The sequence below is a fragment of the Ipomoea triloba genome, chromosome 13 (assembly GCF_003576645.1).
Source record: "Ipomoea triloba cultivar NCNSP0323 chromosome 13, ASM357664v1".
NCBI classification, from domain to species: domain Eukaryota; kingdom Viridiplantae; phylum Streptophyta; class Magnoliopsida; order Solanales; family Convolvulaceae; genus Ipomoea; species Ipomoea triloba.
Genome location: NC_044928.1, coordinates 23,529,872 through 23,587,371, shown reverse-complemented (window position 1 = coordinate 23,587,371; position 57,500 = coordinate 23,529,872). Strand labels below are relative to the sequence as shown.

The following is a 57,500-nucleotide window of genomic DNA, read 5'->3' as shown; positions in this document are numbered from 1 at the left end:
TTGGTTTCCATTTACTCTATACTTTCCCATTCATGGATCATATTGCACTCAATGGCAATATAAACCACATAAGAAATTTGGGGTAGAACATGTGATATATATATATATATATATATATATATATATATATATATCAAGTCTGCAAAACATTACTTTGGTCCCAAGTTGATTTAGTGACGACATAGGTAACTTGCACTGTATCTGTAGAATAGATGTCTAAAAAAATCAATACAGGCAATTGACATCTTAAATGATAAGCAAATCTCCACTGAAGATTCAGTGGATATTGTCTTCTAGATGAATGAACGCAAACTATAGACTGATGTTATAGAAACTATTGAGCTTTTGCTAGTAGCAATGGAAATAGTTGTGTTTGTTCATGACGAGCTTCTACTAACATCCAACATCAAGTAATATGGGTTAGATCAAATACTTTCCTCATAATCACCTACCAAACTAGTAAACGTGGCACACCTTGCTTGAAAGTATTTGAACACAATTTTAAACGGACTAATTTTTTTAAGGACCAACGGTTTTTACACTTTGAGGTCATACGCAAATTTCCATATAGGAAGAACTACCAATCCATTATGGAGTACACCAAAAACTGTAAATTAAGGAAAAGTAACCTTTCCATCTTCCTGACTGGGGATAAATCAATTTTGGAACCAAGAAGTTTTAAGAGCGCAGACAAGACAACCAAAATTGAATTTTAAAACATTAGTAAGCTTAAGTTTCTTGAAATCATTACCTGGGACCCGTGCTGATCACACACCACTAATCTGGGAACAGGAAACCGGTCATGAATGATGGATTGGGCATCATCATGTGGAGCTTGCAGTAATTGTGCAAATGCCTGGAAAGTAAAATAGAGTTTGACCAAATGAGCATTCTTTTTACTTATAGGCATATAAATATGCACTGGAAAACATTGATACATTTGTCACAAGTCTGCTCCCAAAATTAATAGCAAAAAATTGATAGTACCACCAGTGGTGGGGACAGGGAACCTTTTGGGCAATGGAGGAAATCCAGTCAGGCTTTATAGATTCCGAAGGAAATAAGATTAGAAGACACAAAAACAAGTATCTACCCCAAAGAAAAAGAAAAATAAGAGAGGGAGAGAGAGAGAGAGAGAGAGAGAGAGAGAGAGAGAGTATGAATGCAAACCTCATGTTCTGGCTGTTTTTGGTAGCCCATGTTTCTCCATTGAGCTATTGTCATTCCATGGAATATAACTACACTAAAATAAGAATCTAACAGGAGGATACGATCAGCGGCAATTGAGGCCACATCCAACAAAGCTGGTGAAGGTGGAGAATTGAATGAAAATGACGTTAGTGTTGGCTGAATCATGACAGCAGCATTGCTTATGTTCTCTCGATTCAGCAACATGCGGAAGTAAGCTGTCTCATCTGGACTATTATTGAAAACCTATGGGGCAAACATTTATGAGAAATAGGGCAATGTGTAAATATATATATATATATATTTATATATATAAAAGGTGAATCACAAAAATTCAACAGATGAGGAATAAGGAGATCTTGTTGAGTAACATTACTTGCAAAAATTGAGATCGCCGCAAATTAAACATGAACTGAGGGAACAATGAAAAAAATGGATTTAATGTGAATGAGGCAGGGTCATCCTTCCGATATTCACCAAATTTAGAACAAAGACGAATTAGATTCCGATCTAGCCACCTAGTGGCATCAAAACCTTCCTGGAAAAACAATCATTCCATCAGGTTTCCTTAAAGAATAAACTTGATAATCAAGAAAATAAAAAAATGTTAAAGATGTTTAAGCAGGGCATAATAAAATAGAAATAACTTGCAAGCTATAAGGAGGAAAAGAAGTCTAGTATAATAAATAGTTAACTACTTCGAGGATAATTTACAAATGCAGAAAGACAAGATACCTCCATCTCCATTTTGTATGAAGCCAATCTAGCCATTACTACAGCAGCAGTTTCTTGATCAAAACTTTGAATCAACTCCTGCAAAAATAAAAAATGCCACTACACCTCAGCATCAACCCATCCAAATGTGCTTTCCACAAAAATTCACAAAGTGCAAAAAGATCATGTGCATACAAAGGCATATGTTCATAAGAGTTTTAATTCTAGTTAGGTTATGGATACCAAAAAAATAAAAATAAATCCTTTCACAAAACCTTATTGAATTCTATTACTAAGAAATGCATATAAGGTGGAAACTGTTGCCACATATATCTAAAGCATTTATGAAAGGTGGTTGTGTGTCTATTCTTGATTAATCCAAAATGTATAGACAACAAAATGGTATTCCGTATAATGAACAAATCACATCAAGGAATTTGTCTCCACACCTCAGAGTTGACAGCAGTATCAACCCATCTTCTACTTATTGTTGTAACTCGCAATTTTGTTTGGCCATCAGAGCCCTGGTAACTGCATTCAAATTCATGACAACAAGAATTAGTCAATACAGTACCTATTCTTCAACCAAACCCTTTTCAAGAGGGAAATTAGGTAACTGCATTTAAATTCTTGACATTTTGTACCTTGTAAGGAACTGTATGTACAAATACGAATTTGCATTGCCTGAAGGGTCTGACTTTTCACTGGATGAAACATCAAAGAAAACAGTCATGCATGTAGTTTTGTCAATACTGCACATCTTCCAAGCTGTAGTATTCCCCTCTCCAATAACTGTGTTGGCAATAGCAGGTCCTTTCTGCCAGTAACTCAGTCATCAGCAACAACCTTCTAAATGATCATAAAACAAAAGTACTGTCTTCTAGGAGAGGTCTTATATCCAATTAACAAAAAACGAACAAACCTTCTCTAGAGATGTGCAAGGCCCTATGATTCCTTGAATCTTAATATCCTTTGAGCATTTGATCTCAAGTGTACCACTGGAAGAAATATATGAATTAGAACTTGCAATAATTTGTACCCAAAAGAAAAAAGAAAGAGCCACTGATACATGGATGCATAAATGGCATCACCACAAAAAGCAATAGCCAAGGTCATCATGTGCAAAGGATTCATTCATTCAGTGAAGTATGGGCAGATAAATTCGCTCACTTTCTACCAATATTTTATATGGGAAAAAAGCAGGCATTATATATTTCAAACTTTTAAAATTTTGGTAACACATTTTTACTGCTAATTTAACAAAACACTTTACTTTTTGAAAATAATAAAAAAAAATAATGTGGATACTGCTAAACACTACCACAACCAATTCCAATAACTGTTCATCAGAATCCAGTCAATGCTGGCAGGAATCCAGCAAACTTCCAACACATCAAACTACCTACTTTAATTATTAGTTGCCTATAAAGATTTGAAAGCCATAGGAGCAAACAAAACTACTTACTACATTATCCATAGATAAAAATACAGTGAACAATGGAGCTCCTTGAGATCTTGTCGGTGCAGTTGAACATCTCAGTGTAAAATAAAGTTAGTTTTACTCGGAGAAGGAAAATGCTTTTTGTTTTTGGCCATCTCTCCATGTTCCAATGCCTATGTATGTAGAGACTGCAGGAGAGATCTTAATTGTAGGTACGCTAATGTTTTGATCCCTAGATCAATATGCAGTAACTTTCTAGTTTAGTACTGAGAATTGGGAAATCTAATTAAGATAGCTGCTAGGGAAACTAGATTGAATTCAGACAAAAGTATTTCATTTCTTCACGAAAGTGGGAATTAATGGGTAGATTTAAATCCACATATATAAACCCATCAGCTACATAAGTATAATTTAGGCACCCAAATATTGTCCAATTATCTTTTACTTTTGACAAACTGTGAATATCTGAGTAGAAAGGTCAGCTGGTCAGGTATCTATAGTTTAATAGCCACTTGTCATCTTTAAACTTAAATCACACCTATCTTGACATTTTATGGGATACAGCAAGACCAGGGAAAAGAACATCTCATGGTTTTCATCTACTATTTGTTTTATACCTATACTATTATCTCATTTACCCTATCATAGATTTCTATGTTTAGCAAGCCCAAGGAAGTTAAAGTTCACTTTTGTGGTACCTCATTCAAGTCATCAGTCCTTTAAAAGTAGTGTTCATTGTAATATACCCCAGTAACTAATATGCCAAATGCTGCAAATCTAAGAATTGAAAACAAATTGTATAACCTAGTTTTTCAAACATCATTGATTATTAGAATTTGTCAATTGGTGGACGTATCCCATTTTTTATAAATTTTATTTTATAGCATCAATCAATCTTGCTCCATAAAGCCTAGCCTTTCTTTCATTAATTACAAGCCTTGCCTTCCATTTGTAATAAAGCCCAAACTCCCAAAGGATTGTTTATGCCCCTATAAATTACTCCTTTTTATCTTCAAGTAATCAAATTAGAGGACAAAACAAGACAAACTACTATGGGAGACAGAAAAGTGAAAATAAAATATATCATGACACTCACTTGAAGGAAAGCCCAAGAGACTGTTCACCATCATCAAAAACACGCTTGAAAGAATCCTTGAAAACAGAATGACCAAAGCTTTCTGCTAGAACTACCAGTCCTCCAGTTTTTTCAATTGCTACTTTCATCTCAGCAACACCAACCTGTATATTTAAACCACATTAGGCAAAAGAACAGGATTAAAATATAAAAGTACTTAACACAAGGAAAGAATAATTATTAAAATGCTTAGATATTCTAAAGGGGAGAATTTCTGAGGTGATGCCTAAGGTGAAAATTACATGATATTAGAAAACAGCAGAGCCTGGTAGACACTTCTTTGCCATGCCAGACCATTTAACACTAAGCATCCATTTAGATTATGGTCTAAAACAATATAATAGATTGAACATCTAATGTGCATATGCATGTGAATAGATATTTATGTGACTTTACAAATGCATATCTGTATCTATTTTCCCTTAAATATGGGGCAAGATATGTTTCAGGAGAAAATTATGGTCTACAATCATATAATAATAGATTATGCACATGCATATGAATAGACATGTGGGAGACTTTTCATATACATTTCTATATGTATATGAAAATAAACTTAGCACATCCCACTGTGGCTCTGTCCATACACTGGAGACCTCATTCACTTTGGAGTTTCAAATAAAAATAATAATAACAAAATAAATAAATAAAAAGGCAACTACTCTAGCAATTTCTAAATATACAAATTTATATTCATGACTAAATTAATCAAAGTTATAGTTCTTACTAAAAATTGATCAATTTGACTCTGAAAAAGTGAAATGGACTTATTGATAATTAGACAATTAGCATAGAATTATTTCCATTAGCAGATTGCAACAAAATAAAATTTTCAAAAGGATTTTCCATTTACAGAGCCAACTTCTGAATTCATCAATTGTCTAAGAGGTTTACAAAATATAAGTACAAAGCAAATGGTGAGGTTACAAAATGAACAAAACTGCATAACGGAAAGGCAGTGGCTTTGAGTAGTTTTAAACAAGACCTTAAGTAAACCAACCCATGAAATATTATATCAGATTCTTGTGTATAGCATTCTAAAAAGCTACTGAAGACTCAATGGGAAATAATAAATAACCAAAATCTTTAATTCAGATCAAGAGCTGGCCAAGACAAACCTGATCAAGTGCAGATGCAAAAACGTCCAACACGTGACCTTGACTGACTAGTTGCTTTGCAAGTTCCTCATAAAAGTGGACTGCCTTTTTGAAAAAGGGTGCTGCATCCTTATCCAGATCCTTATGGGACCGAACAGGATCTGATAAATCTTTTGAAACAATCTGAAGAAAAGTAAAAAGAAAAGTTAGTACCAGTCTCCATGGTGAGAAACTTGAATTTGCAGCCGAATGAATAAAATGCAAGAACATTCAGTAAAATGACTAAAATCCAATTGAATATGATGATTTTGATGCAGCAAACTAAGATAAGTACTAAATTAACCATTATTTAAACTATTGGGGAGAGAATTAAAGCTGAATATCACAAGTCAAAATAGCATCCACTGGTAATAACGAAGCCATGAAAATAATCATTGCAGATGAGGTAGAGATGTGAGCTGTAAACATAAAATTGAATAAAAAACAATGCAACCACTCCTACTTATATAAGCAATACAGTTTGGCTAAGTGATGCCCATTAACCCTTCTAAACCATTTCTAAGTTATTTCAAACTTTTTTTTGGATAAATAACAAGATGCCATACTGTTCAAATATTGAACAACCAATTCCAGTTCAATTTGGATCCAACCAGAAGTGTTTAAATTGGTTGCAGCTTCTTCAGATGTTAACAGAACTATTCATTTTCATGATCTGCTAGAGACAGGGAAGCATCAGGAAATAAATATGTACAAGCCTACAATACCCAAAAATACTAGACCTCAGATTAGCTAGAGATCAATTTCATCATTTCATGTATATCTCCTTGCACATCCAAGAAACTATGTGTGCATAATTTGATCCCTTCTTTCCCCGTTTCTCAAATATATGTTACTAGTATTAGCCCAAACCCACTATTTAAAGTTACAGGAAAAGGGTTATAAAATTCATCAGTTTGAAGTATTTTGATTTTCTTCCTATTCACCACAAAACAAGCATAATAAGAACAATAAACACTGTGTATGAAAGCTGCTTCAATGAAATGTATCTCTAGTGCAGCTCTGCTATTTCATGAAACCATCATGTTGAGAAAATTATCATTATTTTATTAATTTCATAAAAAACAAAAATAAAATCATGTTTTTCCTGTGAAATTTAGGATTGGGCATGTAAGCATCTAACCAAGCACATAAGGAACAAGTGCCAATGAGAATCAAATGTCAATGGGGGTATTATCTATTTGGAGGGGCCAAAAATTTTAACAGAAACTAAATAAGGAGCAAAAATATAGTAGATGAAAAGGCTTACAGCTCCAGGCCCTTCTGTGCATGGACCTCCCACCAAGGCTACAATTCGTGCACCAGCACCAGCCATACAAGCACTTAGCAAACCCGAGGCTACACTCAAAGCCGCCCCTGTGCAGCGTAATGCCCTGTTTCCTGGAGGCACTGGCCATTGATCCGTAACCAACTCATCTAATAACTGCATAGAATACCAACAAAGAATTAATAAAACTTGGTGTGAGCATAAGCACATTGGGGAAACACAGATTTTGAGCTGAAACTGACCGAATCCAGAGTGTATTCACATTCTGTAGCAGGCAACAAGAATCTGTTGATACCGAGATCAGGAAGCACCCCTGTGGGCCCACCACCAGCACCCTTCTGCATCCTTCCACCAACGCCACCAAGCCCCAATTGCTCCAAAACCTGATCTTTAGACAGCTCCTTTGATCCCCGGAACACATACACCTTCGACATATCCGAAAACCCAAGCTCGTGCACCTGCACCTGAGTTCCGAAGGAGATAAACCCAACCAAGGCATTCTCCGGGAGCATTCCGATAGCCCGTTTCAATGCGGATTTCGCGAAACCGAGCTCCTCCTCGAGCATGCACGTATCGAGGACGAACAAGTAAACCGGAGGCGGGCCGGCAGCGGAATTGGGGCTGATATTAGGGTTATGAGGCAAAGTGTATTGAATGGTGGTGAATTGGGGGTAAAGCTCAGCCGGGACGTTGGTCTCGGAGACGGCGGAGTACTGATGAGGGAAACTGTTGCGCTGGAAGCAAAAGGGGCAGATCCATATCAGCGCCTGGTAATCGACCCGCGCGAAGGGGTTGAGCACGGCGGCGCAGGTCTTACACCGCAGCGGCGCGTAGGGAACCGTGACGAGCTCCGGCTGGGGACGGATCAGGTGGATCGAGGCCGCGATTGGGATCACGCACTTGCTGGACTCGACCTTTGTACGCGGCCACGCGTTCCACGTCATGCGGACGCCGTCGATGCCCTCCGTATCCGTCTGAGAGATCTCGCTGGACGCCATTAACGATGATCTCGCTATAAATACAAACAAACACTATATAAACAAAATCTTTTTGGTTTTTAATTTAGGACAAAATACAAGAAAATTGGGCGACCCCAATGGTAATGGCGGGTGATTGGTAGAGGCCAAAGGGGTCACACGGCGGAAGAAGCGACGAAGAAAGAAGGGAAAACAGAGAGAGAGAAATTGGGAGGGAGATAGAGGTATGTGAGAGAAGGTTAGGCAGCAGAGCGGGGTAGATGAAGAAAAGAAGAGGTTGAAATTTTTTTTTTTACATGGACCAATGATGTTTCTCAATATTCAACTTATTTCCTTAATTACTTTCTAAACTACACTAACACCCCCACACTTTTTCTTTTTTGTTTTTTTTTATTCCAAACTATATATGAAAAATACATTGAAATAAATAAATAAATAAATGTACTCAAAAAAATAAATAAATAAATGTACCATACAAGAACAATGTCAAATTGTCAATGCAATAACAAATTTTGGCCAATGAATCAAAAATGTATTTACATATTAACTATTAAATTCAACATTAGAAGCATGTCTTTTATATTAAGTAGTGATCATTTTCTTATGTAGACTTTTTTTTTTTTTTTTTTTGGTGAAAACTAACAAAGCTAAGATTATATTAAGATAGTAAATGAATAAAAAACGGTGGTGAAACTACACTCCACGCCGATTGAGAAGTGCTAGCTCCGACAACCTTGGCTAATTCATGAGCGACATGATTTGCGTTTCTACTAATAAATTGTACTAAGTAACCTGGAATAGAGTTCTTACGTAGACTTTAAATTGAATAGTTTCACTTTGAATCCCATATTTTTTTTTTGAAAGGACTTCGACTCCCATATATGTGTACATATATACATACCAATGTCACTGTGTATGTATGCGTGCATGCATACATGTGTATATATATACACATGTATTATATATTTTTATATATTTATTTATTTTTATTAATTAATTATTTTAATTCCAGTTCTTATTTACTACGGAGTACTAAATAAAGTACGTGTCTCTTCCTATTCAAACTCATTAAGTCATTATCATGATTCTAATGTTTAAACCGAACAAATCATATTGTTTCTAGTTACGTGAATGCTTCACGCATTTCTACATCATTTGTGGATGAATTATGAATTTGATAAGTTGCAACACACACATATATAAACATTGATTTAGGTATCATCTGTGATCTTTCTCTGTCTTTGGTTAATTGGATGCCCTGGCCAATTCATCCAATATTCAATGAATCATCATTAATATATAATATTTGAAACTGTCTCGTTGATAATTTATACACTAGCAACCACCAAATAATAATAATAATAATAATAATAATAATAATAATATTATTATTATTTGCATAAAGAGATATTTGTAAAAGTCACTTTTTATATTATAAATTTTATTTTAATATATTTTATATTTTATAATGTACTCGAGACTTAAGAAAATTTTGTGTTTATTAATTAAAATGTATGAATGTACATTAGTACATCAAAATAAAATTTGAACTTTAGTATATATCATTTTTTTTTTACATATTGGTATCTTAGAAAAAAAATTAAAATTAAAAAATAGGTTTTCTGATATAGATGATAGATACATCAAAATATAAAAAATTTCCATCCAAATCACTATTGAATTACAATATTCATTCAAATCTAAGCTGACTATCACTTTAAGTTGCTAGATTTCAAATTGTCATTGAACCCTCCCGTGGGCAACCACAATTGGAGGAATAATTTTATTGACATATATTTAGTCTAATAAGAAAAATAATAATAAAATTATAAGGAGAAAAAAAAAAGGGTAATATAAATAATCAATACATCAAACAAAGAAGAATTGTTTTCAAAAAAAAAAAAACAAAACAAAACAAAACAAAGAAGAATTGTAAAATAAAAAAAATAAAAAATAAAAAAAAAAGATTGCACTTTTCGTCTCTAAGTTATAGGGTAATTGTAGAATTCGTCCCTAAATTCTTGTCATACTCACTTTTCGTCCCTAAGTTATTTTTGGCGTTGCACTTTTCGTCCCTTAGTTATACTAATTGAAAATTCCGTCCCTAAGTTATCGTTACATTGCACTTTTTGTCCCTAACTTAAGTGTGCAAACTTCGGTAAATTTTTTATTAAAAAATAGTTAACCGAAAAACTTCAGTAGGGGATCTTACATGATTTTTGCATGTGGAAATGCATAGGTGGAGGAGAGAGATGGAAGAGAGAGATGAAGTGGGGGTGCTGTAGGAGGGGTTGGGTTTTTGAAAAACTCAAGAAGTGGACAAAAATATGACATTTGAAAAATATGTACAAAAATGAAAAAACTAAGTTTGGAACACATGCATTTGAGGTCGAAAATGCATGTCTCACTTGCGTTTGACTTTTTTTTTTTCAAAATATCGATCTCAAACGCAAGGCAGACTTGCGTATGATCTAAAAAAAAATGGTCGTCGCGGGCGACCATGGTTACCTTCTCCTTCGCAAAAGAAGGAAACCAAAATGGTCGCCAGTTGGTTGCCTTCTCCGGAGAAGGAGATGGTTGGTTGCCTTCTCCTTCGCTGGAAGGCGACCCAGTTGGGTTGTCATTTCCTGCGTAGGAGAAGGCGACAAACTTTAGTTGCCGAAGAAGAAAGCGACTAATTGTTTTTTTTAAGACCAGACGTAAGTTTTTAGATCAGACACAAGTCTGAATTGCGTTTTATACATCAGATGCAAGTCCAACTTGCGTTTGAGATTTGTATTTAAAAAAAAAAAAAAAAGGGGGTCAAATGCAAGTGAGACATGTTTTTCTAACCTCAAACGCATGTTTCAAACTCAGTTTTTTCATTTTTGTACACGTTTTTCAAACGTCCTATTTTTGTCCACTCTTTTAGTTTTTTGTCATATTAAGGTCTTTGACCCTTCCAATACACCCTAAGGCCATCCCCAATAAGGGAATCTTACATGGTTTTTGCAAGTGTGAGTGCATAGGTGGAGGAAAAAGATGGAAGAGAGAGAAGAAGTAGGGGTGCTGTAGGAGGGGTTGGGGTTTTTTTTTTTTTTCCATAATTTGTGGGTCCCACTAAAATAAAAAGAAACTACTATAGCGTGCGTAAGCTTCACTTTGCGCGCCCAGTCAGATGCGTGTACTACACAGCTTGCTGGTCGTGCCTTTTTACAATTTTTTTAAATTTTACTTTTCAAATATAGTTAACAGGATAATTGGGCATGCAACACCCGACCCGAACCACAAGAAGACAGACATGCTCAGGAGGTTAAACAGTCATCCGTTACACAAGAAGGACATATTGAATGGAAGTTACTCCAACGGCTCCTTGGAGTCATTACCTGCACTTAGTGTAGATATTAATCAGCCATTACAAGCAGAGAACACTCGTTGTACCACAAGTATAAAGAGCATCATGTTGTATGAGGAAAAGGGGCTCTATTTTTGACACACACACACACACATTCTCGTACTAGAACATTGTACTTCACTTATATGAATATACCCCGGTAACATATTTACCGTAAATAGTTTTTTTTTTCTTTCTTTCTTTTTTTCCTTCCCCTCTCATCTTCTCTTTCTTAATCATACTTGCAAAAACTTCTCAAAAATCTTACACTATTGAAGCCCTTCCCATTAGTTATATTTGGCACAAGATTTTAGAAGAAAAAATTAACCCATGTATTTTTATACAAATGGGGGTGTTGCATTTTTTGAGAATTTTTTCTCCTGCAACACCCCCAACTTTGTCAGTTTTTTTTAAATAAATAAATAAAAGAAAGTGAGACGCGTTTGCGTCTCACAGCTAACCAGCGTACGGGCCCGTTGGGCAACTGGCGGTCACTCTCAATTAATAGCCTGTTTGTTTTTTTTATTATTTAATTTAAGAGCAAATATCGATTTTGGTCCCAACAGTATTAGCAAAATGACAATTTTAGTCTATATGTTTAATTTCTACCAATTTTGGTCCCACGACTATTGTTTTAGTATCAATTTTCACCCACGACTATTGTTTTAGTGCCAAAATTCATTGCACCGGTCACCCATCCGTTTAAAACGTGCAAAAATCTAAAATTGATAAGAGTATTTTCATCATTTTCAACTTAATATCCCAATTTGAGCATGAATAAATGAATTTAAGTCCTAAGATTGATCAAAAATCTCAGTTTTCCTCATCATTTTACCTTAATTTGAGGAGAAAACTGTGAATTGTGATCGATCTTAGGGCTCAAATCTCTTTATTAATGCTCAAATTGGAATATTGAGTTGAAAATGACAAAAATACCTTTAAAAATTTTAGATTTCGGCACGTTTTAAACAGATGGGTGACTGGTGAATTTTGGCATTAAAACAGTAATCGTGGGACCAAAATTTGTACTAAAACAATAGTTGTGAGACCAAAATTGGTAGAAATTAAACATGTGAACCAAAATTGTCATTTTGCTAATAATCGTGGGACTAAAATTGGTATTTGCCCATTAATTTAATCCTGGGCAGCTTCTTGTTTTTGTTTTTATCTAATTTAGTTTTATTAACTAAATTTATTAATTAAATTAATATTAACTTATTAATGTTATTATAAAATTTATTAATTAAATTAATATTGTTAAATTTATTATAATATAGTACCGGGTAAGAGTCTAGTTTGCTTTATTCACATGAGTGAAAATTGAACCCCCAACCTCGTGCTTAAGAGACAAAGTATTGAACTGCTACACTAACTATGTTGGTTAATAGGATGAAATGATGATTCTACAGAAAATTGAGAAAAAACTTAAAACTAATATGAGCAAAGATTTATATGATTGAGTGAAATAGTGGACTATGATGTGAAAGTTGGGGTCCACAAAAAAACTAGGGAAAAAACTCTCAATTATTGTGTAAGGCCATCCCCATTAGGGAAAAAACTCCCAATTATTGTGTATGTCCGTCAAAATGAACTCGGATGGAGCGAAGAAAGCTAGTTCGGGGTTGGCGAGCGCAGGCGGACTTATTCGGGATCATACGGGGAATTGGATCGTTGGCTTTTCTACTAACATCGGCCACACGAACAGCTTCCTAGCAGAACTATGGGGCTTCCGTGAAGGCCTGGTAATCGCCAAAAACCGGGGGTTCAACCATGTCATTGCCGAGACTGACTCCGAAGCATTGGTGCATGTTCTCGTCAAAGACTCGGCCATTGGCCCTTACGATCTCACGCTTCTTGCTGACTACAAGTCTTTGATTCATCAGTTTCAAGAGTGTAAGATCATGCATACCTTCCGTGAAGGTAATCAGTGCGCCGACCATCTCGCTAATATGGGCCAGAGCATTGGCAGCAGAACTACATTGTGGGATCACCCCCTGCAGAGCTGTCTGATCTTCTTAACCGCAATGCGCGGGGTGTCGCCTACGGCAGGTGGCACTAACTTTCGGGACCGAGCAGGTCCTTTCCTTCACCAAAAAAATTTTGTTAGTTTTTCAGTCTTAAAAGCTAGAGCTTGAAATTTTAACAAATGACAAATGGTTGTTTTATGGTGTTTTTTCTCCTGCTAAATTGAGGTTTTGTTTTGTTTTTTTACTTTTATTTTTTTCCTTTACCTTATTTTTTCATTTATTGTTTTTTTTTTGAAAAAGAATGGAATAGTATTAATCAAAGAAATAAACTCACAAGACAGAGAAGAGGAGAATAGCAAGAACGCTACCACCCAAAGCCAGACTGAGAGCCCGTAACATATGATACAACATAGTTACCAGGTTCGCTGACAAAACAAACAATAAAAGTAAACTAAGGCAATATAACAGATTAGCAAAGATGAAAACAATGCCTAATAAATAATACGCTACACACCAGCTTGATCAGTGCTCCTTTGACGAGAAGCTCCCATTTGTTTCCATGTAGCAAATTGACACATAGCAGCAGTCCTCACCTCACCCGGATCCCAAACAGTATTACTCCAAATTAACTCATTTCTACGTTTCCAAATATTCCAAGCCAAAAAGAAAGCTTGCACCTTAGCATTATCATCCAAGTCACGTAGAAAACTCTCAAAAATCATATTAATGGAGGCACCATGATTAATACAATTTTGCATGGCCTGCGAATTCCAAACGGGTGCTACCTTTGGGCAAAAGAATAAGATATGGCTTATGGACTCATGATTAACCGAACACAACGGACACACATCCACCACATCAACTCCTCTATATTTTAACTGCGTTCGGACAGGAATGATGCCATGAACACAACGCCATATAAAATTTTTCACTTTTGGTGGCGCTGCTAAACCCCAAAGCTTATTCCAATCCGCAAAATTATCCATCGGCGGATGTTGACTCTCTTCCATCAACTTCTCATAACCACCTTTCACCGTATATAAACCGTTTACAGCACCCTTCCAAACCCAAGTATCCACATATCCCGGACAAATATTAGTGTTCTTGATCAACTCAACATCCCTGGGATTGAAAATATCATAAAGCAGGTCATCATCCCATGTTGGCTCATCAACATTAAACAGCTGGTCAACTGTAGCACCCTCAAGTTGTGGTATAGGATCAGTGGAGATGTAAGGATTGGACTCAGATGGCAACCATGGCACTCCCCAAATTCTCGTATTCCTCCCGTCACCTAACCTCCACACCGCACCGGACTTAACCAGATTCTGGGCAGCATGGATACTACGCCAGACATAGCTTGGATTGCTCCCCAAATTAGCATCCAGAAAAGAGCTACTCGGAAAGTATCGTGCTTTGTAAACCCGGGCAGCTAAAGAATTTGGTTCAGATAGGAACCTCCATCCCTGTTTAGCTAGCAATGCCAAATTGAACTCATGTAATCTTCGAAAACCAAGTCCCCCTTTACATTTAGGGACACACATACGAGACCATGCCATCCAACGAATGCCTCCGCTATTCCTTCCTCGCCCACACCACCAAAATATGTTCATCTCACGCTCTAAATGCTCACACATAGTCTTAGGGATTAGGAACACGCTCATCGTGAAAGTTAGAAGTGCTTGTGCTATGCTTTTGAGGAGTACCTCCTTTCCTGCACGGGAAAGAAGTTTTTTCTGCCACCCATTAACCCGTTGACGAATACGCTGACACAAGTAGTCGAACNTAACCGCAATGCGCGGGGTGTCGCCTACGGCAGGTGGCACTAACTTTCGGGACCGAGCAGGTCCTTTCCTTCACCAAAAAAATTTTGTTAGTTTTTCAGTCTTAAAAGCTAGAGCTTGAAATTTTAACAAATGACAAATGGTTGTTTTATGGTGTTTTTTCTCCTGCTAAATTGAGGTTTTGTTTTGTTTTTTTACTTTTATTTTTTTCCTTTACCTTATTTTTTCATTTATTGTTTTTTTTTTGAAAAAGAATGGAATAGTATTAATCAAAGAAATAAACTCACAAGACAGAGAAGAGGAGAATAGCAAGAACGCTACCACCCAAAGCCAGACTGAGAGCCCGTAACATATGATACAACATAGTTACCAGGTTCGCTGACAAAACAAACAATAAAAGTAAACTAAGGCAATATAACAGATTAGCAAAGATGAAAACAATGCCTAATAAATAATACGCTACACACCAGCTTGATCAGTGCTCCTTTGACGAGAAGCTCCCATTTGTTTCCATGTAGCAAATTGACACATAGCAGCAGTCCTCACCTCACCCGGATCCCAAACAGTATTACTCCAAATTAACTCATTTCTACGTTTCCAAATATTCCAAGCCAAAAAGAAAGCTTGCACCTTAGCATTATCATCCAAGTCACGTAGAAAACTCTCAAAAATCATATTAATGGAGGCACCATGATTAATACAATTTTGCATGGCCTGCGAATTCCAAACGGGTGCTACCTTTGGGCAAAAGAATAAGATATGGCTTATGGACTCATGATTAACCGAACACAACGGACACACATCCACCACATCAACTCCTCTATATTTTAACTGCGTTCGGACAGGAATGATGCCATGAACACAACGCCATATAAAATTTTTCACTTTTGGTGGCGCTGCTAAACCCCAAAGCTTATTCCAATCCGCAAAATTATCCATCGGCGGATGTTGACTCTCTTCCATCAACTTCTCATAACCACCTTTCACCGTATATAAACCGTTTACAGCACCCTTCCAAACCCAAGTATCCACATATCCCGGACAAATATTAGTGTTCTTGATCAACTCAACATCCCTGGGATTGAAAATATCATAAAGCAGGTCATCATCCCATGTTGGCTCATCAACATTAAACAGCTGGTCAACTGTAGCACCCTCAAGTTGTGGTATAGGATCAGTGGAGATGTAAGGATTGGACTCAGATGGCAACCATGGCACTCCCCAAATTCTCGTATTCCTCCCGTCACCTAACCTCCACACCGCACCGGACTTAACCAGATTCTGGGCAGCATGGATACTACGCCAGACATAGCTTGGATTGCTCCCCAAATTAGCATCCAGAAAAGAGCTACTCGGAAAGTATCGTGCTTTGTAAACCCGGGCAGCTAAAGAATTTGGTTCAGATAGGAACCTCCATCCCTGTTTAGCTAGCAATGCCAAATTGAACTCATGTAATCTTCGAAAACCAAGTCCCCCTTTACATTTAGGGACACACATACGAGACCATGCCATCCAACGAATGCCTCCGCTATTCCTTCCTCGCCCACACCACCAAAATATGTTCATCTCACGCTCTAAATGCTCACACATAGTCTTAGGGATTAGGAACACGCTCATCGTGAAAGTTAGAAGTGCTTGTGCTATGCTTTTGAGGAGTACCTCCTTTCCTGCACGGGAAAGAAGTTTTTTCTGCCACCCATTAACCCGTTGACGAATACGCTGACATTTTTTCTGCCACCCATTAACCCGTTGACGAATACGCTGACACAAGTAGTCGAACCCATTAACCCGTTGACGAATACGCTGACACAAGTAGTCGAACACAGCTTTCTTATTTCTTCCAACCCATGCTGGCAAACCCAAGTACTTACCCAGATCATCTCTTCTCTGGACAGCAAAAATAGAGCATATATTGTCAGCATCCAATTGAGTGACAGCAAAAATAGAGCATATATTGTCAGCATCCAATTGAGTTGTATTAGAACTGAAGGTGGCACATGACTTCGTGTAATTAATTATTTGGCCTGAAGCCTGGGCACATGACTTCGTGTAATTAATTATTTGGCCTGAAGCCTGTTCATATGACTTCGTGTAATTAATTATTTGGCCTGAAGCCTGTTCATTTATTGTTATACTTACAAAAACTCATAAAAAATTACACCTAAATTTAAGTATTGAGGAAGGGCTAAAAGTGTAAGAGACTCACCCTAGGCCTATTTGTCCGTAGGACAGTACCAATTACTAACCCACAAAATGAACGCATTTCTCATTTCTCATCATCAGAACTTTCTAGGCCATTTTCCACTCAGTTTCTGTCACTCTATGCTCATGGAACACTCTAGACAGTTGACCCATTGACACACTTCTCTTCCTCTCCTCTCTCTCCGGTATATGAATTCTCATCTCCATCTCCTCTCGTGATTCTACTGCGTTCAGAGATCGGTCATGGATGACGATTTCGACTTCCCGATGCCCACCGACGACGTTGCCGATGACATGGTCGCCGATGATGTTCCGGACGAGAACCCAATTCTCAAGGTTGGGGAGGAGAAGCCGCTTGGGAAGACTGGGATCAAGAAGAAGCTTCTCAGGGAAGGTGAAGGTTGGGAGAATCCTAACATTGGAGACGAAGTAGAAGGTATTACCTTCCTACCTGCCTAAGTACCTTCGAAATTTCACGCTCTTATGAATTCTCGTGCGTCTTGTGTTGCCTTTTGGTTCGAATTTGTAGCTGGTATAAGAAATTACGTAGTGCATTGTTCGTTGGATCATTAAGAGTTCGGTGGTTAGTCATTTATCAAGTTTTGCCATGTTGATTCTGTAGATTGCCGGTTTTTATCCTCGTTCTGTCTCTGTCAGTTTGAGGCTAGATTACGGGTGATGATTATTTGATTTATTCACAGAATAGTTGTATTGTTAACAATTCGATAGAAAAAGATACAATGTACAATCATCTGGTTTGCTGTATTTTAGTGTTGGCATTCGTACCAAGTTTAACTGCTTCAATAGTTGCATCTATTTTGCTGTTTCTACACTTGATGTTACAATGGAAATTGTGTGTAATTGTTGATGAATTATTGCTTGTGTTGCAGTTCATTATGTGGGAAGGCTGCTTGATGGAACACAGTTCGATTCGAGCCTTGACAGGGGCACCCCATTCAAGTTTAAACTTGGTGAAGGTAGTATTTCATTACAATCAGGTTGCTTGTTTAATAGTGATTTTTCTCTTCTTGAAAATGAATAAATCTATTTGTTAGGTGTTGTTGCTTTTGGGTCTTCTGGAGATTATGGTTGAAGTAGTGTTAATGTTATTAGATTCTTTTCTATTGACTTTAGATGTTTCCTTTTTCTGAAAATTCTGTTTTTAAAAATGGATTATTCTAAATGCTTGTCTATGGTGATTTGGTGTTTTTTCTTATGGCTTTTCAAACTTCTAGTTGAATAGTTGCTAGCAACAATTTCTCTCCTCCTTTGACATATGATTACAACATTTAGATTATTTTAAGCTGGAACTAAAACAAATCGTCCAGATGGGAAGTAATAATTGTATAGGATTGAGATCCTTCTCATCAAATCTCTACCTGATATTTTTGGTTCACAATTTGATAATTATGTTGTGCCACTGTTGATAATTTATTCCATTTTGGTTGAATGGGGTGTGGTTTCTGAACTTCAGTTTTAACAATCCTCTAATTATGACCTAAGAAGCTATATTCAGCTTTAGTTTTTCAACCTAATTGGTCATGCAATTTGGTTATGGAAAATCCCCTCATTGGGTATTTTCTAAGTAACATTAGTTTGAATAATAGATTCCTTATGTACTAACGTACTGTCATAATTATGACCTAAGAAGCCATATTCAGCTTTAGTTTTTCAACCTAATTGGTAATGCAATTTGGTTGTGGAAAATCCCCTCATTGGGTATTTTCTAAGGGTGCGTTTGGTTCGCACATGGGAATCGGAATCGGAATGGGTATCAAATACTTGGTAATGGTAATGGGTTTTGGTGAAAGTATTTAACATGTTTGGTAATTGGGTGGAATGGGAATGATTATTAATAGTTGAGGAAGAAAGGGGGAAGGGAGATGAAACCCTTATTTAATAAGGGTATGGGTTTTGTCATTAATGGGGTATTCCAAACCCATAGTAGCATTTAAAAAACCTATCAACCAAACACAAACAATCACTTTCATACCCATTCCTTATGCCTAAACCCACCAACCAAACACACCCTAAGTGACATTAGTTTTAATAATAGATTCCTTATGTACTAACATAATATCATAATTCTCATGTGAGAAACATGAAATAGAGTCCTCTACTGTAACGCTGTCCAGAACATTTATACACCAAGTGGCTTTATTAGCTGTAGAAGAAGGAATATGATACTTTAAAGCAGTTACATCGCAAATGCTTAATAGTGGTGACTGTAATGTTAGTTTTGGCTCCTATTCACTAAACATCTAGTGCATTTGGGGCTAATTCATTTTGCTTGTGACTTGATACACTGGTGGTAGGAATTCTGTTGGTAGGTTCTTTAACCATCACGATTAATGCAATGCATTTGTGTCTTTTGTTCCAGTTGGTGTCAGTGATGTAAAATAAAACTTGGGCCCGTAATAACTTACACAAAACTCATTTTGTTTTGCCCTTTCTCATTTCTTTCTGTTTCGTATTTTTCTTTCTTTTCCAAAGGGAGAGAGGTGGTTAATGGTACTGGAGATCTTGCTATGATGATACACTATAGAATTATCAAAAAATATAAATGGTTTGGTTCTGATAAATCAAGAATTTTTAGAAAGCTAGTCTTATCATGGTACTTTGGATTCCGGGATTCACTGAACACGGGGTTACATGTGAAAGCAGTTTTGCACTTTTGGTTAAGGATGAATGAGTCCCTTCCACTCAACCACACCCTCCAGGTTTAAAAAAAAAAAAGTGATTCTGGTAAAGTGAAAATGTCTAGAAATCTAGATGTTTGTTCATCAAAATATCAAATGCTGCAGTTCTACACTAGAGTTAGCCGTTAGGTTTTTATAGGTGCTACTATCTTTAACTTAGATATTTGTTGAAAGAGTAAAGACTTTTGGTTTAGTAATATCAATATTGATTTACCTGTTACAGGCCATGTAATTAAAGGATGGGATGAAGGCATCAAGACAATGAAGAAAGTAGAGAAAGCTCTCTTCACCATACCCCCAGAGCTTGCCTATGGTGAGTCTGGGTCGCCTCCAGCAATACCTCCCAATGCCACTCTGCAGTTTGAAGTGGAGTTGCTCTCTTGGATTAGTGTTAAGGACATATGCAAGGATGGTGGGATATTTAAAAAGATCCTTACTAAAGGAGAGGGGTGGCAAAATCCCAAAGATATTGATGAAGTGTTTGGTGTGTATATCATCTATTGTCTAACTTCTGTTACGCTTGATTAATTTTGGGAGCTAAATCTATTAATCTTCTATCATATGCATTTATTTATTTGTAGTCAAATATGAGGCACTGCTTGAAGATGGGGCATTTGTCTCAAAATCTGATGGAGTGGAATTCACTGTTAAAGATGGTATGCACATCTTTCCTCTTTTGAATTATGATCATTAACATTTTGTAAAGTTCTGCATAACATGCAAACTATTGTGCAGGCTATTTTTGCCCTGCTTTGGCAAAAGCTGTTAAAACAATGAAGAAGGGAGAAAAAGTCTTGTTGACTGTAAAACCTCAATGTAACTCAGTTTCTCATCACTCTACATATTTATAATTGCTTCCACTTTGTTGCTCACCATTTTATTTTGGTAGATGCATTTGGAGAAATGGGCAGGCCAGCCACTGCTGAGGAGAGTGGTGTGCCACCAAATGCTTCCCTTAAAATAAATCTAGAATTGATCTCTTGGAAAATTGTTTCTGAAGTGACAAAAGACAAGAAAGTAATAAAAAAAATTCTGAAGGAAGGAGAACTGTATGAACATCCTAATGATTGTGCAGTCGTAAAAGGTAAACTGTTCATGGTAAACAACAGATATGGCAAGCAAGCTAATTGGTCAGCTATTTAAATGAACTTGTCTTAAAATTGTGCTAGTGAAACTGACGGGGAAGTTGCAAGATGGAACTATTTTTGTTAAAAAGGGGAGCGATGAGGAACCATTTGAATTCAAAGTTGATGAAGGTAATGATTGACATATCACTGAAGAGTGCAACATAGTGAGAAGCCATTTCTATTCTTTTGTTTGTTTGTTTGGAGAAAGTTGTGACTTGGTTTCATATTTGTCTAGACCAAGTTATTGATGGACTTGACAAAGCTGTAAAAACAATGAAGAATGGAGAAATTGCACTTATAACCATTCAACCAGAATATGCATTTGGTCAGTCTGATTCTCCACAAGAGTTGGCCACAGTTCCTGGTAATTCAACAGTGTACTATGAGATTGAGATGGTGTCATTTGTAAAGGTTAGTGAAAATAATTTCCTTCTATTTAGGTCATTTAAAGATAAATTTCAGTATGTCACTGGACCTATACTTGCATTAAGATTTGTCTTCTTTTATTTATTTATTTTTTCTTGCTGCAGGATAAGGATTCTTGGGACATGAACAATACTGAGGAGAAAATTGAAGCTGCTAGAATGAAAAAGGAACAAGGAAATTCATGGTTTAAGGTTGGAAAATATGAGAGAGCATCCAAAAGATATGAGAAGGTATGATTAAGATTGGAAGCATCTTTAAACTCTAGTTCTTAAGGTTACTTTTAGCATGGTTGCCATGTTATTTATCATCATAATGACATCATCATCTAATGCCATTGCTCATATTTTCTGCTCAGGCTGCAAGTTTCATTGAATATGATTCTTCATTCAATGATGAAGAGAAACAACAAACTAAGGTGCTGAAAGTCGCTTGTAAACTGAACAATGCCGCATGTAAGCTAAAGCTAAAAGACTATGAAAATGCTGTGACACTTTGTACTGACGTCTTAGAGATCGACCCTAGAAATGTGAAAGCCCTGTACAGAAGGGCCCAAGCATACATGCACCTTGTTGAATTGGATTTGGCAGAACTTGATATTAAGAAGGCACTAGAAATTGATCCAGATAACAGGTATGTAACTCTTATCATATTCTTGCTACTCTTATCAGGAGAAATGTTTTTCCTCAGACTTGTGTGCTATGGATCACCTTAACACGGATTTAAATAAGTAGCCTGAAATGGAATATGTGATTTTTGGTCTGGGTGCATATCTGTTTTTCTTCTTCAAACCATGCATATTTCTTGATCTATGAATATGAAGTATAGACCATAGGTGCAAATTTCTGGGTTGTCAGTATTGCAATGCATACACTGACTTTCATACTGGCAATATATGGATGATACCAGGGATGTCAAATTAGAGTATAAAGTCTTGAAAGATAAAATTAAGGAGTACGACAAGAAGGATGCACAGTTCTATGGCAACATTATTGCAAAGATGAGCAAATTGGAGGAAGCAGAAGTAAGTTGACCAAGTCATGAGTTTTCAGTTGTGTTCTAGTTAGACAATGCTCTCGAATGAGATTCTGATTAGTTTGTGTTGAATTACAGAGTGCAACTGCAAATACAGATGGATCTCCAAAAGGTAAGGCCTAATCAAACACTTCACTCCTTAATTTTCCTGCCTCTACATCTTTTGTGTCCATAAATTTTTCAATCTGTTCCTCTTCTTTAGTCTTTATGAGTGTGCCATTACTGGTAATATTTGTAAATAAGAAAAGCATTTGTAGCGAGTGCAAAGTGTTTTGTTCTCCAAAATTTGCATTTTGTACGACAACATGATTGTACATAGTTTTTTGGAAAGAAAAAGAATACAGATAGGGAGAAATAGACAAGTCGAACTGATTATATAGCAACATCATTGTGTTATTCTCCATGTCATTAGCTAATTTGAAATGTTTCTATCTTTAAGGGACCTTCAAAACTAGAGCATTATCCAGTGTTCAGGGGAAGGCAAGGTCTTGCTGGGATGGCTTAGTATCGGCAATTAGGGCGGGCCTCAGGCGCTTTTCTACCCAAGCAGCTGCAACTGGGGTATCTGAATCTCGCAAGAACAAATAGAATTGCGTGCAGAACTGACTAGAAGTGTAAGTTCCATGGATTTTTAAGATCAACCCTTACTGAGTTTGGTGTAAAGATTGCCAGACTTTGATAATAAAAATTCCTTGTTTTTGGTGTAAAGATAAATAGAGCAGTGAATACGAAACAGTACAATGTTAATTGTCCAAAATTTGCAACTGAGTTCAAGATTAACAAACGAGTGCTGATAAATGAAAACAGTTATTTCATACCAAATCGGGGAGTTTACTCAAATCTTTTGGAAAACTAAAAACAAGGTAAGGTGAGAGTATGAATAAGAGTCTCCCTGGGCATAACAAAACTCTCAAACCACTTTACTAGCCTCTTCAAGATCAGAGCTTATTTTAGACTAGGAAAATGAACCTTTCATATTTCTATTCTTAAAATTTTTGGAAAAGCTTAAAAACTCATTTTTTTTATGAACTGTAAATTTATTTTTAGACTTCAAACTTCAATGATCTTACAATAAAGAGAGGACATCCTTTTATATGATAAAGGATAATTCTCGAAAAGCTACCGGTATTACGACGTATAATAATTAATACATGTGGTTGACAAGATAATGTGGCTTGTTTGACTATTGATTGACTACTTTAAATAAAAAAAAACTTTTCAAAGCTACTTTTAAATAAAGTTGACTCTGATGGGAAATCACGTCAAAATTTACAGGACATCTCATGTCAAGACAGAATCGCTTTGATTCATGAATCTTTTTTCTTTTCAGTGCTTTCGGTTCAAACCTGGTTGCTTTTCTTTCATGCTTATCCACTCTCTAGAGAATTGGATGTCCATGATTGAGTTTTCATTTGATGTCGTGTCACTTTCTGTTGAGTAGTCTGAATAGCTTGGATATCCCATGTGATTAATCTATTCTGATTTATTCATTCCGAGTATTTTTATTTTTGCTCTCCAGACTTCTTTGTTTCATTGACTCTTTTGCTCCAATCTTCTTTGAACATGAGCCTTTTCTATGTTTTCGATTTTTTCAAGAACAGACTCCATGTTATCAAAGCTCCAAGGATTCTGAGGCCAAATATCTTCACCTGCTTGAGCTTGTCTCAACTCATAATAATACTGATTTCTTGCAGATTTAATTTTTTCATAGTAACTCTCATTGTCTTTTCTGACATCTGGTTATATCCCTTCCTTAGGCCAAATTTCTTTTGGAATGATCTTATATTGGGCAAAAATATATCATTGCATTTTAGGATAATCTTCTTCTCGCACAAGAATGGTTTCTGCATGCTGATTGTAGATCTTCATGAATGGTCTTGCATACCCTTATAAAAATCTGGATACCATGCTATGACTTCTCTATGTAATTGGACTGTAAAGAACTCTGGACCTTCTTGGCATACTTTCCTCCCGTATTTTAATGGATAAAACCATTTTAAGAATTTAAATAAATCTTTCTCAATGGAAATATCTAATTAGAGTTAATATCCAATAATATATACTTATATAGTCCTTGACTAAAGTGATTTTACTCAATTTAGTCATCGACTTTGATAGTTTTACACAATTTAGTCATTTGTTAAAAATTTAGTTAGTGGATAGTTAGAAATAAGGTTCTAATGGTAATTTATCATCCTTCATCCCATTTGGGATGATTCCTTCTTCTTCCCTTATTAAGATCCACGCAGAAATGTAAATCCTTGCATTCTACATAATTTAAGTAGGCATAACATAACAACCGGTGAAGTCTACTAATGGGCCTTCTTGGCGAGACCCCTTGTCCCAATAGTTACTATGGACCCAGGTCCACTTTGCAAGGTGAACTCGTCACAATTTACATACTGAATGCTTACAATTGTGAACATTCACTATGTAAATTGTAAACATTTAGTATATAAATTGTGAACATTCAATATATAAATTGTGTATTTTAGATCCGGATTTAGTTTACCCTCTTGCCCCGTGGCAAACTCAAGTATCCATACCCGCTTGGAATATGTTTTTTTTTTTTTTTTTGGGTATGTTTTGTTTGCTTGTACCTTTACACTTCGATGGTTTGTACTTTATTAGCTATATTTCTATAAAATAAATATCCAACTCTTAAACATTGTAAGAGACATAATATTTTGAGATCAAAATTTCCCTCAAATAAATTAGCAATCAAGGCAAGTCCCCATTGAAAAGATGGATACCTTTGTTTGATTTTCTTGTGTATGGCTTCATTATCCTAACTATTAAGCATGTCAATCACATATTTACGAGTATCTTGTCCAATTTGCCTGGAATGAAGCAAGTTATTGTGTGAATCATGTTCTACATAGCTATGTGGACCATGAATATAAAGTACATTTTTAATATATTAAATGTACATTTTTTTTTTACTAAATGTACATCATTTGATAATATATATAAAATAATGTACTTTCAGTGCTTAAATAATGTACTTTCAAATAATATACTTTACATACACAAATAATGTACTTTTAGTATATTAAAAATATACTATTTATTTATGATCCACACAACTGTGCATACCATGTTCTATGTAATAATAATTGGTGGAAAGACTGGTCAGAGGACCAAATTGAAACTAAAAGTAATAATTAACAACTATTAAACTTGGTATTGAGAAAACTTGGTAAACTCATCAGCAGAGACCATGATTGTCTTGGAAGACGCCTTAGGTGTAGATGCAACATTGACAAAAGAATTTCTTCGATCCCTTAATAACCTCCTACAGTCCTTCCTTATATGCCTAGACTTTTGACAATAGTGACACACAATGGTGGAAGTACGCCCCTGGGAATATTCATTGTTCCCACTGTGCAGATGACCGGAAGTGTGCCCTTGAGAATTTCCACCATTCCCATTGTGAGGATTACGACTAACAAAAGCACTACTAGGTGGGATGGGAACTTCGGGTATATTGGATTGCTCGGATCGAAGCAAGCGTGGGAAGACATCAGCTAGGGTAGGGATTCCAGAGTTACCAAGAATTGTGGACCTAGCTGTGTCAAACTCAGAAGGAAGACCTGCCAAAAAACTCATAACAGCCAATTGTTCTCGTTGCTTTTGTTGCTCTTTAATGTCAGCAGTGAATGGCATGAGCTTATTAAGTACCTCATATGTTCTCTTAAATTCTATAAAGTAAGCAGTGAGAGACAAATTGTGCTTCTCGGCACGGTAAAAAGACTTGCAAACATCATACATACGAGTGCTATTCCCATTCCCAAAGTACAAGTATTCCAAATAATCCATCAATTCTTTAACAGAAGAACAATGACTAATGAACCCAAGAATACTCTCATCTATAGAATTACGGATTTGTAAGAACAAACGTGCATCATCGCGCACCCAATTAGCATCTTGTTTTGTCTGAGTGAGGTGGTCTTTTCTATCCAAACTAGTGAGATAAAGCTTAATGACCTAAGACCACTCTAAATAATTAGAATCATTAAGCTTACAGTCTGTGATTTTAGAATTCACAGGAACAATATCAGTTACAACAATCGACTTATTCTCAGCCATACCCACCAATAACTGAGTCCAAACAGATCAGAAAACAGACAAAAAAGAAAACCTGAAGGCGTACGAGACAACCTGATTGAAGAACCACAATAACCGAAGTAACACTGGTCCAAACCAAGACCAGATCCGAACTTTGCAGAATCGTCGGCGTTCGGCAATCCTCCTAGGTGGGTGGTGACAACAACGGAGCGAAAAAAAATTATCGTAAAGGCTCTTATACCATGTTCAAAGGTTTTAAGGAGAATACCTTGACTGGTAGCTCTATGTCTCACACACTTTTGAAGAGAGTACATCATCCTATATATATGAATTAGAGGACATATGGTATGGAAACAAATTTCCATATACCACTACCTCAAAACCCTAGCTTCCAAGTTTCCTAATATGCAAGATACCATATTTGATAAATATACCTTATAACATATGTCAAAAATAATACAATACGGAGTAACTTTTAGTACCGCAACAGAAGCTGAAACACTGTAAATGTGCACTTCTAACATTTTAGTAGGTTGTGAAGTTAACATTCATCAAAGACTTTAGTTGTAAACTGTGTACTAAATGTGAGTTAGTAAACCAAAAATTGATTGGTATCTATATAGTATGCCAGACTGATTGATTGCATTATGTACACCACTAGCATTAAAAAAATAAATAAAAATTGATAAATGCACATGTTCCCTGGCAGCTATAATGGACACATCACTTGTTCATTTCCAATGCCCTGAAACACATTTTCTACAATGGCATTAAGTTCATGGCAAAGCCTCCCTCATAATTGAACGATGGCTAAGCTGTTGCTCATAAAGTTGCCGGAAGATGCGATATTTGGCGTCATGGTATTTCTTCACTTTGGGGTCTTTTGATGGATAAAAAACCTGCTACCACAAAAATAGAAAACCATCCAAGAAAATGAAGCAGACAAGAAAGGGATAGAGAAAGCACACAAGGGCAGCATAAGCAGATCCTAACTAGGAATGGGCCAGCAGATTTCAGAAACAAAAAGGGCATGTAATTTGAAATCATTTACTACTATTAGATTAGATGATGATGATGATGATAAAAATAATAACTATAATTATTATTTCATAAAATACTTAAATAGCAGCGATCATATCTTGTTTATCCTTAAATTTAAAATCTTCATCCACTCTTCAGAAATGCGCCATAATAAAAGTGGTAGTAGTAAACAAAAATCATTCCAGTTCATAGCTTGCTTTACCAATCATATCAAAAGCCAAAATCATACCAACTTTTTTTAACCCACAAAAAACAATCACCACAGTGGAATAAGGACACCTTACTGAATTTTATTATTCAAAAAATAAGACTACAATGTTAGAGATTATCTTAAGGGAAAAAAAATTATCCAAGTTTTGAGGCAACTTTATTGCAATTTTTTGGGTTGCCTTGCAGACAGAAAAAAATATAAATGAAAGCTGGCAAAATTAAATGAAAAATAAATCAGAAGAGCAGGTGTGGAAGATTTTATAGCCATAGCTAGCTGAACAACAAGTTACTCTATGGCAGTACATACCTGACCAGCTGCATTCAAAGCCTTCATGGCCTCTCGAACAGTAGCATATTTCTTTGATGCAACAGCACCAAGAATAGCAGCTCCCAACAGCACCGACTCATTCTCACGTGGAAGGATTATAGGGTAACCTATTCAAATCAGCAAGTGGAAGTTGTTCAACCAAAATCTGACAATTTTTTAATTGGAATTTTATGCCACCCCCTTACATGGTTCAACTTAAATGAAAATTATATGCAAGTGACAACCATATCCAAAATCATTTAAAACTCACTACAATCTAGACCACTTCCATAGTTCCATGCATGGCCAATAAGAAAAATGCTGGAAGTGCATAGCATACTAAGTCAAGAATTAAATGCAGGTAGGAACTAGGACATAATGTTTCAGTTCTATATATGGAATATCAATGTACTGAATAACTGAAATGATGAACCATCTAAAGATATACCCAAGCATTTAAATGTCAAGCATAACTTTCAATACAGCATGCAGTAGAATAACCGCCCTTCAAAATTCATAGTTTCTATACCACTTAATTCATTTGGCTTACAAAGTAACAAAAAAGAGAGACGAAGACAGAGTAAGAGAAAGAGACCAATGATATCTGAATGCTCTTGAATGAACAAGGGATTCTTAGTAAGACCACCACAAGCAAGTAGCGTGCCGATCTGGGAATAGAAGTGGAAAAAGATCAATGACTAACTAGTTAAAAATTTAATTGAAGTGTTAGTTGGGTAAAGAATCATAATCCATAAATATGCAAACAATTGAAGTGAAAGTGGGCCTTAACACCAAGCAATGTTATAATTCATACACGCCTACACGGCCTATTGCAAAACTCCCCACAGCCACCCAGAAAAATCCTCTTAAACCAAAACAAGATCAGAGGTCTTTCATGTGGCAAACTAATGATTTAATAGAGACACCTTCTCCAACATATTGATGCACTACTAGCCATAGAAAATACTTCCTATCAAGAATAATGAGATCATGACTCACGAGGAACGGAGGAAGAAGAGGAAATAGAAGATGTGTGGTTAGGCTTCACTTATAAGGTGAAGGTCACTACTATTTGTGCAACTCTTTACCAAATTTGATTTGTTTCTTTCATGTTTTTTTTTTTATTTGGGTACAACTGAAGTGGACTATTTTTTTTAATGCTTTTCTCAACAAAAAGGTGAGGAAGAAGAAGAGAGCACTTCAAAGCACCAAACCCCTACTTCCAATTGCTTTGCAGTATTGATCTGATGTACTCAACCTCCAAAAAGCAAAATTCTGACCATCTCAAAGTTCTCTCAACACAATTGATCATTACATGGATGTGAACCATGTTGCCAGCACTGTAAGGCTGGTTAATGTCACCCACATATACGTACTAAAGTTTCAATTCCATTTTCCAATAGCTTCCAAGTTAAGATATTACTTCTATCTATCTCATTTTATGTCTTGTTCAGTTAACAAAACTTAACTCAAAACCATTTATAATTTTATTTTCTCTAATATTTGATTCATATATTTAAAACTACATTAAGGGTGTGTTTTGTTCGCACATGGGAATTGGAATCGGAATGGGAATCAAATACTTGGTAATGATAATGGGTTTTGGTGAAAGTATTTTGCATGTTTGGTAGTAGGGTGGAATTGGAATGATTACCAATATTGATGTTTGGTTGTGTATGACCCTATAATGGAAATAAAAGTTTTAAAAATACAAAAACAAATAATCAAGGCAATTGATCTTAATATAATGACATCCAAAGCATCAATATAAACAAAAACAACAAAAAAATCAAAACAAAAATCTATAAGTACTAATCCAAACTTAAAAATTAGATTACCAATAAGATGGAATGATACCCCTTTTTAATTAGGGAATGAGATTTTTAATTGAAGGGGTAATCAAATCCCATAGTTGTGTTTTAAAAAGTTGTCAACCAAACACTAACTATGATTTTGATTCCATTCCTAGTGTGTAAACCCATGAACCAAACACACCCTAAAAGTTTTATAAAACACAAAAGGACAAATTTGAAAATTAAAAAAAAAATTGTTAAAGAAAACAAATGAAGAAAAAAGAGTTGTTTTAACAAATGAATAATAAATATGATAGATAAAATGAGATAAAGGAAGTATGCTCTACATACAAAAAACACTAAAATAGGTCCAAGTTAGAATGCATTATTCCCAACTATCTCATATTATAAATTCAATAAGAAAAACAAGATAATAATTTGAAAAACAATAATTGGTGTACCCAAAGTGATAATTGCATCATATTTTACATCAAATTTGCAGTTTTGCACCTATAAAAAAATATAATAATAATTTAAACAGTGATTCTACCGAATCTACCAACTAAAAGATAGATATAAAGTATCCTTACTTTATGGCCATTGGCATTGCAGTGCTCTACAATATGACGGGTACCATATGCAATACCCTGTACTGTGGCAAGGTAGAGAAGAGCCAGCTGCTTTTCACTAGTGTCGAGAGTCAGCCCAGAAACTATGCCTTTTGACTTAGGGTCTGCAATGGGAGACCTGAACTATGAAGTTAGCACAGATTTCAGATACATGATAAAGGCATTTTTTGAGATCATTAAAGCTTTTGTATTACCTGTTGCCATGGAAATCTGGGAGAACATGTATATCATCAGTCAATGCAGCAATAAATGGGGATCTCAGATCATTTTTCATAGATTCTAGCATGTTATTCATCAATTCAAACACTGAAATTCCTGTGAATGGATCAATAAATGACACAAGGCAAGCATATCAAACATTATGTAGAACATGGTTGTCCAAAAGGAAGTATAATTTAAAGAAAATGACATTGAAGGAATAGATGTTGATCATGAAAGTTAAAAATACTTTGAAATATTTACTTTGAGATGCAGCAAGGTTAGCAAGATGCGGAGATGCCAAATGATTTTCAATCACATGATCCAGTAATGAGCCAGTGGCACTCTGACCACCCTCTGTGAGCCAGTACTCAGGGACCATAGCTAAAAAATCAGGAAGAGGTTAAAAGTGGAACTTAGCAGAGAACAGGCAAATGGCATAAAATCTCAAAGATATAAAAGGCCTATTTTCTATTTTAAACGCATTAACTTATAAAGGATTGTCACAACTGAAATTGTAATGCTTACAAGTAGCATGTATTCTAACTGGACTGCTATTTCAATACTAAGAAAAAAGGTATCAAAAGAAAAGGAGGTTAGCAGTAAACTTTGTTACAAATTAGAAATTACGTAAAAGCTATAACCAAATCCAATTATCCTAGGCAAGTTAAAAGGTAGGAAAAAAGTTGATATACATCATTTACAAGGTATTTTTTTATTTAGAAGCCTTCCAAGGCTACAGTTCCAAAATAGAGATGAGAGGGTGAAGATCAATGTGGACTAAGTTGTTAAGTTGTTAGTGAATATTACCATTAATTGTCAAGAATTAGAAAGCCATGATTAAAAGATATATGAGAAAAAGAATGTGGAAAAATCACCTTTAATAACAACAGCAACAACAATAATAACAATAAATCTACTTTATTTAATAATCCCTCTTAATTATTCTCAAAAAAATAATCCCTCTTAATGATAGAAGGTAAGCATCAAACTCCAGAAAATCCAACCTATACAAAGAGCTCTTTTTAGCCCCTGCATCTAATAATAACAATAATAAATAAATGAAGTAGCACTAACTTTCCTTCCAAGATGGAATCATACCTGACCAGTAAGGACCCCATACCCCAGGTATGAACAACTTTGTTTGAGACACAGCCATGTGGCAAGTGGAAGTGCCACATACAAGAACCATACGATGGCATATAGCTTCAGCATCAACTTCTAAACAAACATTAAACTCCTCTAGTAATTAAATTTAATTAATATGAGGCTATAAGCTTCAAAATTAACTTAGCTGACAAAACAACCTTTAGGTTCAATAACAGATCTAGGCAAACTTTCCATTACCCCCACGCCACCTGCATGAGCATCTATTAGTGAAGTACCTACCGGTATCCCAGCCACCAAACCCAATTCCTGAAACAATTGCAGCTTCTAGTAAAACCAGTGAAAGCATGATTTGTAAACTGTCAAAACACAGAAATTTATCTTGCATTACAGAGTAAAATCAAAGCCTGATCATCAGTAAAAAAGTCTTGCCTTGGCAGCAACGGGGGTTAGACCAGAGCCCAAAGCATGGCCAGGGAAAGCGACACTTCGTCCTGCACATGAATTTTATTGCAAGGGAAAATATTAACCAACATAGAAATTTCCAAGTAGTACAATTTTAATTGGGGACTTTATATTAACAACTTTTACAAGACTTCTCAAACATGCCCAAGATGCTAATCATCTTGACTGAAGCAACTGATTATATAAGACCTTGTACACTTGAGAAGATTCGAGAAAGGTAGTTTTAAAAATCCACGTACATGTAACTAAACAATTAGTTTATTGTGTCATTTATGAATGTTTTTCAACAGGAGCATGAGGCTAAGGTTCTGAAATTACCGGATTATCCCAAGGGTTAACGTAATTAAGATGGAGATTGTAATAGAGGACTAAATGTGAAATGTAACAATGAGAATAAAATTGTAGGAATAAATGTGGTCAAATTAAAAGTTGGGGACTAAATGTGGTAAATAAAAATAGTTTTGAGACTAAAAAAGTAGAATTCTCTTCTAAGACCATCTTCAACCCAAAACACCAAATTTTGCACCAAAGAGAATATTCTCAGTATATTCTTAAACCAAAAATTTTCATCTCCAATCCATTTACACCAAATCTTATTTACATAATAATATAGTTTGCATTCTCATAATTTAAAACTTCTTTTATCTTTAATTATTTTAATATAAAATATAGTTTTGATGTAAATAATAATATTTTAGAAGGGAAGTTATTTTTTATGTATTTTAATTTTTAATTAATCTATGTTCAATATTGATCTCGTTTGAAATGTCTCAATGAGTACTTGGTGATGTTGAAAAGTGCATGTTCACACGTTCTCACATGGGCGCAAGTTTTATGTGATTTGTTTCCTATATGTATATACTATAGATGTATGTATACATACACACACAAGTTAAATGAAGCACATAGCACAATTAAATAAATGTCTAATGATAAACAAAAAAAATTGTAAAATACAATCAATAGATATAAGATTCTAAACAAATTAACATGATTACTTCAATCATATTCAACATTCAACAATTTACACTATCAAATACGGAGTATATAAGTATATGTAGTTCAAGAAAAAATTACTTCATTTTGTTAAAACTCAAAGAAATAAAAGAGAACATTAAATTTATTTTTAACCATCACAAGATTTGAGATAAAAGTTTTATATACACCAACGCTAAAAAATTAAGCAATTAAAAAATACCAATTAGAAACAAATTACAGCACAACCCATAGAAAGGAACACAAAAACTTTAAACAAATTCTTAGAATTGGTTGCTTTCTTCTTACTTCTTAGTACAAAAAAGAAAGCACAATATATAAGTTATTAATGCAACCAATTACATTAACACAACTTTAATTCTAATTATGACATAACCATTAAATTTAACGATGTTTGAGAAAAAAACTAAAAAGATGAGGGGTAAATTTGAAAATTATTTGTATAAGTATAAGAAAGAAAGCATAAGGTATAAGTCATTGATACAATCTATTACATCAACACAATTTTTATTCCAGTCATAATCCTAACATTTTGGATTTTATTATTAGTCTGCGCGTATGTATCTGAAACTATATGCCAAGGTAATGGCAAAGAATAGTTGCAAGTAGTATCATTGGATAAATTGAATATTCACTAAAGTACCTATCTTAGCATGGTGCCCATCAACAAGATCACCTAAGCCAATCTCCTCCCAAAATTCATCATCCCATCCACAAGCTTCCATATTGCGAGAATCTTTCTCATTGATCTGCTGCATATGAGCATGACCAAGATATGTCCATTTGCATACAGTAGTGCACAGGCTCCTAGTATCATCTCCTGTTGCTCTATGAAATTGATGAATGGTAACATTTTCACCATTAGTGACCACTATAATATTCAAAAGATCTGCATCAGAAATTTAATTTCACACCTGTATGATAGCCAATCACTCAAATCCATCCACCGAAATGCCATAGACCAAGATTCTTGCAAGTTTTCCTTAACCCACAAAAGCTGAAATACACAAAAAGGAAGGCAGCTACATGTTATTCAACAAACATATTTTGTTCAAGCAAGTGAAAGTAATTTCACTCAGTTATCTAGCAATAGAAAACAAAGTGTATAGATGGCAAGGAGAAGGAATCTTATCCATAATTAAGGTACACTGATCAATTTCTCATATTCATCTAAACTAGAGAAGAAAAAGGAAAATGAGCCCACAACATCTAGTTCCCACTAGATAACCTTTTAGCGATGCATCAGCATTTCAAGTGGAGGACAACTAAGAATCATAAAGAAGGTATATCTTGGGGAACCAAACTTATATCCACCTCCATCTCTGCATTTTCTGTTTCTCTGAATCCAATAGGATCTGCAATAGGTGAATCATTAATCTTCTTTTTCTTTCCTTGCTTCCTTGTTCTTTCTTTTTGGGAGATCAAGTAACATTTTATGCCTAACAGAATCACCTATGAACTGCCATCTGAATGTGCACCACTATTATAGCCAATATTCCAGGTGAGGTAGGTGTAAACTGAATCCAAATTCTCTAATACTCAAGCTGTCTTTTGCATTCCTATTCAAGTGAAAAGATTTTGGCATCATTCTTGAATATTCTTTAAGAACTTTGATGTGGGGAAACGGAATACAGAACAAGCATTACTGTTTACAGAAATAGAAGATGCAACCAAAAGGAAATGGTAAACAGAAAAGAAATAGCCACAGATAAGTATTAACAGAGAAAATTGGGAGCAATTGGAAATGGCATTGGCACTTTTAAGATAGATATGCTATGAGTTCTTTAAACCCTAAAAATTGAATAGATAGGGATCTTTTATTGCAAGGGTATAAAAATTGTCAGGGGCAGTTCCTAAACTTAAGGTCTCTACAACTAAATAGACAGGGATAGCTCTGATACCTAAGACATGTGCTTCAAGCAGATACATGGATGTAAAAGCAGATAGAAACAAAACTGTAAATACACATGTAGAATAAAACCTTTTACTTTTTATTTATAGAAAAGTTATAATTAAAAATTTGAAAGAAAACAGACTAGATTATCTTACTACCTAATGTACCTTTGGTGGCTGCATCTCAGGGGAAACAGCACCACCACAATATTGTAATACTGGTGAGTTAGAGGAGTTGATCCTTTCAGCTTGTTTTACTGCTCTGTGGTCCATCCACACTATGATATTTCTTCTAGCATCACCACTCCAAGAAACCGTGACAGGTTCGCCATCAGAATCAACAGCAACTGTATAGAGAAACCAAAGGTGTCCAACTTAAGGATTCAATGAGCAGAACTCAAGGTTGGTTCAATAAGGTCATGTATATGAGATAATGTGATTAGTAATCACAGACCAAGAGAACAAGTAGCTGCAAAACCCAGACCCTTTACATCATTCCCAGTAACATTCGCAAGAGAGCATGCTGCTTTTACTGCAGTGCAGACTGCGAGCCAAATATCAGTTGAAGATTGCTGCATTCAGGGAATCATATAAACAAAATGAAAATATTCTCCTCACTTGCCAAAATGTATACCATAGTATTTGTTACCTATATGCTATTTAGAGTTTTAGACATTATTATTATATCTAAAGCAACCTAATCCAAATATTAACTGCAAGAAGTTATTTACTCTGCGAAATCAAAGTTCATAATAAGCATCTAGATTGGAACTTTATTCTCTGAAGAAAAATGTATACTGGTTTATAACCTCAACAAAGTCACCACTTTTCCAAATCTGTATCGGGCTGCTAGCAGAACCTAGAAGTTTCCCATCCTCATTAAAGAGACCTGTGAAAGGGAAGGGAAAAAGCAATATGACCAATTTACAACATATTTCAAGATAATGAGTAGAAAATACAAACTTCATTGCACACTAGTAATAAAAGAAAACTGCTAAACTTATACTCCGTATTTGTTTGTGTGTAAACACACACACATATCAAAACATCTAACAGTTTAAATCGAGGGACTTAATATCTGGATTAATTTCTTATAATCTTCATAAGACCAATCTATATTTCTCTAGGACCTTGACTTGCTATTTCCTGTAGTTGCGAGTTTTGAGGACAGCACTCTGAATCTCTGATAATGTGTCAGAAACTATTCACAGTTTATTTTAACATGGAAAAGATTTTAGAAAAGAAAAAATTCTCTTAAACCTACACATTTTTGAGTGACATAGAACTTCAGTAAGAGATATTCAATAATCATGAGTGAATACCCACAAGAACACTTCAACCATCTTCTGAACTATCCAACTTAAAGAGCTTTAGAAAACTCATCTTCCTCAATGAATTTGTCTGCATTCATACACATCAAATTAACTTCTCCAATTCAAAGTATGCAGAGATGCAGACAGAGGCAAATACTAATATACTATGGGATGACAATGCCATTTTGTGTATGGAACACTCACAGGACTCAGACAATCAATTTGGCAAAGTTTCTAAGGCAACACAGTTGACATTCCACCACACACCAATTTTAGCTTCCATCCATACCAGTCCTCTCAGATAATTTATCTTTCAAGAACACTTGACATATTGAAAACATTTCATCCTTTACTATGAATTACAGCACTCATTGCCGTATTTTGCTACCTATGTACACAGATAATGCACTACAAATAGTCCTTATTACCCCAAAACCACAGCGTCTAAACGAAAATCATTACAGGATTACCGTGACTGAGACCTAAATTTAACGTACACACAAGTTAAATGTAAGCTAAATTTAAGCTCAACACAGAATTACAGCACTACGCATACATTAAACGAATTACGGAATTTCTTATCGTCGTTACTAGTGCACCTCTAATTTACAGTTTATACGTACACAGCACAAGAAAATGCACACGTATCAGAAGCGAGACGAAAGAGCGTACCTGCGCGGGCGCTGCCTGAGCCGACGTCAACGCCGAGGAAGACGGAGCGAGGCAGCGAAGTAGCGGTGGCCATTTCTGCGGCGGAAGAGGAAACTTTAAGGGATAAAGACGATCGTAGACGGCGGTAGCGGTGCTGGTCGTGGAGCAGTGGGGTAGTATCGCTAACGCTTCGTCTTTCGGACGAAATCCTTCGGATAGCAGACATTTCCTTTTATATTTTCGTTTTTTGTTTTTAATCTACAGTAACTGTAATTTTTTTTTTCTCAACTGTAATTACTGGTAGATGAGTATTGAAGGAAGTGGATCTAATCTTTTCTCTGCTCTGTTTCTAAAAAGGGTGCTTTTGTTATTCTTGTTTTGATTTGATCTTGAATTTCAGCAGTAAAAAAAATGATTTTTGAATTAAATAAAACAATAATAAAGGGCAAAAATTAAGTATAATATCCATAATGGTAGAGAAATATTATCAAATGTAAATGTTGATTGTATATTTAAAATAAAAATAATATATTTATTTAAAGTTAGTAATCAATCCAATCTAGTCATGTGGTATATAACGAGTTTATCTCTTGGTCCTTAGAGCATCTACATCGTAGATATTGCAAGGTTATTGGAATAGTACTTGATGAGGTGGAAGGGAGAGAAATGGAGAGGAAAGGAATCGGCCTGCAAGGAGCTGAATTTTGAAACAGTAACCGCAACTTCTGACCAAAGTAGCCTCACGCATGCGTGCGTTAGGCGCAACTAATGCGCCCAGCGGGCACGTGCACTACACGCAGGCTCATCTTACGCTTGCTGACACCTCTTTTTTTTTTTTTTTAGAATATGATTTGTTTGGTTTTTTTTCTCCTCTCATTTTCTCTTTCCCAATCACAGTTACAAAAATTCCTAAAAAATCGCGAAAAAAATTTCATTGATAAGGATGCTCTTACAAAGAGAAGATAGAGTTCTTGGCCCTCTTTGTATTTTTTTTTTCTTGGCCTCTCTAAGTGCATCTTTTGTCTATCGATAAGACCTATAATCTTCTCTTATTTATCTTTGTAGTTCTCTTTCTCCTAGTGTAGAGGAAATTTTTTTACTCTTGTGGCTTGGAAGAGCTTTTATGATAATTGGTATTGGTAATAGCATCAATATATGTTGTGGGTTTTACACAATATTTTATGTGACACTAGAAGGGAGAGTAATGAGAACAAAAAAGGAAGCAAATAAAAGAAAAAACGAAGAAAAAGAAAAACAATCTGACACGGAATCAGAAAAAGCAAAAAAGAAAGAAAAAAAGAGAGAGTAAAAGTTCACGCGCCAGCTAGGCGCATGCTGTAAGCCACACGCGGCTTTCTCAACTGTTTTTGTTTTCCTTTCTCAATTTGTAGACCCCACAAAAATTTCACACTCTTGCAGGAAGATGAAATGAGATAAAACCATCCTCCACTTCTATTGAAAAACGAAACACTAGTTTTTAATTTACCTACGAAAAAACCAACAAAAATCCACAGTTGTGGATGTTCTAAGAAGTGCCGATGAGATTTGAAAAATTGGTAAAAGTAGGTGTTGGACAATATGTATAGAAAGTATGTAATGGTTGTAATTAATAAATTATGTGTCTTTAATTTATTTACAGACAAATAATTTATTAACTCCAAATACATACATAATTTGTTAATGATGCATAATTTGTTTACCGTGGTCTACAACGCAAGTTAGACTATGGTCCATAATATAACAATTGGCATTTGTTTAAGTGGAGAAATGTAGGGTGGAATAAACCTAAGGCCTTTTGGGTTAAACTCAATATTGATTACTGGTATAAAAGAAGTATGAATAAAGTGAGAATAAATGATATGTTGTGAGATGAAGTAGGTGATTGGTTGAAGGGTTTCATTTTTAAGTGATTATTACTACTAATTTATATAACATCTATATATACTCTTCGTGCCAGGGCTGGTTTTTTGATTTGCGGGTCCTGTGCTAATAACTAAGTGATGCCTTATCAAAGTATAAATAAACTGCGAATTGAAGAAAAAAAATGCAAAAAACTTAATTTTGGGCCAATATAATCACAAATACATATACTAAACTATTAGGCCAGGACTGGACTGGGGCCCCAAAATTTTGGAGCCCTGTGCGGTAGCACATCTTGCACGCCCTAAAATCCGGCCCTGCTTCGAGCATTAATATTTGAAATTAAAAATAATAAGCAAAGTATGGACAATTCAATATGAAAGCATATTCATTCATTATTAAACTACAAACCACAGAATATATTGCTGATCTATCTTGCAATACAAACTAATGAGCAATTAGTTAATGGTTAGTTGGATGAGAATGAAAGAAATTGATGGGCTATAAAATTGGGAGAATACCCACCCTATATACACAAAGAGAGAACAAAAGCTAATGCAAAAAATAAGATAAAAACTTCAACAAGATATATGATTGAATATTTTTTAGTTTTGAAATTAAAACACAGATAATGGAACAATATTGCAATGGCTTATCCACCAAGGCACTCTTCATCTTCTCATTCCCGGTCTTCCGGTTCTAATATTGCATGCTTGTCTTTCCTCTTCCTTACAGCATTTTTTGTCTTTAAGGTTCATACCCAAATCCCGCTTTTTATTGTCATTGTTAATGTTTTCTTCCCTTCTCCCATCATGTCTACGATCTTCACGGGTTGTTTATTAAGAAATACATATTATTAACATTCACGAGGTGAATGGTAGAATAATCCCATTAAATTTTGTGAAATTAGGTTTATGTATTCTTTCCTGAAACAAGAAATATAATCCTATCAAACACAAAAATACTATAGATGTTGGAAAGACATTATTAATGTTGGGTTATGATATTTGAATTTTGTGTAGATCGATATTGTGATTGTTCAGAAACTATCAAGAGCTTGGCACGGCACAGAGCACATAGCGATAAGCCAGATAGAAGTTCATGAACCCAAATCACCTGAATCGCCATTCAAGTAAATTATGCTTAATTTAATTAATTTTGATCGAAATTGAATTGAATTGATTGTGTTGGAGTGTGGGTGCAGATTAGGGAATGGAAGTTTCCACAGGGAGTTTCTGCTGTCATGGGGAGATCATCATTGCAAGATATTAGAAGATGGGGAGCTACTTACCCTGGAGCTTGATAGAAGTTCTGGAGCTGGGTTTGAGTCCAAGAAGGAATTTATCTTCTGCAAGATTGACATGAGAATCAAGCTCGTCCCTGGAGATTCCGCCGGCACTGTCACCACCTATTATGTATGCAATTAACTTATATGTCTGTCCCATCTTAATTTCATACCTAAACTTACTAATTAATTAGATTGTCCCATGTTAATTTGATATATACCTAAACTTACTATAAGTTTATGATCAGTATTTGAAATTTTGAATGCAGTTGTCATCAGATGGCGATCACCATGATGAGATCGATTTTGAATTCTTGGGGAACTCGAGTGGAAATCCCTACACTCTTCACACTAATGTATTTAGTCAAGGAAGAGGCGACAGAGAGGTGCAGTTCTTCTTGTGGTTTGACCCTACCGCAGATTTTCACACCTATACTATCCTCTGGAATCCCAAATCCATCATGTAAGTACGCCAAACATTCACTTCAATTCAAACTCACATTTTGCCAAGCAACATGTAATGATTCTTTTATATAAGAGGTCATGATCGAGCCTGAAGGAGTATAGATAATCAGATACTACAATATAATAGCAGTAGTTATACCGTGAACCATGATCCGCAATGCATTGTGGACCATGGGTCATTGTTGATACTGCAGTTGTGTTGAACAAATAGCGCAATTGTGTTGAACTGATAGTGCAGTTGTGTTGAAAGGAAACTGCAGTTGCGCGGAAAGAGACTGTTTCATCCGTCTGGAACTACAATTGTGTTGAACGGATGAACGACCTCTGTTCCGCACAATTGCAGTTTCCTTTCAACACAACTGCAGTAGCAGCTCAGCACAACTGTAGTATCCGTACAATTCAACTGCCCATGACCATGGTCCACAATATAATTTGCTATATAATAGAGTGAGTTGTATTTGATTTTAACATAAATCAATTCTGACAGCTTCTATGTTGATGGAACACCAATAAGAGAGTTCAGAAACGCAGAGAAAATTGGGGTGCCGTTCCCCAAGGACCAACCGATGAGGCTATACTCCAGCATATGGAACGCCGACAGCTGGGCCACGCAGGGCGGGCGAGTGAAGACCAATTGGACTCTCGCTCCCTTCGTAGCCGCATACAGGAATTTCAGCGCCGAAGGCTGCGTTTGGTCCCGCCCAGGTAGATCCTCGTCCTGCAATTTCGACGACGACGCCGCGCTAACCGCCGAGAATTCGTGGTTCAACACCGAGCTCAACCGCTGGACCCGGGCCAGGATGAGGACTATCCAGAGAAGGCATATGGTTTATAATTACTGCACCGATAAATGGAGGTTTCGCCGCCGCGGCCCTGGCCGAGAATGTAGGTATCGCTAGCCTAGGAACAATGAACAAATACTCATTAATGGATCTGGCTTCGATTCAGCTCACATTTCAAGTTTAACTCATTTAGGCAAATCTAATTCCAATTTTTTTTTTTTTTTTTACATTTATAAAAGTTTTAATTTTTTTTCTTTTCACATTAATATTTTAGTAATTCATTTATTCACTACCTAAGCTAGCTACTGGGTTAAAAGCATTTTAAGTCTCTTTATTTTTCTTTCTTCTTTTAGTGGTATTTCTTAGAAAATTAAATAAGTTTTCTGTAAATGTGGATATTGTATATTGGTTTTGTTCAATATTTTCATTATTTTTGTAAAAGAGTTAATACCAGTTGAGATTACTCGACTATTGCGATTTACTTTAAAAAGTTTATCTGTTTAATTTTTTGTTTGATTTAGTCCCTTAACTGTTAAAACGTTACAAAACAGTGATTTTCACTTTATTATATTAATTGTGACAAAATTATAATAGCCATATAAATAAAAATTGACTCCTAAAACATACATGTCTAACACATAGAAAGACATAATTTTGAAGTGAAAACTTAGAAAATTAAGTATTATCTCGAATTGTACATGAGTTTTTCACAAGAGGAATTTTATAGTAGTTAACCTACCTTGAAAGATGTCTTAGAGATATTTCATACAGAAATGTGTCATTTACTTAGAGCATCCTCAATTGGTTGTTTTTTTTTTTGAAAATCAATAATCAAATATATTAAATCAATAGACCCTCAATTGGTTGTTAGTGCCCTTTACATACTTCAAAATCCTTTTTATACCATGTAAATGTGATTTCCGATACGGGATTGATATCTTGCACACATTTCTAAACTATACATAACGTGAAGTTTACTTGCTATTCAATATAGTAAACTACCGATCATGCTCCAGTGTAGAATGGGCTCCTCCACTATTATACCGGTCTCATCCTTTGATAATTTTGTTGAAGTTGATATTGGTGTTACTGTAATCTTGCAAGGATTCTAGATCAAACTTCTTCATGAGATTTCTTGCATATTTTTCTTGTGAAATAAAAATACCTTCATTGCATTGTTTGATTGTAGTCCCAAAAAGCATGTCATTTCTCGTACCATGCTCATTTCAAACTCTCTTTTCATAACATTTGTCAATTTTTTGTATACCTTTTATTTGTAAATCCAAACACAATGTTATCAATATAGATTTGTGCAACTGGTCTTTTCATAAACAATGTTTTATCCTTGTTTCCATGATGATAAACCTACTCAATTGTTCATACAAAGCATGAGAAGCTTGTTTCAGTCCATACAGTGCTTTCCTTAGTTTGTACATACGCGTAATTAGGGTGTATGTTCTGGATCTTCAAAACTTCTGGATTGAACAACATAGATGTCTTCATGAGGGTAACCATTTAAAAATGATTTTTGACATCCATTTGAAATAATAGCTTAAAGTTTAAATGCATTACACAACTAAATATATATATTCTAATATAAACACTAGTGCAAATGTTTCATCATAATCAATGACCTCGACTTGTGTGTATCCATGTGCAACTATGCGAGCTTTTTTCCTTGCTATAATCCCAAACTCATTAGTCTTATTATTAATTAAAAATCCACTTTGTTCCATTATATTTACATTCTCAGGTATTGTTACCATAAATCTCATGCATAAATGATTTCTTTCAAATTGTTTCAGATTATGATAAAGTATACTCTCTCACAATATATGATTTTGGTAATGAGATGGGCATGGTGTGCAAGAGGTACCCTTTAAACTTGCCTACTAGGCTTGTGGGTAAGAAGTGTGGCATGCAAAGTTTGAATTGAAGTTTCTATTCTAGACATAGCGACCATAGTTACCACCCCACCCGTGTTGGGGGCCAGTATATGCAGGACACAGCTCCACTCTGACCTACTTCTCCTCTTCACTCTTCATTTCGTTTGAACTTCCGTATGTCTCTTGTGTTACTAACTGACTTTCTCTCCATCACTTAGGCATCATCCTACTCATCTCACTTGTTCATGTGCCAAAGTATGTAGCTCCAATACATAACCAAATAGGTTCAAATTCATGCAATTTTCATCAATATCATCTCCCCATCACCTAAATGACACAAGAAGAACCAAATCAGCACACATGCGCTTGACTTCAAATAACACAAAAGTCAAAAACCATGAGAATTAAATTTGATGCTAAATATGGGCATCGAAATAGTAAAAATTGACACTTATTAATTATATAATATTTGGAACAAATTATTTAGACCAAATCTTAATCAAATATTTTATTTAATAATATGATATCCGATCAATGTTACAATTGATTAATATTTATTATTAACATGTGAATTGAGTGATTTCACCATGATTATATTTATGTAAATTAAAGTCAGCATAAAAAAGTACAAATTTTAATAAAAGATTTTGATCAATATAACATTTGTTTCTAAATTTTGATACAAATACATTTATTGACTAGTATCCTTTACAGAATTCTTGTTTTAAATATTTAAGGTATGTTAGCATGTGTTCTCTTATTTACTTATTTATTTTTATATGACCAAAACTATTACGGAGTATTTTTTATACAAAAAACATTTTCTAATATGTACATTATTTAAGATAATTAGTGAATTGATTTATCTTACTATATGTTAATACAAAAATGAACACAATAACCAAATTAAATAATTAAAAATTCAATAAAATAATTAGACATTCATATAACAAATATTGTGGATAATGTTAGCATTGATTGTAACTTGTCTTTTAATTGATGACCATCCACCATTGAACAAAAATTAATGGAAAAAATTTATGCACTAATAAAAATCAGGTTCATTCTAAATTGCATAAGTGAACTGTACTATACTTAATTAAATAATTCTAAGCAATTTGAGGGACATTTAAGTAATTTTAAAGAATTGAAATGTAAAAGTTGATCTGTTGTCAAAAAGCGCCTTTTGTGTCAAGCAACTTTTTGATGCATCAAATGAGAAATTTCAGTCTTAGCTAGATAGATAGTAGATAATTTCACCGAAAAAAAGTAGATATTAAATAATGCTCCACACATTGAATGTTGATGTAACTTTTTGATGCATCAGATGAGAAATTTCTGACTTAGCTAAATAGATAGTACATAATCTCACCAAAAAACAGAAGATAGATATTAGATAATACTTCACACATTGAACGTTGATGCAATAACTTTTTGGTGCATTGGATGAGAAATTTCTGGCTTAGCTAAATAGATAATAGATAATCTCACAAAAAAAAAGAAAAGAAGATAGATATTAGATAATGCTTCACACATTGAACATGATGTAACTTTTTGGTGCATCGGATGATAAATTTTTGGCTTAGCTAGATAGATAGTACATAATCTCACCCAAAAAAAGAAGATAGATTTAGATAATGCTACACACATTGAACGTTGATGTAACTTTTTGACGCATCGAATGAGAAATTTCTGGCTTAGCGAGATAAATAGTACAAAAAAAAAAGAAGAGAGATAGATATTAGATAATGCTCCACACTTTGAATGTAATTTTTTTTAGAGTTAATACCACAAATGGTCCTCTGACTATTGGGCTGGTACTCCTTTTAGTCCCCGACTTTCAATTCGACCACAAATGATCCTCTGACTTTTATTTTTGACCATAAATAGTCCTTTGTTAAAATTTCTGTTAAATATGTGTTAAATCTAGGGGTAATATCGTCAAATTGATTAATATTATTATGATTACTTCTTTTTGATAATTATATGACAACATAATTAATTTGAAACATTAATAAACATTAAGTTAATAAATATAAAAACAAAATGGACGTGACAAATTACATAAATGAACAAATTAAATAAAAATTCATGATTACTGTTCGCAATTTGTAATTGATTAATTATATGAATTCAACGTTGACAGCTTTCAGTTATGTCCCAAACAAAATGTTTGATCGATTAATGAAGAGTGAAAACTATTAATCGGTCATGTATAAACAACCATGAAAATGATGGAAGCAAGGTTTTTGAAAAAAAAAACTTCCATTTTAATCTGTTGGTTAAATTAAAACATATAGCTCTAATATTAAATCTTCATTTTGTACGCATAATTACGAGATATAAGGTGTATTATTTTTTATTTATGAGTATTTATATTTGTTACTTGTTTCAATTATGCTTGTTGGTGAAAAATTCTAAACATTTTTATTTTATGACCATTATATATCAATTTGACGATAATACCCCTAAATTTAAAACCTACTTAACAGAAATTTTAATGGAGGACTATTTGTGCTCAAAAATGAGGTGTATTATTTTTTATTTATGAGTATTTATATTTGTTACTTGTTTCAATTATGCTTGTTGGTGAAAAATTCTAAACATTTTTATTTTATGACCATTATATATCAATTTGACGATAATACCCCTGGATTTAACACCTACTTAACAGAAATTTTAATGGAGGACTATTTGTGCTCAAAAATGAAAGTCAGAGGACCATTTGTGGTCAAATTGAAAGTCAAGGACTAAAAGGAGTACTACCCCAATAGTCAGAGGAACATTTGTGATATTAACTCTTTTTTTTAGTATTATCGACTCTATCATAAGGTAGTATATCTTTTACATTTTCTCTAATTATTGCAATTCAAAAGAGTTAATACCCCACTACCAAGATTCGATCCCGTAATCTTCCATCAAGGAGAGTCATAAATGTGTTATTTGAGCAGTGTCAGACAACGTTGGTGTAATTTTTCAATCTCATACTAAAAAATTTTAAATGCATTTCATCTTCTACTTTGCTTGGTCATCAACCTTATCTTAAATTATTTTTTCAATTTTGGAAACTACAAGAAAATAGGAAATTAAATTCTTACCATTTACATACTCACTAATTTAAATGATTTAGTGACGAAAATTCTTTGATAAATACCTACAGATTTTGTTAATTTCCTTGTGTATTTTTTTCATATGTAAATTTAGTTTTTTCTTGGAGTGGGAGGACGTACAAATGTTTTCTAAAGTATTAAAACAATTCAAATAAGTGTGTTTTCAAAAAAAAAAAAAAATTCAAATAAGTGTTAGACGAATAATTATATAATAGGTAAGAAATTAAATCATTTTAGTGTAAAATTAAAATAATTAGGAAAAGTAAAGATTTAAAAAACATGTGTTTTATGTGTTATCAATTATGAATGATTTGCTAAAGATCTTGTGGTCTATTGGCACCGGTTACACTACTATGGCTGTGTTTGGCAGAGCTTATTTAGAAGCTTATAGCTTATTTTAAGCTACTAATAAGCTATAAGCTTTGTTTGGTAATGCTCTCAAAATAAGCTAGTAGCTTAAAATAAGAGCTTATTTTGAAACGCTACTTCAGGTAGCTTTTCAAAAATAAGCTAGTAGTTTTTTAACTTTTTTTCCATCTTTATCCTTATTATTTTAAATAAATGACATCATTTATCCCTCCTAATTAAAATTCTTTAGGCATTTTTTCTTCAATATGTTTCGTTGTAATTTTAATTTGATATTTGTGTTTGAACAATAATTTTTGTATGAACTAATTTTATGAATTATAAATATTTTTTTTTACTTCATATATTTTTAAATATATGTTCTTACTTTATATTTTATATTAAATTATATTGATTTCATTATTTTATATTTTAATATGTAAACAAACATATTTAAATTTAAAATTATTTAACTTTTATGTAGATGTCCTTTTTAGTCTTTTTACATTTATCAACTTATCAAAAAGCTAATTTTACCAAACACTTTTAAGCATAACAGCTAGCTTAAAAGTTTTTCAGATTTCAGCTTCGAGCTTATAGCTTTTCAACTTTCAGCTACCATTTCAGCTAGGTTTGCCAAACATAGCCTATATGGAGGGATGGGTTCGAAAAAATTATGAATGATTTTATTGTGTAAACATTTTAAAAGGTTTTTATTAATGTGAAATATTCTACGCCATTATTAGTACTTTTAAAATATTTTACAAATTAAAGTCAAATATCTTATATTATTTCAAGTTGATAGGGAAAATCCTTCACTTGCAATATAAGCATTTAACGCTCCTTGAGGAAGCTAAGGGACTTTTGAATAAAAACTCAGAACTAGATCAGAGAAGAAATAATCTTAATTAGTTTATCTTTCTGAGGTTCAGTCACTTATTTTTGCAATATCACAAATAAATCTTGTCAGTTCAAGAATGAGTAAAAAGGTATATATAAACGTTAAATATGTGTATTTTATAGGAATGTGCAAGTGAGTAAAGATAAAAGCTTTTTTTATAACACGTTGATTCATGGAGGAATAGTTCTATGTATAATACTCCATACAATACAAATCATGATCCATTTGCCAACAATGAGTTGTGTTAGTTATGGTGTAATTATGGAATTAAGAGTACAATCTTCTTCGAAAAGGTTGAAACCCCAACACCAAGGGCTCCTCATACTCCGATGTAAACTCACTAAGCACAAAAGGTTGAATCCCCAACATCAAGGGCTCCTCACACCCCGATGTAAACTCACTGCGCACAAGAAGTCCCCTCACTTTGGTTTCTTCTCCCAAACTTCACCTCGTGACCAGTTGAACTGTCTATACGGGCATCTAATCTTAATAGGGAGATTAGCCGCCTATCCTTAGGCTTGGGTCACAGTGACAACCACGAATGGAAAGCTTCATGGAGCTCTTGACCCCACATGGGCGAAGTAATGGCTAGCAAAGAGGCCCTTTCATGGCTAAAAAATCACGGTATTACTACGGTAAAATTAGACTCTAATTGTGCCAGCACAATTGCAGCCTTGACCTACAAATGTAAAGATCTATTCTATACAGGATATGTACGTAGCTAGTGAATATCTTAGTATTATGACAAACTTTGATCGTTTAGTCTTTCGTTTGATTAAGAGATTAGTAAATCTGTTGGTTTATGCTCGAGCCGACGTTGTAGGCTCTCAGTGTGGTTCTCGTTGTTGGGACTCATTTCCTTCTGATTGTATTCCTTCCCTACTTCAATTTCTCCTTCCAGTTAATAATATATAGCTTCTCTTTTGATTTTCAAAAAAAAAAAAAGGTCAATACTTATTACTTAATTTGAGTACCACATTGCAAAATAATAAGTCAATACTTAATTATGTTTAACAATCGCAAAATAAACTTATTAATGGCATAATCTGCGATATCCTTTCCTTCCACATTTATTATGGAGCTTAACTACACAGTCAAAGTCAAAGTCAAAGGAAATAAAAAGGGTAAAGAAACAAATGAGCTTAATCAAAGCACTAAAATAATGCCCTTTCCTTTACATATCATATTGGATAGCCATAAATAAGCAATAATCACTTTCTTGAAAACCCCAACCTTTGGCAAGATTTCCATACCGCTCCAAAAAAAAAAAAAAAATGTACGGCGAAAAGATCTTCATAAAGAAGAAGGAGACGCGAGGGCGGCAAAAGATCGCCATCAAGATGATCGACAACCACGCGAGCCGGCAAGTCACGTTCTCCAAACGCCGGTCCGGAATCTTCAAGAAGGCCGGCGAGCTCTCCGTCCTGTGCGGCGCTCAAGTGGCGGTCGTCGTTTTTTCCCCCAAGGGAAAAGTCTTCACGTTCGGCCACCCCAGCTTCGACGCCGTGGTGCGGCGCTTCCAAACCGCCGCCGACGCGCTGCGCGTGACGCAGACGCCGCCGTCGCATCCGGCGGTGCAGGAGATTAACGCGCTGGAGGAGGAGCGGAAGAGGCTCCTGGAGAATAAAGATGGGAGTAGGGGCAATAATGGCGCGGCGGCGCAAGATAGCGTGAATTTGTTTTGGTGGAATGGGGATATTGAGGAAATGGGGAGAGAAGAGCTGGGGGCTTTCATGGCGGCTTTGGAAGCTTTGAAGGCCAATGTTATACTGAAGGCTAGGGATAGGGTTATTGCGGAAAGATTGGAGAATATTGAGGAAGGCAATAAGATTGGGTATTCTGATTTGTTGCTTCCTCGCAGTTCTGATTTTTCTTTGGCAAATTTCTAGTCTAGTGCATGTTTCATTTTCACTATTATTATTGGACAAAATTGTTTATCCATTTTAGTTTTAATTTATATTGAATGTTCATCACATATTTGAACTATATCTATTGGATTGGCTAATTAAGCTAGGTGTTATATTTTCAATTTTAATTTGCTAGTGATGAAGTTTAAATTCCGTGCCCCGAAAGAGGTGGTTGGGCGGATGGAGCAAGATTCTTATACGGAAGGTTTTGAGTTTGATTCTTGTTAACACTCTTGGTCCAGCCCGTCGTCTCACAAAGTCTGTTCCTAGTGTTCTTAGTGTGGTTTCCAGTTTACATGTTCTATGTGGGTGATTTGCATGCTATTACACAATATACATTAACATGATTTATACTGTGCACACTTTTGAGTTTCCATAGTAACCAAAGAAACGAAGTTATAAATGTTGATTTTTTCAATGTAATAATTCTTAAAAGCATGGTGTAATTGAATGGTGATACAACATTCTATTCATTGATTTCGTAGGGTAAATATTAGGAGTAAATTGAAGATATATAGGTGAATGGCATATTTCTATTAGAATTACGTACATATTCATTAAAACCACCCATTAAGATAAACTTTTAGGGTTAAATTGGTACATAATAAACTTGGGGAGTTAGGATTAAGAAAATCACAATCTCTTATTATAATAAAGAGAGGGAATTTGGCTAATGAAAATGCTCCATTCTCCCGCCCAAGAACTTTGTTTTTTTTTTTTTCCTTTTTTTTTTTAAAAATGGATTGCTTAATAATCTGATTGGAATATTTAATGTATTCCATTTTCCAATGCTATTAATTGCTCTTTATAAGAAGTAATTGATTAATATCATTACCAATGTATTTTTTACTTTTACAAGTTACAATAAAAGGAAGCATGCTAAAAAATAATAATTACATCTTTTTTGAATCTAAATTTTGGTGAGAAGTAGCCTATAAATACTAATGTCTTAGAAGTGAAATCCCAACATTCACATTGAAGCCCCATTCACATTGTTCACATTGAAGCACAACTGCACATAGAGAGAAAGATCAGGAAACAAGAGGTGATAACTCATTCTTACATTTTTTATGTTTATGAAGTGATATATAGATAATTTTTTATTTGTTTTTCTCATTTATTTTGTATACATCAGGAAAGCATGATAGACACTAAATGATTGAATCAAATAGTAATCCTCATTGTGAAAAGTATTTTCCCTTAGCAATACTAAATCAGAACAGAAAAGAAGAGTTAGAATGTCCTTTTTTTATGGGAGCTAATGTCCTTTCGAATACATTCATATATTAGAAATGCAGGAGTGCATCTGCAAGCTGTTGTCAAATTAGTCCAAGGACAGACTAAGCAAAATGATATTTAATGGCTCATTTTATACCTATAGGATCATATTCTGAGGAATCTGAGCAAAGCACCCGAGAGGTCAATTGTTAAGTCCAAGCTCTTGTGGAAACTCCCATCAAAATCACAATAGAACTCAATCTGTACAACAATAAGATAAATCATTAGACCTGATTACTACACAACATGAATAAAGATCTTCATTATTATCACTTGTGGGCAGGGTCAAGTGAATTAGTTTACTTCAGGTTCTTCAATCATTCATATATATTCCAACTCAATCTAGATTAGATAAATAGATTCACATTACATAAATCCTTATTTTGATGGAAAATAAATTAATGCAATGAGACGTATTTCTGCGCACAGATCATTCAAATATAAAATATTGCATTTGAAACACTAGCATTTACCCATTAATTTTTGACATTTATTTTAAGGAGAGGAGGCCAGATATGCTAATGGCGGAGAGCCGGAGACGCGGTGAAGAATCGGAGAAGCGAGGCCGGAGAGCATTTGAACGCCCAAAGGATGTGGCATATACTTGAGAGTGGTACCTGTTTCCGAAGAGCACATGAACCCTGATGAAATAACTCATGAACATATTTTTTGTAATTGATACCAAACTGTTGAAAAAGCAGTTCACTTTTCTCCTGCTTTTGAGTTTCCTGCCAAAATAAAATAACATAAAATAAACTGAAAAGAAAATAGTAATAATTGAATATTGCATTTGAATTAATATTAACTTTCTCTACAACTATATACCCCATGTTGTAACTTTATCAGTAAGCTGTAAGTGACTATGGACCCATGTAAAGCAAACAAATTGAAAATTGCCTTTGAACGACAATCAAGTAACTCAAAATAAAACAGCAGAAACATTAACTCTAAGTTGAAACTTGAAAGAAACGATTACAGATAAATACATGAGGAAAAATTTATATAAAAAATCCAAACTAACTACATTCAAGTAATATGAATTATAACTGCTTTGAATTATGTGAGTCATTAATGCTGAAAATCATTTAAAAACTTATTTTAAGAGGAACTGGTTCTTCAAGATATCCCATCTCAGTACTGCTCCAAATTCACTTACAAATTTCATATAAAACATCTGGGTAGCAAGAAACAGTTTAAAGAAGAATGGGGAAGTTAGAAAATTCAACTATCATAGGTTAGAAAATTCTAAGGATTATTTTAAATCTTTATTAATACAGATTTACATATTTCATAGTGAAAGGAACTGCAATCCCAGTTTTTATACTTTTAGAATATAAAAATATAGGGTTCTCTTCACTCCTCTAAAGTACACAGAACAAATAAAATAAATTTCTGTAAATGAATGTCTAACTATTTAGAAAATAGGAATTAGAGTTATACTTGGAGTAAAATACATCTTAGTTAAAATTCTACTTATCTTAGGCAGATCCATCTCTTCTCTCTTTTTTGATTATCATTTAGATACTCCATATCTAATTGCATGTTATAGGTTGGGTCTCTATGGCCATAGAAGACGAGGGTTGTTGCCGGGAACTAGCGAAGGAGGATGGGGGTTCTGAAGCTGGTCTTGATTGAGGGTTTTGCGAGGCTAGGATTACGGAGGGAGTGAAGAAGAAGACCGATGAAGTAAGAGGTGGTGCTGAGGAGGTAGAGACGGCAGAAGGTGAAGGAGTAAGTGTTAGTGACGGAGGTGGCGGCTGTTATTGTTGCGACGGTGACAACCGTTTGCTTGGCGGCGGCGGCGGTTTTGCTCCATTGAAGTAAATAGGATGCAAATCAGCAATATGTTTGGGGGTCTAACCGCAGCGACGCCATGCTTCTGTAGAATATAGAGTATTGATTGGATTTCTAAAATGGTAAAGGGAGGAGAGTCAGTTTTAGACAGAGCAGCGATGAAGACGGAGATGGCAAATGACAATAGATTTGGGGTCAAACGTGTTGGGGTTAGTATTTGTACATGGGCTTTAGAAATTTTTGGGCTATATATTGTTATGGGCCCTCGGTCCATCAAGAAGATTTTTCTTTTATCAGGGTCCATCAAGATGATGGTGATTATTATTATTATTATTATTATTATTATTGTTGTTGTTGTTGTTGTTGTTATCATAATCATTACTATATATTATCTGTTTGATTTCTTTTTAGGAAATTTTTTATATTATTTAAAAGAATTATATTTTTTTATTAGGGGTATTTATTGTGTACTGTCCCTATTATTTGAGTTTTTATGAATAGAATATTTTTCCTCATGATGATCATAATAATTAGTGAAGTATTACATTTTGGTTAGTTTTATTACATAAAATTTAATTATTTTAATATCAAAGTCTAATTATAGTTTAGAAGTTAATATAATTTTAAATTAAATGAAATATTTATTAATAGGGTCAAGATCACGTTGTTGTTTATAAAATATTTTATATTCACTTTAATAATTAGGTTAGGTGTTCTTTGAGTAGCAACATATATTTAATAGAGTATAATTAATAGTAAAGTAACATTATTTAGTTATTGTTATTTTAGAGATTGTAGTTTATAAGATACACATTTACAATTAGTTAAAAACACAAATATGGTTAAATATGTTGAAGAATTACATTTTTTTTCTAGATTGAGAAATAAAACGTTTCAATCTAATCAATTATTTTCTTATTAAGTAACTAAATTATATTGATGTACATATTCAATAGTACTACTAATTTTTGTAAAGTGTTAATAATCATTTTTTAGATTTTGTTTTTGTTTTTAAATTGTTGTTTATGTTTACCTATATAAATTTTAATTGTTTTTATTTATGGATTAAAATTTATATTTACTTAAATTGGATTATATTTTGGTAACTTTATTTATTTTTTCCTTTTGTGTTAAATATAGTAATGCTAAGGAAAAATACATTCTGCAATGAATTCTGATGATTCATGTTTTTTGTATGGTTATGGGGGTATATGCAAAACTTTTGTTTGGAAAACATCATCTGCTGCTATACGTTCGCAAGGTGATATTGTCTTAAATGTTGCTTCGAGTGGTATTGCTTCTCTTTTTATACCTGGTGGTAGAACTGCTCATTCTCGATTTGTTGAAGCAACGATATTGTGTGGAAAAAATGTGGGTACTCATGTGTTAATCCCTAGATTATCAATGACACCATCAAGTCTACGGTTGCCATTTAAGTTTGCAATGAGACAATTCCACTAATGTTGTCTTATGCAATGACAATAATAAATAAAAGTCAGGGAGAAAGTCTGTCTAATGTGACTATTTTTAAACAAATCTGTTTTTGTACATGGACAACTTTATGTGGTTCTATTGAGAGTTAACAACCCTAATGGTCTTAAAGTTGTTATTTTTTTATGATAAGAGATTATTCTTCTTTTGCGTCAAATGTTGTATACATGAGTTTTAAGAATTTGTAACTTTCATATTTAATGGAACATTATGACAATAATGTATTTATATATTTTGTAATGAATATGATAATCCACCTTAAATATTGTTCATTCTTTTAGTTAATTATTACCGTAATGCTATTATTAAACTAACTATACATCAAAATAAATTATAAATTAACTACAAAGTTGCTTATATTTTAAATTACATTTAATTATATTAATACTTTGTAATAATATAACATTAAATTTATATTTCCAAATTTCAGTCCGTGCATCGCACGGGTGGCATACTAGTTAAATATAAGATTCATAATAGAGATCCTATTCAATGATTCAGGATTAACTATCAAACTTTTAAGGTTAAAGCTTTAGGCTTTAATGTTTGATCACCAAAATCAAACTTGTAGGGTTAAAGCTTTAGCTGTTAATGTTTGATCACCACAATACATCAGCTAAATAAGGAATTATCCTTTTGTTTTTTTTTTTGAAAACAAGGAATTATCCTATTCCATGCAATTCTTAGAATCCTACATGGTTGGATGGTCTCAAGATTTTAAGTTGAAGAAGAATGTAGTGTATATTATGCTTGACTTGAGCTTTTAAGCCCAAGAGGTGTGGTGTGGACCCAAGGCGAAGTATGTGAACCAAGAGTTGATATTGGGATCGGCCACGTTGGGAGGTTGGGTTGGCTAGGCATGAGCTTGGAAGATGTACTAAGGAGATCCAAAGTCAACCAAAGGCTACTCAAGAGAGTGGAGGTCAAGTTAGTTCTCAGTACCAAGGTTAGCCATGACTTGAGCTCAGGCATTGAGGTCGACATAGGAAGCAGAATCCGTGAGGATGCTTGGTCGTCCTATGGCTAGCATGGGACCCTAGGGTCGGCCGGTGTGTACTAATTGATGGGTGGCGAGAAGTCAAACACTTGAAAAGAGATGAACAACTCAAAGTGGCAAGGGTAGGCTTAAAGAATTGAAATCGATCGTAAGCAGGAGATGTCTCAGACGATTGAAGAGGACAGTCGACAAGAGGCCGACTGATATCACCCATGAGTGAATGAATGGAAGAGATTCTATAAAGAGGAGGAGTCAGAGTAAAGAGGAGGAGTCAGAGACGAAAGTAGTCGGTCGACGAAGAGGGCTGACCGATTGAGGGCTGATTAGCACTCATGGGTGAATGAGTGGAAGAGATTCCATGAAAAGGAGAAATCGGAGAGGGAAGACTTCACGGGGAAGGCAAGCGATGAGGAAGAAGAATAAGAGATTGAGGATCAGGATGTTTCGTTGCAATTGAGTGAGAATATCAAGAAATACAACAAGAAGTACGAAGCCAATTAGAAAAAGTCAGACTCGATCGATCCCGAGCCAGAACCATAGGAGAAAGCGTGAAATGGAATAAGTCTGAAGCCCGTCCCTAGCGAGCCGAGGGAGAAGGGCTAGCTAGATAAGCAATCTAAGCATATTAGGAAACTTCCTAAGACAAGGGGATCCGGCGCGGATTTTGTGGGTAGGAAAATGAAAGTAGATCAAGAGGCTTTAGGAAGCTGAATGAAATATAATTAGCTAGGCAAGAAATCATGTACATTTATGGCAGTTTAGGGTTACCATGTAAAGATTCAACCCCTCCTTGTATAAATAGAGGTATTGTACCTTGAAAAAGGTTAAGTAATTCTTAATTAAAGAAAAACCGTTGTTTTAATTATTCTCTAAAGCTTAGATATTCTCTTCGGTTGTTGTTGACCCGCCGTTCGACCCCCCGTGGTTGATAAAACCAACACTAATCATGTTGTAAGGGTGTTCAGAGGTTTGACCTCTTCCAACACCGGGGTGTTGAGAAAATGAGCTCACATCGACCTATGGCTAAGCTCGTGTACTTTATGGTGACGAACACACCTTGCTTTGGCTTGTAACCGAGGTCAACTTGCTTGTGCCCAAGCTTGTGTGTACTAAGCACACATCAAGGAGCTCATCTCATTTTAGGTAGCCAATCTTATGATTTGCCAAGCTCGCACCGAAGGGCTCGCCTTTTTCTAAGAACCCAAGCTCATGAATTACTAAGTTCGCACAGAAAGATATGCCTCGTCTAAGGAAGCCGAACTCATGAATTCTCAAGCTCATGCAAAGGCTTGTCTCGCTTTGAGAATCTGATGTTGTGACTTACCGAGCTCATGATGAAGGAGGAATTTGCTTCATGAAGCGAAGCACATGACCTACCGAGCTCCCATTAAGAAACTTGTTTTCTCTCAAGCGACCCAGCCCAGACTAGACGACTCGACTCAATCTAAACGTCCAAGCTGACCATGAGGTCAAACCGTGGTTAACCAACCCCGACGTCATGCTCCAAGTAAGCAATTTCCATGATTAGCCATGTTCCATGGGATTATCGTCTAACTCTATAGATATAGGTGAACTCATCCTTTCTTTCTAAGAAGAGTTAGTTAACAAAAATAATCTATAGCCCAAATTATTTTTGCTATTTTCGAGGGGGAATGATGTGTTCGACCCTAAAACCCCAACCCCGATTTTCCTTAGTGGCGTTACGAGGTTTGACCTCGCGCTTACCTGAATGGAAGAACTCCCTTCTTAGTTGATCGAGGTCAATGTGTTAGCCCAAAAAAAAAAAGCTAAGCCTTCCCTTAAAGGTATTACGAGGTCTAACCTTGCCTAGCACCGAATGAGAAAGTACTATCTAAGTGTTACAAGGTTAGAGCTTGCATAGCTCTAACAGGGAACTATTCCCTAGGAATCTAGGATTGAGCACGGCCACGAGGTAGAGGCGATAGCCATGTTTGATCTCAATTAAGCCACTCTGATCTCTATATCGATCCAGTCAAGGCTGAGGTGATCAAAGCGCTTGGTCCCTGGCCACATCCTGTCGACGCCAAGGAGCTGAGCTGAGCTGAAGTAGTGCGAAATTGACAATTTCTTTACAAGCGGATCGGAGGAGAAAAAGTGAAAGCCCAGTACGTAGCCAACGGGCTACTCAATCAACTGTGCTTTTTTTTTTTTTTTTTTTTTTTTTTTTTTTTTTTTTTTTTTTTTTTTTTTTTTTTTTTTTTTTTTAAAAAAAAAAAAAAAA

The 57,500-nt window shown here is 34.9% G+C and overlaps 5 protein-coding genes and 1 long non-coding RNA gene across 6 annotated transcripts in view; 3 read left to right on the top strand and 3 right to left on the bottom strand.

The window, feature by feature from the left end:
- The window catches only part of LOC116001981 (protein transport protein SEC23-like), a 9,298-nt gene extending 1,172 nt beyond the window's left edge, over positions 1-8,126 (bottom strand). Inside the window, exons 1-11 of the mRNA XM_031241973.1 lie at positions 7,142-8,126; positions 6,882-7,055; positions 5,597-5,758; positions 4,440-4,582; positions 2,825-2,900; positions 2,547-2,719; positions 2,352-2,433; positions 1,924-2,001; positions 1,565-1,726; positions 1,171-1,434; positions 752-856 (exon numbers count right to left, since the gene is read on the bottom strand). Of these exons, the coding sequence (XP_031097833.1) occupies positions 752-856; positions 1,171-1,434; positions 1,565-1,726; positions 1,924-2,001; positions 2,352-2,433; positions 2,547-2,719; positions 2,825-2,900; positions 4,440-4,582; positions 5,597-5,758; positions 6,882-7,055; positions 7,142-7,897 (2,175 nt within the window). The 5' untranslated portion in view covers positions 7,898-8,126. The remainder of the gene's footprint in view (positions 1-751; positions 857-1,170; positions 1,435-1,564; positions 1,727-1,923; positions 2,002-2,351; positions 2,434-2,546; positions 2,720-2,824; positions 2,901-4,439; positions 4,583-5,596; positions 5,759-6,881; positions 7,056-7,141) is intronic.
- A 9,147-nt stretch (positions 8,127-17,273) lies between these two features.
- Positions 17,274-23,270, top strand: LOC116002482 (70 kDa peptidyl-prolyl isomerase-like). Its single transcript, XM_031242631.1, has 13 exons — positions 17,274-17,638; positions 18,093-18,179; positions 20,125-20,385; positions 20,483-20,557; positions 20,637-20,717; positions 20,791-20,985; positions 21,071-21,157; positions 21,264-21,439; positions 21,559-21,684; positions 21,810-22,084; positions 22,361-22,475; positions 22,565-22,598; positions 22,926-23,270. The coding sequence occupies exons 1-13, from the start codon at positions 17,446-17,448 to the stop codon at positions 23,072-23,074; spliced, it is 1,854 nt and encodes a 617-aa protein (XP_031098491.1). The 5' UTR covers positions 17,274-17,445; the 3' UTR covers positions 23,075-23,270.
- Positions 23,271-27,048: 3,778 nt separating this feature from the next.
- LOC116002130 (FGGY carbohydrate kinase domain-containing protein) lies at positions 27,049-37,417 on the bottom strand. The gene is made up of 15 exons (XM_031242167.1): positions 37,179-37,417; positions 36,003-36,082; positions 35,648-35,765; positions 35,362-35,540; positions 34,215-34,297; positions 33,944-34,128; positions 32,272-32,333; positions 32,040-32,148; positions 31,834-31,953; positions 30,997-31,116; positions 30,729-30,849; positions 30,496-30,652; positions 28,708-28,780; positions 28,113-28,240; positions 27,049-27,453 (listed from the first exon to the last, which is right to left on the bottom strand). The coding sequence occupies exons 1-15, from the start codon at positions 37,381-37,383 to the stop codon at positions 27,331-27,333; spliced, it is 1,863 nt and encodes a 620-aa protein (XP_031098027.1). The 5' UTR covers positions 37,384-37,417; the 3' UTR covers positions 27,049-27,330.
- Positions 37,418-39,664: 2,247 nt separating this feature from the next.
- On the top strand, positions 39,665-41,738 carry LOC116002131 (xyloglucan endotransglucosylase/hydrolase protein 22-like). The gene is made up of 5 exons (XM_031242169.1): positions 39,665-39,769; positions 40,040-40,149; positions 40,222-40,432; positions 40,572-40,765; positions 41,255-41,738. The coding sequence occupies exons 1-5, from the start codon at positions 39,665-39,667 to the stop codon at positions 41,664-41,666; spliced, it is 1,032 nt and encodes a 343-aa protein (XP_031098029.1). The 3' UTR covers positions 41,667-41,738.
- Positions 41,739-48,982: 7,244 nt separating this feature from the next.
- LOC116002667 (agamous-like MADS-box protein AGL62) lies at positions 48,983-49,820 on the top strand. The gene has a single exon (XM_031242827.1). It carries the CDS (start codon positions 49,066-49,068, stop codon positions 49,678-49,680), a length of 615 nt encoding a protein of 204 aa, XP_031098687.1. The 5' UTR covers positions 48,983-49,065; the 3' UTR covers positions 49,681-49,820.
- Positions 49,821-50,479: 659 nt separating this feature from the next.
- Positions 50,480-52,949, bottom strand: LOC116001031. Its single transcript, XR_004094213.1, has 3 exons — positions 51,450-52,949; positions 51,074-51,177; positions 50,480-50,710 (listed from the first exon to the last, which is right to left on the bottom strand). It is a non-coding gene; the product is annotated as an uncharacterized LOC116001031 (long non-coding RNA).
- Between the last annotated feature and the right edge of the window lie 4,551 nt (positions 52,950-57,500).

Excerpts from the sequence above, each read along its gene's own strand:
- LOC116002482 (XM_031242631.1), top strand. The coding sequence starts at position 17,446 with ATGGATGACGATTTCGACTTCCCGATGCCCACCGACGACGTTGCCGAT. Across the intron at positions 20,986-21,070 it reads TGATTGTGCAGTCGTAAAAG|TGAAACTGACGGGGAAGTTG; the intron begins GTAAACTGTTCA and ends AAATTGTGCTAG. Across the intron at positions 22,599-22,925 it reads TACAGATGGATCTCCAAAAG|GGACCTTCAAAACTAGAGCA; the intron begins GTAAGGCCTAAT and ends TCTATCTTTAAG.
- LOC116002130 (XM_031242167.1), bottom strand. The coding sequence starts at position 37,383 with ATGTCTGCTATCCGAAGGATTTCGTCCGAAAGACGAAGCGTTAGCGAT. Across the intron at positions 32,334-33,943 it reads TGGGCACCATGCTAAGATAG|GACGAAGTGTCGCTTTCCCT; the intron begins GTACTTTAGTGA and ends ATTCATGTGCAG. Across the intron at positions 32,149-32,271 it reads TAACCCCCGTTGCTGCCAAG|GAATTGGGTTTGGTGGCTGG; the intron begins GCAAGACTTTTT and ends CAATTGTTTCAG.
- LOC116002131 (XM_031242169.1), top strand. The coding sequence starts at position 39,665 with ATGGCTTATCCACCAAGGCACTCTTCATCTTCTCATTCCCGGTCTTCC. Across the intron at positions 39,770-40,039 it reads CAGCATTTTTTGTCTTTAAG|ATCGATATTGTGATTGTTCA; the intron begins GTTCATACCCAA and ends AATTTTGTGTAG. Across the intron at positions 40,766-41,254 it reads TGGAATCCCAAATCCATCAT|CTTCTATGTTGATGGAACAC; the intron begins GTAAGTACGCCA and ends CAATTCTGACAG.
- LOC116002667 (XM_031242827.1), top strand. The coding sequence starts at position 49,066 with ATGTACGGCGAAAAGATCTTCATAAAGAAGAAGGAGACGCGAGGGCGG.